Here is a 51322-nt window from a genome sequence, read left to right on the forward strand (position 1 = left end):
AGGTGCCAGGTAAATTTAATTTCCTCTCCTCGAAAATGCTATTATTGTAGGGAGAAATTGCTCAGACATTAAGAGGACTTGTTCTTGCAGGGGACTGGGGTTCAATTCCCAGCACCTACCTGGCAGCTAATCTCTGTAACTCCAGTCCCCAGAGATCCAGTGCCACCTTCTGGCCTCTGTGGGCACTGCATACACAGGGTGCACAGACATACTTACAGGCAAAACACCCATACACATAAAAATAATTTTTAAAAAAATCTATTGTAAAGTTGGAAAACAGTGCTTGCCTAGCCTACATAAGGCCCTGGGTTCAATTCCCACTACTGGGGAAATCTATTATATAATGGCTGGGTGGTATCTCAGTCAGTAACTGCCTGCCTTACAAGCATGAGGACTGACTTTGACCCCCAAAATCTGTTGTGTCAATATGAGGGACCTGAGTTCAGACCCCTCGGAGCCATGGGAAAGTCAGCTGCAGTAGTGCACATTTGTAATCCCACTGTTTCTATGGCAAGAAGGGAGGAAGAGACAGGAGAGTCCCTGAAGCTTACCTGGTGTATACGGCTAGCCTGGTGTGTATACAGCTATCCTGGTACATAGAGCATGAAACAGGAGACCCTGTGAGGATCAACACTTAAAGTTGTTCTATGCACCATGGCACATGTATTTCCCTGTGCACACATGCACATGCACAAACACACAAATATATATGCATGTATATATACCTATACATTATATGCATATGCATATATATATATGCACACACACACACACACACACACACACACACACACACATGTATGCATGTCAGGAATGGTAGCCCCATGCTGGGAAAGCACAAACAAGACGATCCTTGGAGCTAACTCGCCAGTCTAGTCTACTAAGAAGCTCCAGGGCCAGTGAGGGACCCTGTCACAAAAAGAAAAAATGGTGCCTAAGAAACAATGAAGTCATCCTCTCAGAAACTACATGAAGTTATCCTCTGGCTTTTACACTATTATGTGACAGACTTCTTAGAGAGACATAATACACACATCTAAAATGAACCCCCATGACAACCCCAAATAACCACTGTGCCAATATCCACTTTAGTGAACCAATGATTATTTTATTGGGGTTACTAATTGGAGTATAGGTGAGGATTACTTTTTTGTCTTGTTTTGGTTTGGGTTTTTCGAGACAGGGTTTCTCTCTGTAGCCCTGGCTGTCCTGGAACTCATGCTGTAGACCAGGCTGGCCTCAAACTCAGAGATCTGTCTGCCTCTGCCTCCCAGGTGCTGAAATTCAAGGCATGTGCTGAGGCCACCCAGCTAGATGAGGGGTTATTTAGTGGGAACAGGGATGGTGCAGAGCAGCTGTGTCACCAAAGAGCCCACCCTGTCGTGGGTGGCAACTCACAAAGATAGTCCTGGAGCGTTGTGCACAGCCTGCAGGTGGCTCAACAGCCCAAGAATCTCTCTCTGTGCTTTGGGTGATTGAGCCTTCCCACCCCAACGTCGTCTACTCCTGGGTACAGTGGGGGAGGGGCCCTAGAGAATCTTCAGGGTTTCTGTTCTGCTAGCCTTGTGATGGTTTGTTTATCTCCTGCATCTCATGAGCCCTCCTTCCCTCCTTCCCTCCCTCCTTCCCCCCTCCCTCCTTCCCTCCTTCCCCCCCTCCCTCCCTCCCTCCCTCCTGGAGAGAAGGTTTCAGTTTGGAGGAAACTGACATACAATAGCATGCAGCCATGGGCATATGTATACCCATGAACATACATGCATGCACACGCAGAGGAAAGCAACCTTCCAAAACCTGTTTGAGCCTATGGTTACAGTTCTACAATATAACTAAGTATTGTGTCAGCCAATGAGACGGAAGTACCCCAAGACATTGCTTCAATGAAAACTAGTCAAATAATTTGGTATAACTCAATAAATGCCCTTCACTTAAAAAAAATGACTGTCAAATTAGGTGTGGGCGAGGAGGGGTGTGCTTGGTGTTCCAGGAGTTGCTGACATTCCAGGATGTAGCTATGGACTTCACCAGAGAGGAGTGGGCACAGCTGACCCTGGCCCAGAAGATGCTCTATTGAAACGCGATGCTGGAGAATGATAGGAATCTGGTTGCACTGGGTGAACTTGGCGCTGTGGGGACAGGAGAGACCACTCAGTTGAACTTACTTCCTTATGTTGTAAGAGGTGTCAGAAAACCTTGGGGAATACAGTTTAAGCCATTCAGAAGAATGCTAGCCAGCTTTTTGTCTGTTTGTTTCCAGACAAGGTCTCTCTGCATAGCCTTAGAGTTCCCGGAGCTCATTCTGTAGACCAGGTTAGCCTCGAACTCAGAGATCTGCCTGCCTCTGCCTCCCGAGTGTTGGGATTAAAGTTGGGGTTCACCACCTCCACTCAGCTGAGTGCTGACCCATTTTGGAGACAGATATTTGTCTGCTATTCTTTTCCCTCTAGTAAAAAACTGACTTTGTTGAGATTGAGATTCTTCTTCTTCTTCTTCTTCTTCTTCTTCTTCTTCTTCTTCTTCTTCTTCTTCTTCTTCTTCTTCTTCTTCTTCTTCTCTCTTTGAAGACAAGTTCTCACTACATATTCTAGCCTGGCCTTAAACTTGTGGCATTGTTTGCGCCTCAGCCTCCTGAGTACTGAGATGGAGGGTGATGAATGAGCCAGCTGATTTGGAAGTAGTCCCAGAAAAGACAAAAATTCCCTATAAACATGCAAGGCCTACATTTTCCCTCATGACCAGGGCACTAGCTTTATAAGCCAGAAGTGATCACACAGTTGGAACAGGAAGTGCAGTGACACCGGAAAGCAGCAGCCGGCTAGATCAACTTTTCCAGGTGAGATGCAGGCCTAAGGGAAAATCAGCTCCTTCTCAAGAATTCGATAGAGTGTGTTTTCTGTGGGATGGAAAGAATATTTAAAACATTCAGCTCTCCATTCACACTGTATTATTTACACAAAATGGAAAAGGCTGTCCCCTCCCCATCCCCATAGAATAGAAAATATCACATTTGTTATGGGGGGGAAAAACGATATTATGGATGTGAAGGTTTTTAAACTTCTATGAACACTATTACAGATCGCCCCCTGGTGTTTACTCTATTTTTTTCCATATAGCCTGTTCATATTCTTTTTATTGTGTGACTGAATTCTGCCATGCCCTCTGCAATATCACACAATTCATTGTTATTGACACTGCCTAATACCTGTTTATCTAAAATGTCTGCATAGCTAAGAATGGACCTGAAATGAATCCAGTGGACTTAACAGCTGGGAAGGTGATTGTTATATTAGTGATACAGTTGGTTTCTAAGTGTGAACTATAGGTTAAAAACAAACAAACAAACAAACAAACAAAAAACAGCCAGAGCCAGCAAGAAAGTTTGAAGGTTTGGTGTATAAAGGTGATTGCCATGACAACCTTTGAGTTTGATCCCCAAAACCCACAGAGTAAGAGAAAGTGACTCCTACTTCCACACATGTATGGTGGCCTGTGTACATGTACCAATTAAGAATTAAAAATGAAGAACTGTCAGACATTGAGCTTGTGGGCACAGTGGTGCACACTAGCAATACCAGGACTCAAGAGGCTCAAGTAGAATTTTGTGAAACTAGACTGCCCAGACAACATAAAGACTTCGAGGCCAGCCTGGGCTACATAGTAAAAACCTGTCTTCAAATAAACAAAAACAGAAAGTGCCAGGCCTGGTGGTGCCCACCTGTGATCCGATCACTCAAGAGACAGTGGAAAGAGAATGAGGAGTTGGTGACCAACCTTGGCTACATAGGGAGACCCTATCCAAGAAAAGAGGGTGGGCTACTTTAACATAAAGATGTCTTAGATTAATCAAGGGGCTTCCCTCCTGGATAACTTATTTAGCACTATAGGTTCTTTGAATGAACAAAAGATAGCTGGACTTAGGTTTCTGGCTTGGGCAGGAATCGTGCAGCAGTTTCTGTGTCAAAGCTTAGATTTATACCAGTTGACTCATACGAGACACTCGTGATTATACATCCCAGCAAAACTTGGGTTGTGCAGACTAGTCCTGTCTCAGCAGCTTCTCCAGTCTCACCCATTGAAGGTATCCATTAGTTATGTTGGGGCCTTGGACTTTTGGAGTGGGAGTCTGCCCTGGCCTTCTCAGAGGTGCATATAATCTTGTCCTTGTGGGACATGTGCCAGAGCTGTGTGTGTCATCCCAAGGACACTTGTAAGTGCCTTAACAGTTATGTCAGAGGCTGGAGGTTGCCGCAGTTGTCTGCAGACCTAGCACTCAGGAAGTGCTTCACCTTCCCTCCCTGGTTCTCCAGGCCCCGAGGACCCTATGCCCCACCTATGTCTCCTCTGCCCAACTATTGGATGTTACCATCTTTATTCACCAATCAAAAATAACTTGGGGTGAGGGGTGGGGGACAAGGTCACATAGTTCACTTGGATCTACATGCAGACTACATCTCGTCTCTGGGGCAACCAGGTCTTGGGGGCCTGTACTTAGCATTACAACACACAGCAAAAGACTAAACCTCAACAGATGTGACTATTTTAAAGACTTAGCTTTTACTTGTATTTATTTTACGCGTATGTTTGGGGTCATGTATGTCAGTGCACCACATGTTTGCAGTACCTATGAGAGCCAGAAGAGGGCATCCGATGCCCTGGAATTGGAGTTACAGATGGTTGTGAGCCACCATGCAGGTGCTGGGATGGACACCAGGACCTCTGCAGGAGCAACCAGTGCTCTTAACTGCTGAGCCATCTCTCCAGCCCCAAGAGACTCTTTCCTTTATGCATTTCTACATCTATTTTAATATGTTATTCTATACATTACTTGTATCCTTTTAAACAAAAAAATAAAAAAGGAAAGTAATTTTTAACTAAACAAGCTAGCATTACCATAGGACAGTCTGCAAATAAGTTTTGTAGGGCCTGGACCTAGATCTGCCTTCTGAAACCACAGATATCCCTCTGATGTCTCCCATAGTCCTTTAGCATTTCTTTCTCTTTTATCCTTTCAGCCATGGCTACTTCTGGATGGCCATTGTCTTGCTCTGGCTTCCACACGTGTGTTTTCAATGTTTCCGTCCGTGCTCACCATCCCCTCCTTTCTTGGCCTTCCTGCTTGTTTTATGTCCGTATTGTAAAATGTTCATTGTGTGCTCCGTTAGGGTGATCCTGTAATTCTGCATGTAATGGTTTTCGTTTCAAAGCCTAATGCCAGAAAGGATTTGTACACTCTGAATCTCTTTTAGATGGGGTGGACAAACCTGAAATGAAGAAAACATTGCTCCTGCACAGTACATCCAGTGAAAATCAGTTCCATGAGGGTCATAATGGAACGACTGAGGCCCGTTCTGGTACTCCCTCTTAGGAAGACTCTGAGATTTTGATCATCCGTTAGAATGGAACCAAGAAAAGCGGCAGAAGCGTTTGGAACAAGCATCTTTCACCCACTGAAAAATTACACAAAAAGCAAGGGATGTAGTAACTTCGAGGAAAACTATAATCTGAACTCAAACCTTGTACACCACGAATCCCTCCCATGAAGAAACCTCTCTGCTATGACACACAAGAAAAGAGCAGCAAACGGCATTCAGATTTGATGTATTGTCATGGAAACTACCTAAGAGAAAACCCCTATGAATATAAGGAGTGTGGGAAAATCTTCAGTCGGCATCCTCTTCTTACTAATTGTATTCTCAGAGAGAAACACCGTGAATGTGGAGAGCCTTTCAACCAAAACTCAACTTGTAACCCACCTCAAATAGTCCTCGCGGGAGAAAAACCCTACCCGTGTAATGTCTATGAGAGAAGATTCAGCCAGAGAATCCACCTCGCTCAGCATCCGAGAATCCATTCCGGGGAGAAACCTTTCGCCCGAAACGAATGTGCCTTCGGTCAGCCTTCATCCTTCATGCAGCACTTGAGAATCCACAAGGGAGAGAAGCCCAACAAGTGTGATCACTGCTGGAAAGCTTTTCGCTTCATCACCTCCCTCACGGAGCATCGAGCAGAGCATCGCAGACTTCACCCCAGAGAGAGACCTTATAGATGCAGATGAATGCAGGGTTTTATGGGAAAACCTTCAGCCAGAGCAATCACCTTAACCAACATGGGAAAATCCACAGCCATGAGAAATCGTGTGACCTATAAACTCGAGGAAAACCTCAAGTTGAAGTCTTGCCCTCAGTGGCACGCAACTCAGAAGGAAAACATGAACTTACAGAGATGGGTGGTTTTCAAATTCAGTCTTTTCATTTATGATCGAATTATTCGTGGTGTGAAGAACACTTTATCTACCAGTGAGATTTCACCGCATAGAAATCGAATTTATTACTAAATTTAGTACTTTTATAATATTCACAGATGTCTTATAAATACTAAATGTTGTTATATTTACAAAGAAATATACATTGGGTCATATTCTGAATCCAGTGTAAAACCGAAACAATGGCGGTGTGGGGACATGCCTGTAATTCTAGCACTCTGAGATGTTGTTACTGTTTTCTTTGTAACCCTAGCACATGGTAAGGAGAGAGGATTAGGAATTTAAGACAACCCTCTACTATAGATGGACTTCAAGGCTAATTTGGATGACTCGTGGCCCCGTTTTTAAAAAGAGAACAAAATAATTGGGAAAAACCCACAAAAATCTAAAAAGGCAACAACCTACAATTACTAACCTGTACATTTATTCTATAGTACTGTTTAATTATGTAACTATTGATTAAACAAGGTGGCATTGTAATATAGTCAGTTACATAAAATAGAATAAACAGAAAGAGTAATTGTTCTCAAACATTAGTCATTTTGTGCTTTGTTTACAGTTTTTCCTATACTTACTCTTAATCCTTTTTTAAAGGGCGTAGGATTTTTAGCCTGACCTAATAAATATCTATGGAACTTAATAGTTTGCTATACTAATTAAAATTTACCCCCCACCACACACACACAAAAAAGAGAGCCCACAGTCTATTAAAGGCAAATAAAACAAAACAAACTCAAACCAGGTATGAAATAGGTAGTAGAAAGTATAAATACAGAGACAATTAACACACACACACACCATCACTTGGAGGTTATTGTTTTGTTCTGGTCAGAGCTGAACTGGAATTACCCTCCAAAGGATGGCAAGGCAGTTTCTACAAGAGCAGTCCCTAACTGACCTGAAATTGCTGTTTAGGACGCCAAAGAAAGATACATTAGATTCCAGGGCAAATTAGTACAGAAGACTCACGAGACTTTCCATTTCATCAGTGCAAAAGTTATGAGAAGAGAGGGATGTTCTATTTAGTTTTGTCCAATTAAGGAAGCCTGTGTGTGTGTGTGTGTGTGTGTGTGTGTGTGTGTGTGTGTGTGTGTGAGAGAGAGAGAGAGAGAGAGAGAGAGAGAGAGAGAGAGAGAGAGAGAGAAGGCTTAACTATACATCTTTTTTTTGTTGTTGTTTTTGTTTTTTTTTTTGAGACAGGGTTTCTCTGTGTAGCCCTGGCTGTCCTGGAACTCACTTTGTAGACCAGGCTGGCCTCGAACTCAGAAATCCGCCTGCCTCTGCCTCCCAAGTGCTGGGATTAAAGGCGTGCACCACCACTGCCCAGTTGTAGCCTCTCTTTTACTCATCTTTTCCCAACAATGCCTAGCACAGATTCTTAGAATAAATGTTCTATGGATGTTTGAAAAAAAAAAAAGTTGGACAGATTTATGCTTTGTTTTATTGTTGTTATTTTAATACTGGGGATTTGTTTCCAGGACATGGTACATGAAAGAAAAGCCCTTGGCCATTTGTCCGTATTTCTGTGCCACCACAGCCACCTTTAATATTAACTTGAAATTTTTTGACCTGCATATTATACATATTTATGAGATACAGTGTGGCATTACAGCGCACACCTACAGTAATATCAGGGTAGTTGGCATATCCTTACACTTACCACATCTTTGCCTGAAAACTACTCAGGAGCACCTATATCCGCTACTTTGACCTATGCAAATATCACACTATGCAACAGGACATTATAAATTATTGCAGATCATGCCTGTAATCCAACACTGGAAAGGCGGAGGCAAACCAGATGTAGTGTGAGACTGAAAAAAAAAAAAAAGGAGTTTCTGTCTGACAAATACAAGGTCCTTTGATGTGAAGACATGTCCAATCTATTCCTGGGAAATCAAAAGAGCAGGAAACAAAATGGAACAGGAAAAACGTAGGAACCTCCTGCGCATCTACAGCAGTGGCTACGGAGAACGTATAAGCGGGACACACTTTACCTCGGACTTCCGCCGGAGGTGCGGTTTCAAAATAGATTGGGCGGGTTCTTATCTTTAGCCCCGCCCAAGACAGGACTAGCGCCCTGTAAAAAGGGAGGGGTGGGGCTAGCGCGCTGTGTACGTCATCACGCTGCGCCCATGCTCCGTCGGCCTTGGTCCGAGTGGTAGACTCCAGAGGTGAGCGAGGGTTCGAGGTCTGGGTATAATGGTCAGCGGTGCTGCGTCTCCTGTCAGTTTCCCTTGTGGTTTCCGTAGCGACTGATTCCCAAAGCGGCTCGAGTCAAAGTCTCGTCGTTCCTGTACAGGAAGCTGGCTGACCGGCTGAGGTCTTGCATTGAGCCCTTGTGTGTTTGGTAGCGGCCTGTAATGGCTATAATTGAGACAGACAGAGCTGTAGTAAATGCTGTGACCTTGAGATCGTGCCCTGGTAACGACAAAGAATAAGCCCCGTAGACTCGGGAGTTGAGCGCTTCAAACAACAGCGTTTATTATAATACTTCCTAATTGGGGACCAGTTCCAAGAAAGGACACCAAGTGACACGGACGAAGTGTTTCTAAATGTTTACAGATCAAAGAATAGCGGGTAAAGGGTAAATAAGGTGACATGTCTTGTAGTGATATAGTAGGCACCTATAGGTAAAAGAGCTTTGGTCTATAAAGCACCTGTGATCGGCACCAAGGGAATTTTCCAGATGGTTAGGTAGAGACGCAATGAGGCTGGACCCTTAACTGCTTATTTTCCCGTTGGATCCCTCCTCATTTGGAGAGAGTGACTCCAGTGTGACCAGTTTACTTGTATGCTTGCACACTAATAGTTCACAAAACACTTGTGAGCAGGCCATGTTATTCCTAACTTCCCATATAGGGAATCCGAGGGTTAGATTCATTTTAAACTTTGTAAACATCATAAAGATAAAACCTGTAAGCGTCTCTGACCCGGCTGTTTCAGAGAGGTAGAAAGAATGACTACTGGACACTGGCATTGCTCCTGACTAAATCCCCTTGGTAAACCCTGAGCACCAGAATGCTAGTTTAAATGGGGTATTGTGTCACCAGCCTGTGTGTAATCTCAGAGGATCCCCTGGAACTGGTGCTATATAAGGTATCCTTGTAAGCCACCATAAGGGTGCTTGGAAACTGAGCCCGGGTCCTCTGGAAGAGCAACCCACACTTAGCTGCTTAGGTGGCTTTCCAGCCCAACTAATGGGAGGCTAACGTAGAAGGATCTCCCAGTTTAAGGCTAGCCTGGGCTACAGTGGAGGAAGGTAAACGTCAGGAAAAAGAAACATTGGTTTGCTCATGGAAAGGGGAGAGGGGGCAAGAGTGTGTCTTAGCAATGTTAAGCTTTGAGAGTTTGTTTGTTTGTTTGTTTAATTTTAGGTGCTCACAGACACATAATGTCAATAGTCCGTTCATCTGTCCACGCCAAATGGGTTGTGGGGAAGGTGATTGGTACGGCAATGGTAAAAACTGCTAAAGTAAGAGCGACCAGACTTGTGTTGGATCCCTACTTACTGAAGGTGAGGACTCTAAAGTGCCATTGATAAGTTACCACTGGTGTACTGCAGCGGTTCTCAGCCTGGGGGTCGCGACCCCTTTGGGAGTCACATATCAAATGTTTGCATTTTGATTCATAACAGGAACAACATGACAACTATGAGGTAGCAATGGAAATAACGTTATGGTTGGGGTCACCACAACATGAGGAACTGAATTAAAGGGTCGCAGCATTAGGAAGGTTGAGGACCACTGCTTTAGGGTCTGAGCAGAAAAGCACTTTCCAGTCAATAAAAGATAAAGTTGAACACCTGCAGCAATCCGCTACACCCACTGCTGACCTGTAGGTGTAACCTGGTTCATAGGAGGCTTTCAGGAACACACAGTTCATTTCGATATTTCCTGTAGTGTCTAGCTGGGCAGAACAGCATGGAACAGAGGACAAGACACTTCCTTCCTTCTTCCCAGGTTGCCATAAGAGACATCCCAGTAAAGAGACATTTGAGCTGGCCTTCCTGTACAATTCTATTCCTGGGCCAGGTGGCAAGAAGTCATTGCACCTTGATGAATCCATTGTGTGGTTCTTTCAGCAGTGATACGGCACAGCCTCCTGCAGAAATAGCAAGTGGTTCCAGACATCGAGGCCACAAGTTGGTATTCTAGTTTAAGGAATGCAAGGACAGTCGGAGGTGGACTGCGAAGGATCCTTTGTGCTTTGTTGCTGTGTCACTCTGTGTAGCTCTGGCTGTCCTGGAACTCAGTATGTAGACCAGACTGGCTTTGAACCCACAGAGATCCACTTGCCTCTGCCAGGGGTGTGCACCAATATAGCCAGGAATCCACTGTGTATTGATTTCATCCTTTAAATAAAGGAAAGACTGAGTCCAAGAGATGAGGACCAGCATTAGGAGTGAGGAGGGGGATTTTGCAAAACTGTGGGATAGAAACAATAAGGACCTGAACTAAAGTGGCGGCAGCATTGGGAATGCAGTGGGCAAGGTAGACCTGGGAAGAAGAGACTGCGCTGGGGTTTGTTAGATGAATGGGGGCAAGATCTGGGTTCAATTCCCAGCACTCACATGGCAGCTCACAACTCTGTAACTCCAAATCTACACAGATATACATGCAGGCAAAACACCAATGCACATAAAAAAATTAATGAAAAAAAACAACTATATATTAAGGGCTCTGTTCAAAATTAACAAAATATTTAGAAAGGAATAAAGAAAGAAAGAAAATGGGGGGGGGGGGGGGAGAACAGCTTTCCAGGATTTGTTTTTTCGCACCACAGGTCACAGATAGGAGTTACCGATCTGCCCTCTCCTCCTTTCCACAGTACTTTAATAAGCGGAAAACCTACTTTGCTCACGATGCCCTCCAGCAGTGCAGCGTCGGGGACATCGTGCTCCTCAGAGCTTTGCCCGTCCCACGATCAAAGCACGTGAAACACGAACTGGCTGAGATCGTCTTCAAAGTCGGCCGAGTTATCGACCCGATCACTGGAAAGCCCTGTGCAGGAACCGCCTACCTAGAGAGCCCCCTCCTTTCAGAAGCCACCCCCCTCAGCGAAACTCAGGAAGAGCTCAAGGTCTCCTGAACCTGGGGAAGAAGGAGCCAGCGGGATTTCTGTCTGTGTTTGCTCAATGGCGATCATTCCTGTCCAGTTTCTCCTGTGACTTAGAAGTAGCAAGCAAAGTAAAGAGCTTAGTGTTCCGTCACGGTCTGCATCCTTTGTCAGATTCTCTGAGCTGAACTTCCCGGTTACTCCGCGTCCTAAGTATGCTGCATCATTTTGTAAGCTCACTGTCCTAGATCGTGTGTATTGTTTCCTTTGTTTTGCTTTGCTCACTCTCCTAGATTGTATGTATTGTTTACTTTGTTTTGCTTAGCTCGAAGAAATCTTGGACTTAGCACCTTTATTTTAAAAGAAGAAAACCTTTTGATAATAACATAAAAGACTAAATTTAGTTTTGGTAGCTTAATTTTTCAAAAGGTATTGCGTGTGTCCACGATGCCTGTGTGGGCACAGACATGCCACCGCACACTGTGTGAGCCAGAGGACAGCTTTGTGGAGTCCGCTCTCCCTTCACTCTTACAGGGTTTCTCACACGCAGATGGCCAGGTTTGCACAGCTAGCGCCGGCACCCACTGAGCACCCTGCTGGCACTGAGTATAAATGGTTCATATTCAAAGTAAATTAAATTTGGGCTGTTTTGCTGTATTTTGGGAGACAGGGTTTTTCTGTATGGCCTTGGCTGTGCTGAAACTTGCCCTGTAGACCAGGCTGGCCTCCAAATCACAGAGACTTACCTGCTTCTGCCACTGAAGTGCTGGCATTAAAGGTGTTTGCCACCACTGTCACTAGTACATTTAATTGTTTTGCCTCTGATTTCACCAACTCCCAAGGGGAAATGTTTTAAATGCTGTAAAGATTTTTTACTGCAGAAACTTTGGCCTATATATTTCATTTTTTCTGACTCCTAGAAGGAGACTTGGGATATATTTCAACTTGAGCTAATATCTGTTATCTGTGTGTTTGTTTAGTTGTTTTCAAATTGTGTCTCAGTATATAAAGCCCAGGTGAGCCGTGAATTTATAGTCCTACCTCAAGCTCCAGGTAGCTGGGATCAGTAGGTGTGTGCCATAGGGCCTAGTTAATAGACAGTACTAGTGATAAGCACAGGCACTCACGGATCATCAGAACGAAAGTGGAGAGGGACACAGAGGTGCCCTTACAGCAGATAGGAGGGTAAGCGGCAAGAGGCCAGATAAGAGAAAGGGGGGTGAGGGAACACTCTGCAGACTAGTAAGTGGTGAGTATGGAGAGGGCAGTTCAAGCAGAGGAAAAAGTGTGAAGTCCTAAGTAATAACATGGCTAGTGAAGCTGGAGAAGTGGCCCAGTGGTTAGGAACTCTTAGGGTCTAGGAATCACCTCATAAACCACACGAACACAGATCTCAGTCGGACAAGGATAGTTTATTGATCATACGCCCCAGGACCAATTGACCAGGGCCAAAGACCAGATTCGGGAACTGAACTGTGACCCCAAGTTAAGATCTTACAGGGTTTTTAAGCCCAATATCCACAGCCAAGTTATTTTACCAATTAGGATTTAGGAATAGGGGGTCTCCTTAGGAACATGTCTTTGTTGTATACGTACCTGTTTCCATTGGTTGGGGTATTCAACTGTGGCGGAAGACGTGCCTTGTTTAATATTCATATTCTGACTTGTCTACCAGGATGGGACTTATCTAACATTCATGTCTTAACTTGCCATCCAGGTTGTCAGTTACCCACATACATGTCTCTTTCTGCCAAGTAGGATGTCAGTTCCCAGGAAAGTCTTGGAAACTTAAACTTCACTGGACTGCTACTCAAAATGGAAGTCTTATTCCATATAGTTTTTTATATTGGTGCGGGTGTCTCTCTTGTGTTGGGGTCCATTCCAGGGGTGGCTTATAAAAGCAAATACCATAAAAGCTTATACATAGGTGCAGGGAGTACTGGTGGGTGGTTTGGGTCCAAGCTTATTGTAGGTAACTATACAAACCGTTCTACTGACTTCTATCATGATTGGTTTACAAGGACACAGAACATAACAGAATATGTAATCAGTCTTGGCATTAGAAAGTTTCCTAGTAACAGCAGAAACATTTGAGAAAGTTTCATTATAATGGCAGGCTAGGGCTGGAGAGATGGCTCAGCAGTTAAGAGCACTGGCTGTTCTCCCAAAGGTCTTGAGTTCAATTCCCAGCAACCACATGGTGGCTCACAACCATCTGTAATGGGATCCAACACCCTCTTCTGGTGTGTGTGAAGAAAGCTACAACATACTCATATACATAAAATAAATATTATTTAAAAAAAAAAATGGCAGGCTAGCCAGGTAACTGTTACCTAGGCCTTAACAGGAACACAGGCTGATTTTGCAAAGGACCCAGGTTCAGTCCTCGGTACCCATGTCACATGGCAGTTCAAAACAGTTAACTTGGGCTGGAGAGATTGCTCAGCAGTTAAGAGCATTGACTGCTCTTCCAGAGGTCCTGAGTTCAATTCCCAGCAACCACATGGTGGCTCACAACCATCTGTAATGGGATCCAATGCCCTCTTCTAGTGGGTCAGAAGACAACAACGGTGTACTCATACATAAACTAAATAAATCTCAAAAAAAAAAAAACAAAAACAAAAACAGTTAACGCCAGTTCCAGATCTGGCGCCCTCTTCTGTTCTCCATTAGCACTGCATGCATGTACACATACAGCCTGGCAAAGCTCCAATTTTTTTTTTTTTTTTTTTTTTTTTTTTTTTTTTTTTTTTTTTTTTTTTTTTTTTTACAAAGCATAACCAGGAGTTTTTGAAGCAGAGAGAATTGCTGGGACATTTTGAATATAGGTAGACATTAGAGAAATAAGATAATGGATTATTTACAGTCAGAGAAAAGGATTACAAAGTTAAACAGCACCAGTGTAGAGAACTGGATACAGTAAGATGAAGGGCTAGGAAACTATTAAAAACTGATTCTAAGGCTGGGCAGTGGTAACACACACCTTTAATCCTAGCACTCAGGAAGCAAAGGCAGGTAGGTGGATCTCTGGGTTCAAGGCCAGCCTGGTCTACAGAGCAAGTTTTGGGACAGCCAGGGCTATACAGAGAAACCTTGTCTGGGGGAAAGGGGAAAAAAACAAAAAAAAAAAAAAAAAAAAAAAAAAAAAAAAAAAAAAAAAAACACCTGATCCTAAAACCTAAACACCTTGTACAGAGAGGTGGGATAGCTTATGTTTCTAGGAAAAACTCTTGACTTGGTGCCAGGAAAGATGATGGAAGGGGAAGTCTTTTAGACCAGTGGTTCCTAACGCAGCCTTTAATACAGTTCCAGGTGGGTACCTCTGCAGACCCCCTGAAGATCAATAGAGGAATGGTGTCTGTGTTCCTAAGACCATTGGAAATAAGCATTTTCTAATAGTCTTAGATGACCTTTGGAGTCAAGACCCACAGGCTGAGAAGCCCTGTTTTAGAGCATCTGGATCTCTGGCAGATGGACCAGGATGGTCCTCTCAGCATGTATGACTGACACCTGTTGGACCTCTCAGGTCTCCAACTCCAATTATCTGTAAGATACTTGACCAATTGATGCACGTGCTGATGTATCGGTTTTCATTAAAGTTTCTTGGGCTTGAGACATAGGTCAGTGGTAGAGTACTTGCCTGGCAAGCACAGGATTATAGGAAGAACATCCTGATGGTGCTCACCTGTAAGCTAGCAACCTTGCCACCAAGCCTGACAACCCAAGTGGGTCTGAGTCCCTGGGACCCACATGGTAAAAGCAAAGAACAACTCCCAGAATTTTTTCTCAGTCCTGCACGCATGCTTGTTGTCATGGCCCAAGTACCCACACACATGCACAGGTAAATAAATGTAATTTATAAATTTAACTTTTTTTAAAATTAGGCTTCGGGAAGACTCTTGTGATGAGAAATATGAGCCTGGTAGTGCACACCTTTAATCTCAGCACTCAGGCAGAGGCCACGCTGGTCTACATTGTTGAGTTCCAGGCCAGCCAAGGCTACATAGTGATTCTCAATCTTCCTAACGCTGTGACTATTCAGTATTCTAGATTTGCCTGTGGGCAGACCCGCCTGAGGAGGATAGAGGAGTACTGTCTCAGTTCCCAAATCCATCTTCATCTTCCATGGTGGTCTTCGGAGACCTCTTTGAAAAGGTCATTGGACAGCAATGGCATCTCGACCCACAGGTTGAGAACCACCAGGGCCTAAACCCACTTGGGTAGTAGTAAACATTCACCACACTCAGCAAGTTCAAGACAACCCTAGGCAACTTGGCAGGACCTATTTCCAAACTAGATTGAAGAAGCATAGCTCATTGGTAGAGCACATGCATATACAAGGCCCTAAGTAGTCACCCAAGGCCCAGTACTTGGGAGGAGAGCACTGGACCAAAGAACTAATGAAACTCCAGAGCAAAAGGGCAGTGGGGTGGGGAAAATACAGGGGGGAAAAAATGGCCTAATGCCAAGTAGCACAAAAGCAGAATCATTAAAGAAATGTATAAACGCCAAGTTGGCGTTCCAAGAGAGAGAGTGTTGAAGCTCCTAACACATGAAGTTGAATCAAGTGCAATAATGCGCATCCATGATCCAGCTCAGCACTGCAGAGGTGGAGGCGGAGCATCGAGAGTTTGAGGTCATCCTGGACTGAATAATGAGGTCCAATAACTAAACAGGTTATGACAACTCATGCAAGGAATCTCAGGACCCAGAAGAGTAAACAAAGAGGATCGCTGTTAGAACAGGACCCAAGAATGGAGTCCTGTGAGGGGAATTCGGAATGCTTGTGGGAAACTCTAAGAAAGCAAGAGTCTTACAACCTCAGTTTCTTCACGCCCCTCCCAGGTGTAGTGGAGAGCAGTGAGTTCAGATTACCCATTACTGCTTGCTGCTGTTGTTATATGCCTCTGTGGAAAACCCTTTTTTTTTTTTTTTTTTTTTGACATATGGGTCTTGTCCTTGTGTTTGTACACTTAACTCATGCGATTATTCTTCTTCTTCTTCTTCTTCTTCTTCTTCTTCTTCTTCTTCTTCTTTTTCGGTTTTTTTTTTTTTGTTGTTGTTGTTGTTGTTTTTTCGAGACAGGGTTTCTCTGTGTAGCTCTGGCTGTCCTGGAACTCACTCTGTAGACCAGGCTGGCCTCGAACTCAGAAATCCACCTGCCTCTGCTTCCCAAGTGCTGGGATTAAAGGTGTGCGCCACCACCGCCCGGCCATGCGATTCTTCTAAACCCTCAGAGTATAAATTGTCTGATGCTCTGAATAAAGCCTATTGAGACTTTAGTCCACCTCATTTTTAGGCTCCATTCTCCCAGGTTCAACCCCCATCAGGATCAGTAAGCAGATCACCATCAGTCTGAGGCTTGACTGGCCTCCACATAAAGATCCTGTTTCAGCTAAGTTGAGAAATGGAGGATCTGTATAAGAAAGGCAGGGCACAGCCACACTTGAGGCCCTGCCCCCAGCGAGGCTCGTATCTGTCTCCCACGGATGTATGGAACTCTCTCAGCCTCATACATATTCAAAGGAACAAGTGCCTCTCCCAGCCTGAACGACCACCCCAACAGCATTCTGCTTGTTAGAAAACTTTACCCATGGGGCTGGAGAGATGGCTCAGCACTGGCTGCTCTTCCAGAGGACCAGGGTTCAATTCCTAGCACCCACATGGCAGCTCCTAACTGTCTGCAACTCCAGTTCCAGGGGCCCCACACCCTCACACAGACATACATGCAGGCAAAACACTAATGAAGCACATAGACTAGGGAGAGAAAAATTTAAAGGTAAAGAAAGCCACACCTCTTGAGCTTCAAGAGTACAGGTGGTGAAGAATCAGTCACCATTCTGATCCTCTTACCCAGAAACCCAGGCGGCCACCAACTGGAGAGTATCTTTCTCTTGGCCTCTGCAGGTAACCGAGGCCCAGGCTGCTCCCCATTTCTCTGATTCCTCGGGATCTAGTTCTATTTCTGCCTGCTCCTGTCTTGCTGAGGTTTCAGCCTTATATCCGTAGCTCTTTTATTATCCCTACAGAATACATTTTCCCCTATACCAGTGGTTCTCAACTTTCCTGATGCTGCTACACTTTAACACGTTTCCTCATTTCGTGGTGACCCTCGACCGTAAAATCAGGCTCTGGAGTCTCTCATGCACAGATCTATTCCTTTCTCGTGGATCTCCCCGTGTACATGTCAGAGACGACCAGGTTCCTTTCTCACACCCATTTCGGGACACTGAGGACCTACGGTTGTGTACTCGGATTTACGGTTGTCTTCAGCAACTGCTTGGCGCGCCCCCTGGCGGCAGGACCGCGGCGGCACGCTGCTCCCCCTAGCGGCCGCGCCCCCGCACTACAGAGGCCTAGCGCCCTGCCCCGCCCCGCCCCAGCCTGGTCGGCCCGGCCGGGGGAGGGGTCGCGGCAGCGGCGGCGTCAGCGACACCGAGGCGGTAGGAGCTTCAGGCTCCGGAGCAAGATGGCGGCGCGGGTACTGCTCGCGCGAGGAGGCCTGCTGCGGCCAGCCGCCCCCGGCAGCTTCCTGCCCGGGCTCCGGTGAGCAGCGCCGCCCTTTCCGGGGCCCGGCCGGGGAGGGGCCGCCGTGGGGCGAAGGGCGCGGGGTCCCCGGGGCGGGGAGGGGACCCCGGGGGCCGGCCTCCGAGTCCCAGGCGACGGAGGGCTGGCGTGGCTGCAGCGCCTTCCCGGGCCCCCGTGGGGCTCAAGGTCACCGTCCTGCCGGCGCCGCCCTTGCGGGGAACGCCCGGGCTCGCGGGCCGAGTCCGTCCGCAGCCTCCGCGCGCTGCGTCCCCCGCAGTAGCGTTGCCTCGCCCCAGGTCGTAAAGAGAAGCAAGAGGATGGCGGGTACCCCCGGGGAAGCTGCACCCCGAGGTCCCCACTCGGGACAGCCCTTAAATTTGAAAGCGGAGTGGATCCAAAAAAAAAAAAAAAAAAAAAAGTAACCGACGGCGGCCAGCTGTAGTAGATGGCGGAGTTCGCTGTCGAAACTTTTTCTAACCCCCCGAGGAGCCTGGTTGGTTGTGTCAACCTGTCACCTTGACATCCCCACGTTTAAATAACGAAAAGCCATCCGAATTTACCGACAGATTTGTTTTCCCTTCTTTCCTTCCTTTGTATGGCTATTTGATGTTCAAACGGTTTTTTTAGGATTTATTTTTTTATTTCATGTGTGTTAAGTGTTCGCCTACATGGATGGCTATCACATAGGTGAGGGGGTGGGTGGGGGGCAGCCAGAAGAAGGCTTTGGATCCCCCAGAACCGGAGTTACAGAGGGTTGTGAGCCGCCATGTGGGGGCTGGGAATCGAATCTGGGTCCTCTTCTAGAGCAGCAAGTGTTCTTAACTCCTGAGCCATCTCTCCATCTCTCCCTGTTTGTTTTTTGAGACAAAGTCTTGTTACGCGTATCCCTGTCTGGCCTTGAACTTTCTGCAGACCTTGTGTTTCAGACTCCGAAGTACTGCAGTTGCAGGTATGCACTACCAAGGCCAGCCATGGCTAATTGAAACGTTGCTTTTTTTTTTTTTTTTTTTTAAACCTCTCAGCGCTCGGGCACGTGTCTGTAATTCATTTTCTTCCACCCTGTGGGTCTGGGAAATTGAATGTAGTTTATCAAATTTAGTAGCCAGTTTGTTTTGTTTTTGTTTTTGTTTTTGTTTTTTTACCCCTTAAGCCATCTCACCAGCCCCAGAACTTTTCCGAAGGTTTCTTTTGTTTGTGTGTATAAGTGTTTTTACCTGCGTATCTGTATGTGTACCGTGTGCATGCCTGGGGCCTACAGGGATCAGAAGAAAGTGTCTGATCCTCTGGAATTACAGTTACCGAAATGCTTGTGAGCCACCACGTGGGCACTGGGAACGGAACTCGGCTCCTCTAGGAAAGAAACAAGTGGTCTTAGCCACGGAGCCATCTCTCCAGCACTATGGGAGTACCATATAATATGGCTTGTTTAATTTAGTGCCAATCTTAAGTAGTGGGGTACACATCTCACACAGACATACAGACAAGAGAGAGATCTCTGGGGAAAAAGTGTGTGAACGCTTTTGTTTCAGGACAGATGCAACTCGGTAGATGCAAATTATTGAAATCACCTGTAATATGTTTCCAAGGGAAATGAACAACTTACTTTCACATCTGTCGCTACTGTGCAAGCAGTCTGAACCCCTAAAAAGTTTGCATTTTGTTCCTTGGGAAACAGGCAGCTGAAACCCAAAGTGTTCACTCAGGACCTACTGCTCAAAGTCGTAAAGCTGGTAAACTAGAGATTTGGACCTACCAGGTACCCGTACTTGGAACCAAATGCTCCCTACCCTGTGATTCTCTGAAGACACTCTCAGCTTTCTCTCTCCCTTCTGTCCATCCTCTCTGGGAGCTATCTAAAGAAGAGGGAGAAGAGGGGGTCCAGAGTAGTTGGAACCTTGTAAAGTCTGAGGTGTAGGCTGCTCAAATGGAAAATCCAAATGTCTGAGCTATAGGCAACTGGTGGGAATTAGCATATTAGAATGTTGACAGATACCTGGATTTCATTATACTGTTTATTTTTTACTGAGGGTTTTTTTTTTCTGTGGGTTTTTGGTTAGTTGGGTTTTGGTTTGGGTTTTTTTTTTTGGTTGGTTGGTTGGTTTGGGGTTTTTTGGGGGGGATGGGGGATGGGGATTTGAGACACAGTAACCCTGGCGTGCTGAAACTCCATCTATATATCAGGCTGTTAAGCCTGCCTTTGCCTCCCTCAAGCTAGGATTAAAGGTGTGTGCCACCACCACCCGGCTTGTTTTTGTTTGTTCTGTTTTGTTTTAAGGCCACAGTGGTGGATGAAATTGTTTTAAGGAGAGAATATGGCTAGTGAAGAAGCTGAGAAGCAAGACCTAGAGTGTGTCAACATTTACAGGCTGATGAATAGAGAAGGAGCCAGGAAGGAAGATGGGGAAAGAGCAGCCAGAACCATTATTATGTGGCAGGCGTCAGAGAGGGAATATTTATCAGACTGGTCAGCCGTGCCTGATCCTGGCTAAAAGGTTAAGTAAGATGACAGGAAAAAAAAAATAGTAATAACAGATTTGCCTACAGAGATGTTGGAGTGACCTTGAAACATGAGCTTCAGAAGGGAATCCGGAGGTCTCTGTAGGGGTCCCAGACTTTTGTATTCTCAACCTGTGGGTCGAGACCCCCTGGGGCAGGGTACCCCCCCCCCCATACCAGCTATTGACATTACAAATCCTAGCAGTAGCCAAATCACAGTTATGAAGTAGCAGTGTAATAATGTTCTGGTTGGGGTCACTGCAGCGTGAGGAACTGTATTAAGGGGTCACAGCATTAAGAAGGTTGAGAACCACTCTGTAGTTCCATCTTACTTAGCTATGGATTGTTTTCTTTTTTTTTTTTTTAAAGATTTATTTATTTTATTTGTATGAGCACACTGTAGTTGTCTTCAGACACACCAGAAGAGGGCGTCGGATCCCATTACGTATGGTTGTGAGCCATCATGTGGTTACTGGGACTTGGACCTCTGGAAGAGCAGTCAGTGCTCTTAATCTCTGAGCCATCTCTCCAGCCCGCTATGGATTGGATTAAGCCCAGAGTTCTCAGGTGGTTACTAAACAGTTGCCTGGAAAGGTCCAAAGGATTTCATTCATGTTTCTCCCATAAAACCTGGTTGCTCTCTTCCCAGTAATGGACCATCTCCCATCATCCAGGCCAGGAATCAGGCCGTCTCCAAGCCTGTGCTGCCACTCTCCCTGCCTTCTTCTAATTTGGTCGTAGGATCTGTCATTTTTGCTTCCCAATGTCTAGGCTCCACCATCTTTGTTCCCGTCACCCTTAACCATCAGCAACACTTGTCTGGATTCCTCTGAAGGCTGTGAACTTGATCCTATCATTGAAGGAAATACATTTTTTTTTTTTAAAAATCTATTCTCTGTTTTTCCTTCAGATCATATAAATCTTTCGCCTTTTACTAAAAAAAAATTCTAAGAGGCCATTTTCCCATTATCAAAATCTCCACTAACCAACCTGTGTTGCCAGGAGACCCCTCAGCAGTTAAGGGCGTGCACCTGAGTTCGTATCCCATAGCACCCATGTCACACACTCATACCCCCCTCCCCCATGCATATACACATAATTCAAAATGGAAATCTTTAAAAAACGTGGGCATAGTCAGTACTTGAAGTGTGGTAAGAGGGTTGTGAGTTGGAGGCTAGCCTGGGCTACATAAAGAGACACCACCACCGCCATCCTCCCCATACAGACCGGATCCTAATCCTTCCCTTCCTCCACCAACATCCCTCTCAAGGGGTTTAGAAGACAATGCAAACATTTAGTAGAGTGTGGATGTAGGTATTTTAGAACAACTGTGTTTCTTTGATGTGATAATGGCATAGTGTACTTATCTTTGTTCTCTGGAGTTAAAGTATTCATTTACTTACTGATGGAGACAAGGTCTCATCCACTGCACTGGCCAGCCTGGAACTCTCATTGTAGACCAGGCTGCCCTTAAACTCAGAGATCTTCCTGAATCTACCTCCTAAGTGCTGCAATTAAAGGTCTGACCACACCACCCGTGGCATATGCCGAAGTGTTAAAGTGGTGTGTGTTTATACAGTTTCCAAATCTATAAGTTTTTTTTCCAAATCTATAAGTTTAAAAAAAAAAACTTACATAACACATTAATTTTTCTTATCTACATGGAGTGTGTAAATTATTTCAACTTCTCTTGAGCTTGAAGCTTTTCTAAACGAGAAATGGGCAACAGGGTCTCCGTAGCAGCTGTGCAGGGGTTAGGTTTACGGGAGTATCGCTTTAATAGGAGACATCTCAGAATTGATCTGCCGCCCTGCCCTGCTCGTGCTTCCTCACTGAAATATTTACTCCTGGCTTTGCCCTTACTAGCTCTTACAATGCTGTGTCTCCTCTAGATATCCAACTGACAGATGTGTCCTCCTCCTCCTATCAGTGGTTCTCAACCTGTGCGTCAAGACCCCTTTGGGTTGCATATCAGATAATTACATTACGATTTATAACAGCAGAATTACTGTTACGAAGTAGCAAGCAGAAATCACTGTATGGTTGGGGGATCACCACAACATGAGGAACTGTATTAAAGTCGCAGCCTTAGGAAGGCTGAGAACCACTGATGTACTTCGTTATCATTAGCTCAAGAGTTACTTCTTCCTGGTACCTCATCTCCAGGCCACCTGAGACCCTGCCTCCTGCATCTTACCACCCGGGCCTCTGTCACAGAGCTATCTCTGGATGCTTGTGATCCTTTTTCCCTAAGTGCCCCTGCTCTCGAGTTGCTTGCCTGCAGACTCAGCTCTTTGGGGTCAGAGCTGGGTTCGTTCTCTGTGTGTCCTCCCACAGCTAGCCCAACCCCTAACACATACCATGATGCAGTTAGCAAATATCTGTGGGTCAAATGGGTGGGTAAGGCCCGCTGTGCTCCTTCTGCCATGGTCTGGATGCTAAATCTATTTCCCTTCCTCAATTTGCTCTCACTAAACCTTAGTGCTGTCTCTCACCTGGTCAGCACTGTTACCGCCTCCCGGTTTGGGGGGAGGAATGTGTTTTGTTAATATTGTTTTTGCTGTAGTTGGGTTTGTGTTTTGTTTTCTTTTGTTTTGAGGCAAGGCTTCACAGTTTAGCTCTGGCTGGCCAGGAATTGATCTGTAGATCAAACTAGCTTCAAACACAGATCAACCAGACTTTAAGCCTAGTTCTGGGGATAGAACCCAGGGTCTCACTCATACTAGCCATTAAGCCACACCACGACCCCCAGGGGTTTCTTTTGAAAGTATTGTTGCCCTCCATCTCTGTATCCCACATCTGACCAGTAGACAGTCCTTTTTCTCATCCACTGAGTAGTTTGTTTCTTTGTTTTTGTTTTACAAAACAAGATTTCTCTGTGTCACCCTGGGCATGGATCTCACTACATAGACCAGGCTGGTCTTGAACTCAAATCACCTGCCTCTGCCTCTCAATTGCTGGGATTAAAGGTGTGAGCCACCTACCCTCGCTGAGTTTTTGGTTTGGGGTTTTAAAGGTTTTGCTGTGTTTTGTTTTTAAGGCTTCCTTCCAAAAAAAAAAGGTCCGACTAGCCATGGCAGGAGACAGTTCACTCCCTGCCCTTGGGGCTGGCTCAGTACTTCCAGGCTGCTTTTCCTGCTTGTTCTGAAAACCTGCCACCATCAGGCCATATCCAGGTGTAACATGCAACAATGTATCGCCCACACAGACCTATTACCTCCAACCCCCTTCTTCCCACTCCGCTGCCTTACTGAAGTGTGCGGGTCATTTCCCAACCCTGTGTCCTTGGACAGTTTGTTCTCTCCACCTAGAATTAGCACCTGCCTTGTCCATCTGGCCTGCTTGGCCTCCAGCTCAGAGCTGCAGATTCTCCACTGGAGTCTCTTGAGTCCAAGCTGGTGATTCATTCCCCTGAACTCTGGTAGTGTGTCTGCTTTTCGATCTGTGGTCATTCTGGCTGTTTTCCCTGGGGAGACTGAACTGTCTTAGCATCTGGTAGAACTTGATATCAGCAGAGCCTAGTACACAATGAGTATTCTCCAGTCCAGTATTTGATAGAAAGTAGGAACTCTCCAAGCTGTGTGTGTCTGTATGTTTACATGTATGTGTCTGTGTGTGTGTGTCTGTATATAGTCTGTGTGTATCTGTGTGTGTCTCTGTATGTGTTTATAGTCATGTATATGTGTGCATGTGTGTATGTCTGTTTTATATATGTGTGTATGTGTCTGTTTTATTGGGTGTGTGTCTGGGTGTGTGTGTGTGTGCATGTTTATATGGGTGTCTATGTATCTGTGTGTATGTATGTGTGTCTGTGTTTGGGTGTGTATCTGTGTGTTTATCTGTATGTGTGTTTATGTGTCTGTCTGTCTATGTGTGTGTCTATTTGTCTGTGTCTGCACGTGTTTGTGTCTGCCAGTAAGAACCCAGGCCTTGCCTGGATCCAGTCACTGTGGCAGCTGTTGGTATAGTTCTCTCCATATTTGGCCTAGACAGTGAGCGACTGGATGACTGTCATCACACACCCTGTCCCCAGATCTGGGCATATCATACCAGCTTTTGTCAGCTGAAACCTGACACTCAAACAAGATTTCAGAGTTTGACCCTCAAAGCCAGGCTCACAGGTTGAGCTGGAGATGACGTCCCTGATTAGTGGAAGCATTTTGAATGTAGTTTGTTCATGGAAACTTCTGAGCCCATTGCTTAGCCTCTCGGAGCCTGATTGTCCTTGCCAGACCTCCCTTGCTGCTGCTTTGAGGCTCTAATGAGATGCCTTAAGGCAAATGACCTCCAGCAGCCCACAGTAAGAAATACCCTTGAGCCTCAAGGAAGGCGAGAAAAGCGTCACTGGGTTTTCCCACTCTATATTTAGTTTGCAAATAATTCTTTCTTAGATTCACAAATATAAAGTATTGAATGCAATAAAAATTAGTCATATTTGCACATGTATAAGGCATGCTTGTCAACTGAAGTAGGCCACAGTGGCACAGATCTGACTGTGAGCACCATGGAGGCAAAGACATCAAGAGTTCAAAGCTAGCCTCAGCTACATAGTGAACTTCAGGTCATCCTGGGCTTCATGAGACCAGATCTAAAAGCAAACAACCAAATACACTGTAAAGTGTCCAATAAATATTGATGGGGAAGAAAATAAATTCATAGTTATTGCTTTGGTTGTAAGTGAAGTTCCTAGTGCATTAAATTTTTTTTAAAATGTTTTCATTGTGCTTGGGTTGGTTATGGTGATGATGGTGGTATTATTGCTGAGACAGTCTCACACTGTGGCCCAGCCTGGTCTGGAACTCACTATGTAGACCAGGCTGGCCACAAACTTGAATCGGTTTCCTGGCTTAGCCCTAGCTAAGCGTTCTTTTCTCAATTGGTCAAAATTTTGTGCTTGTTTGTTTACTTGAGTCAGGGTTTATCTGTGGAGCCCTGGCTGTCCTGGAACTTGCTCCGTAGACCAAGCTGGCCTTGAATACAGAGAGTGCTGGGATTAAAGGTGTGGGCTGTTACAGCCTAACCCATAATTTTTAATACTAACTTCTTATAACTTAAGCACCCACAAAGGAAAAGAAAAAAAATTTACTTATTTAGTTATTTATTTTTTCGTATATAGGTGTTTTGTCTGCATGTATGTCTCTGTACCATGTGTGTGCCTGGTGTCCTTGGAGGCCAGGAGATGGTGTTGGCTTCCCAGAGATAAGTCATAGACAGTTGCAAGCCGCCACATGGGTACAGTGTGTTTTATCATATCCCTCTCCCCACTCGTCCCAGGCCCCGAGGTCAGGACCCACGGTCACATCCTCCTCCCGGCTGCACTGAGTTCAGTTAGTAGTCCCTATATGCACACGGCTGTGGCCCATCCATTAAACCGAGCACCCGGACCCGGCCTGGTGAAGAGAGCTGACGGGGATGGCTCATGGGGAAAACCACTTGTGCTCTTGCAGAGGGCATGGGATTGGTTCCTGGCACCCACGTGGTACTCACAGCCATCCATAACTCTAGTTCCTGGGATCGGCTGCCCTCTTTGAACTCTTTTTGGTGCCAGGCACACACATGGTACCCATGCATGCACTCACGCACATGAGATAAATTTTAATCTTCAAAGAATTAAATAAAAAAAAATTTAAAAGAAAACTGACTCAGCTGGGTGTAGCCGTTAATGCCAGCACTCAGGAGGCAGAAGCAGGTGGATCTCTGAGTGAGTTCCATGACAGCCAGGGCTACCAGAGAAATTCTATCTCCAAAAACAAACAACAACAACAACAAAAAACACTGACTCTTCCTTCTCTAGCAGGCTTTGGTTACCAGTAGTTCCTTGGGCACTAGGTGAGGTTTCATGAGCCCCTGTATTTGCATGGCTGCATGCATGCATGTGTGCTCACATACAGCACCCAGAACAGGGCATCCAGTGCCCTCTTCCATCACGTTTGCTCTCAGGCAGAGTCCCTTCCTGAACACGGGGTTTGTATCTGACCTAGGCTGGAAGCCAGCAAGCCCCAGCTGGTCTGTCTCCACTTCTCCCTGAGCTGGTAGGCATATTTAGGGAATGCCCAGCTTGTGACTCGGATTCTGGGATCCAAACTCCAGTCCTCATGATGACAGAGCAAGTCCCTTAACCCCTGAAGCATCGTCTCTCTCTAGCCCCATCACTCACAGGTTTACCAGTTGCTACATCAAACATCCAAACGTGTCAAACATCCAAACGTGTTATGTTCCAAGCTGGTTATGATGGTATACACCTGTAATCTTAGTACTTCAGATGCTGAGGCGGGGGATTGAGAGCTTGAGGCCAGCCCGGGGTGCACAGTAAGACCCTGTCTTTATAGTCTAAAGATAGGCTCAGGCTATGTTACTCAGGCTGGCCTGAAACTTGCTGTGTAGACTAGGGGTGGGTGCTTCAAACTTGGTAATCCTCCTGTCTCAGCCTCACAAGTGCTAGAATACTTGGTGTGTACCATGATGCCTGGCCAAAACTATTAATTTGTGTGGGAACAAGAAGCTGTATGGGCAGGTCTGCGACCTGCTATTTTCAAAGGCAGGCCCCTGTTAATCATGGGGCCAGGAGACCAGGCAAGCAAGCGCTAGGTACCACTGATCTTTACCTGGTACTGGGCATGAAGCACAAGGCATTGTGGCAAAGTCTAACATAACTACCACAAAGTCTCCCTACAACTGGACCTTGACCAGGTGGCCAGGAGTTAAGACGAGGTTACCTCCCACCATTTCCATAGCCTGGAATAAGTCTGTGAAAACCAGTACCAGAACTGGGATGGATGATAGAGGTAACACTTTGGAAAGCATCTAGAGAGGGCATTCTGGTTTGGTTTGGTTTTCTGAGACAGCTTCTCTGTGTAGCCATGGCTGTTCTGGAACTAGCTCTGTAGACTAGGCTGGCCTCGAACTCACAGAAATTCGCTTGCCTCTGCCTCCTGAGAGTTGGGAATTAAAGATGTACTGCCGCCATCTGGCAAGACAGTTCAGTGTTTGAAAGGATAAACAAAGGCTGTGGGAAGAGCTAGCTGGTGCTAAACAGGCCAGTCTACTTGAGCAGAGGCAGAGGCCAGAAAGATGGATTCTGTGCGCTGTGTACAGTTCACAGGGGAACCAGCAGGGAAGTGATGATCATTAAGCTACCGGCGCCAGAGGTCCCATCCAAGATCGCTTTCACTGCGTGTCCTGCATAAGGGTGAATGAGAGGCGAAGGCTCAGGGGAGGGACTGAAAGAACCCTTTAGGGGTACACTGATAAAAGCACATTCAGAGCAGACGGGTGGATCCGCAGAAGACGGTGGCAGACTACCGCAGATTTCCCGAAGGAGGAGGGGGAACATTCCTGTCGGCTTCTGGTGTGAGCATAGGCTTGGTGCCGTCCAGATTCGATTACTCCCATCACCTAAAGCACAGAGTTCTCGCCCCACCCTCCTCGCCGACGTGGCTGTCTCTGTCCTGCTCTCAGTGCAGCAGCCAGCCATTGGAACAGGCGCTTCATCTGAGCAGCTCCAAGACTCCTGCCGACCAGCTGTCTTCCCAGCCACGGCCTCCTTCCGGTCTGAATAATCCATTGTACTCTGAAGAGTAGGGGAAACAAGTGCTCAGATTACTTCAGACACATGAGACTTGTACTTAACCAAATAAACAAGACTTTAGAAAAAATGCTTTTAAAAAAATTAATATATGTGAGTGCTTTGCCTGCATGTATGCTTGTGTACCACCTGCATGCCCGGTGCCCATGACGGAAAGCCGAAAGAGGGCCTCGGGGTCCCTGAAGCTGGGGTTACAGAAGGCTATAAGCTGCCATGTGGGTGCTAGAAATTGCTGGACCCTGGAAGAGCAGCCAGTGCTCTTAACTGCTGAGCCAAAAAGAACTAACCTGTGTTTAAGACACTTAAAGCCAGACACAATAGTACATACCATTAATCCTAGCAGTCAAGAGTCAGGCTGGTGGGTCTGAGTTCAAAGGCAGCCTGCACAGCAAGTTCCAGGCCCCACCCAGGACAACATAGTGAGACCGTTGTCTCATATAACAACAAAACCAAGTTGGACATAGTGATACACACCTGTACTGGAGGATACACTCCTGTTGTGAATTGCCACAAATATGAAGCCAGCCTGGTCTATATAAGGAAGTCCAGGCTAGCCAAAGATGTATAAGGCTGTCTTTAAAAAAAAAAAAAGTTGCATGAATTAAAAATTTAATTTTTATTGAAATAAAATGTGCTATCATTCATTTAGAGACTCTTCAGAAGTTTATTTTTTTGTATTCAAAGAGTGGATTTAAAAAAAAAACAAGCACTGTATGACTTCAAAGGGAAAAAAAAATCTCTGTGTAGCCCAGGCTAGCCTCATGCTTCCCGTTTCCCAGCCTTAGCCTCTGGACAGTTGAGATAACTAAGATTTGATGTTTACCATTTTTAGTGATATTACTGTGTGTAGGTATGTACATGTGAGCACAGTGCCCACAGAGGCCAGAGCTGTTAGATCCCCTGGAGCTGCCTGGTGTGGATGCTGGGAATCGAACTCAGGTCCTCTGGGAAAGAGTACATGTTCTTAACCGTGGAGCTGTACCTGCAGACCTCAGAAACAACTTTTTAAGCCTTTTTCTATGTATCAGATGCTATTCTTAGGTCTTTAGGTGTGTTATCTGGAAGCATGCACAGGTTTGCACTCAAAACTGTACAAGAATGGGGCCAGCGAAGTGGCTCAATGGGTAAAAGCATTTGCCACACAGTTCTGATTGACTTGAGTTTAATCCTCAAAACTCACCTAAAAGAGGCAGCTGTATGCCGGGCAGTGGTGGTGCATTCCTCTAATCCCAGCACTTGGGAGGCAGAGGCAGTTGGATCTCTGTGATTTCGAGGCCAGCCTGGTCTACAAAGTTGTACACCTCTATAATCCCAGAGGGCCTATATTGAGAGGAGGTGAAGACAGGAGAATTGCCCAGAAATTTGAGGACCAGTTAGCTTGGAGTAAAATGCAGCAAATCAGAAACAAGAGAGATCCTTGTCAACAAGCTGAAAAGAAAGGACTCCCAACAGCCGTTCTGACCTCCACAAGTGTCCTGTGGCACTCGAATGTGTGTGCGCACACACGCGCGCGCACACACACACACACACACACCCCTACACTCAAGACACCAACACAGAATAAGAAATAACAAATTTTGAAGTACAGTACAAGCTGGGCAGTGGTGGCACATACCTTTAATCCCAGTACTTGGGAGGCAGAGGCAGGCGGATTTCTGAGTTCGAGGCCAGCCTGGTCTACAGAGTGAATTCTAAGACAGCCAGGGCTACACAGAGAAACCCTATCTTGAAAAAATATATATATATATACTGGGGCTGGAGAGATGGCTCAGCAGTTAAGAACACTGACTGCTCTTCCAGAGGTCCTGAGTTCAATTCTCAGCAACCACAGGTCCGATGCCCTCTTCTGGTGTGTCTGAAGATTCAGGCTGACGAGACGGCCCAGAGGGTAAAGTAGCTCACCACCACGCCTGACAGCCTGAGTTTGACCCTCAGGACCTCCGTAGTGGAAGAAGAGAGCTGACCTCCTCTTACTTGTGTCCACACAAACAAATAAATGTGATAATAAAATCGATAAAGCACAAAAGGGAGGAAGAGTCGATGCAGAATTATGTGGGACTATAATTATATTATAGACTCCTGATGAAAAGTGACATTAGCCCAAAACGAAGGAGCTTTGACACATGGTAAAGCAAAATGGTAGCCCACTCTTCTGGTTTTGGTTTTTAAGACCAGATTTGTCCTGTGTCCCTCTGGCTGTCCTGGAACTCACTCTATAGACCAGGCTGGCCTTGAACTCACAGATCTGTCTGCCTCTGCCTCCCAAGTGCTGGGATTAAAGGCCTGAGAGGTCACACCCAGCATGGCTCAGCATGTTCCCTTGTTGGTCTTGTTGGCCAGTCCCACTGGCCTGTTTGATGTATCCCAAACCAGCAAGAGACTTGTCTCAAACAAACAAACCAGACTGGGCCAGGCGATGCATGCCTTTAGTTCCAGCATTTGGGAAGCAGAGGGAGGAGGATCTCTACGAGTTCAAGGTCAGTCTGGTTTGTATAGAGTTCCAGGCCAGCCAAGGCTACACAATGAGACCATGTCTCAAAAAAAAAAAAAATTTTTTTTTTAAGCAGACTGGGGCTGTTGGTCTGACCACTTGTCTATTTGTAAGGCCCTAAATTCAGTCTCCAGTACTGAAAAGGGGGCAGGAGGGAATAGAACCTGAGAATGACACCCAAGATTGTCGTCTGACTTCCACATGTGAATATGGATGAGTAACCATACAAACACATATACATACAAATACATACGCATGCGTATAAAATATATATTCACACATTTATCGCAAAGTCTAGATTCTAAAATGAAATGGGAAAGATATTATTTCCCACCCATTCCCACATGGCAGATTTTGTGTATACAGTACCATATTGAGTCTGTATTTCCCACTGAATTTATCTCAGAGATTCCAGTCGGCCCAGCACGTTAGAACGTCATCAGTGCGTGTAGCATTGTCTCTTCTTAAAATTATGTTTTACATTTCTTTCGGGTTTTGCCATTCGGTCTCTTGTAGCCCAGATTGTCCTTGAACTTGATAGACCCCAGGGCTACCCTCCTCCTATTCCTGTGGACCCTGCCTCTGCCTCCCAAGTGCTGTAATTACAGGTGTGCTACACGATACCCAGCTTCAGAACTACCTTAATTTTTTCATGTATATGAGTGGTCAGGGGTCAGCCCTTGGGAGTCGGTTCTCTGCTGCCACCTGGTAGGACCTGTGAATTGACCTCAGGTCACCAGGCCTGGGGCTGGCACCTCTGCCTGCTGAGCCACAGGCCCCAGAACCATTTTCTAACCAGGTTTTTTTTTTTTTTTTTGGTTGTGTACAAAGTGAGTTTCATTTTTCATTTATTTTGTTCTAATGATGGGTTTCCCGTACTTATCCTTGTGTCTTGCTCATCTGGCCCCTTCCCCCCCCCCCCCCCGCGCCCTCCCCGCCCCAGGGGTAGGGGTTTATGCTTCCGGGAGTGTGACAGTACCTGAGAACGTGAGGGTGTCCACACTTGTGAAGAGATTCAGAGCACTGTTTTTAATCTTTCCTAGGAGAGTAACGTCCTCAAGTCACCGAGCTCGGGAAGACAGCTGGCTAAAGTCCTTATTTGTCAGAAAGGTCGATCCGAGAAAAGATGCCCACTCCAACCTCCTAGCCAAAAAGGAGACGAGCAGTCTGTACAAGTTACAGTGTGAGTAGCAGCCCCACCGTCCTCATGGCTGGATCCATCCGTCTGTCTGTCTGCCCATCTGTCTGTCCATCCGTCCATCGGTCCATTAAGCTTATCATTGCGTTTTCTTTCGTTTCAGTTCACAATGTTAAGCCGGAATGCCTAGACGCATACAACAAAATTTGGTGTGTATCTCAAACTAGCATTTCCTGGGGGGAAGGGGTGCATGGGAATGACTTTCATATGTGTTGGCTCTGCTGACACGCAATAGCACAGGAGAGATCTTTGATCCCCTAAAGCTGAGTTTTCGAAGGTTAGCCTGGGGAGGGGGGTGGCTGTCAGTGGCACTTGGGGGGGGCACTGCCAGTGGCAACTTGGCTTTAAGCAGTTACAACTCACTCATCAGGACCCTGGAAGTCTGTCTGATCTGTCTGTGACTTGAGTCTGTTCAGGCCTTCCTGGCTGTTTGTGCGTGAAGAACGTCCCTCCCTGGCCAACTTGGCTTGTTAGCAATTACAAGTATTAGACGTAAACCCACCACCCTGAAGGCCTGTGTGAGGACCTGGGATGGCCTTGGTAAGAAGGCCTGTAATGCCAGCTCAGAAAGGTAAAGACAGAAGGACAGGAGTTCAGACCCATTCTCAATCTCACAGTGAATTCCCAGCTCGGACTGTAGTGTGAAGTTCTTTCTAAAACTCGGAAAAAATCAGCCAGATGTGATGGTGTGCACACTTTTAATGCCAGCACTTGGGAGGCAGAGGTAGGGAGAGCTCTGTGAGTTCCAGGCCAGCCAGGGCCACATAGTGACACCCTGTGTGACTAATTTTTTTTTCCAATAAATTAAAGGTGCTAGAGGGATGGCTCTGTGGTTAGGAGTGCTTGCCGGTCTTGCAGAGGATCCGGGTTCAGTTCCCAGTACCCACATGATGGACAATAGCTGTCTTTCGTTTCCTTTTCTATTGCTGTGCTATGATCACCAACTGGGGACCCAGCATTCAAATACATGAGCCTATGGGGTCCATGCTCATTTAAAACTCCACCAATTCCAAGGGATCCAGCGCCCTCTTCTGGCCTCCACAGGCACTGCATGCACATGGTGCACACACATACATGCAGGTAAAACTGCACACACACAGGTAAAATAAAAATAAACCTTGGCCACATGTGGTGGCACATGGCTTTCTTCCCAGCACTGGGAGATAGAGTCATGCACATCTCTTAAGTTCAAGGCCGGCCTGCTCTAAAGAGAAAGTACTGGGATAGCCAGGGATAGAGAAATCCCGTTTCAAACGTAATAGTGAACTTTTAGAGTAAATAAATATGACCAAAACCAAAGGTGTTTATCTCTTAGTTTTTAACCTCACAAAATGACATAATCCCTGTGCCATGCCTCCCTGGGTCATCTCTCTTGTCCTGTTTGTGTCCTGCCTTAGATTCCTGGCTGTGTGTCTTCCATGTCATTAATGAGTTTACTCTCACTTCAGACTCCACACCCCAAATCACCAGCTCTCCTCCTGTCCCTGCCATGTTACAGTTAACCCTTTCCTGGGTTCTTGGAGATGAGTGGCTGAGGGCTGGCATTCTTCATGTGCCTTGTATCAGGGTGTGCTGTAGTCTCTCTCCTCCCCGACTCGCTCTCAGCCTACCCAAGCCCTGTCCCCAAGTCAACTTCATTTCTGCCTGCCCCCCCTGGGCTGGAACGACAGGCCCCTTATTGCCTGGTGACCATTACCACAGTGTTTGTCAGCCTGGTCTGTAGCCAGACTTCTGGCTGATTTGTAGGTTCTTTTTCTTCCACCTTTTGCACTCATTCAACCCCCTAACACTAGAGAGGCGAGAAGAAAGGGCAGAGGGGAGGGGACAGTGCTGTCATAGAGAGGGGAGAAGGGCAGAGGGGAGGGGACAGTGCTGTCATTAGGGAAGGAGGGAGGGCAATGTTATCATTAAGCTATTTCCTGCTGATTAGGGGCATCAAGTTCTTTTGGGGAAAGTTTGATCTTTGCTGTCAAAAAATCTAATTTTTTCTTCTTATTTCTTCTTTTAACACAATTACTTAACAAACAGGAACCAACAGTAACAGCAAACAACCAACAACACACCCCACCTCTGGGGGGCCTACCATTTATACACCCTCTGGAAAGTCCTCAGAATTCCAAACATCACACAAGTGCAGAAACTATCTGCCACTGGCAAAATCACACCCCTGCTAGAGCCCGAGGCAAATCATGGTCAGCTGCTGTGGACAATCCGAAGCAGCCCCACATCCCACACCTGGGATTAAAACAAAAACATATTCTCATAATATCTCTGTGCTTTTCAAAGAAACCAAAATCTCACTACCTCGATCTGCTTGAGTTCTGTTTTCTTTCCACACTCTGGTTTATTTTTGTTTGTTTGTTAGTTTCTATAAAACTTGGAGCAGCGCCTGTACCCAGAACCTAACTGCCACCTTTAGAGGACCCTGTTAGGAGATTCTACCCACCCACCCATCCAGTTCTTAGTACAAGTACTGCCTGCCTCACAGCCCCTGCCTAGATAAGGCCAGGCTTGTCAGAGCAAGTGTGGGGCCCTGCACAAAGAACCAGCTGATTCCATATCTGAGTCAGTGTAGCTGAGCCGCCTAGGGCGCACTGTCAGAGCCCCACCCCGCCCCCCACTGCACAGTCGTTTACTTACTTCCTGCTTACCTCAGGGCAAGCACACAAATACACAAAGCCCTCATCCTCAGTTGGTCCTCTCCCACCCCAGATTTGCGTTGTTTCTAAGCACTCCTGGGTTATATATCAGGCACATTTAATTGCAGATGTTAAGTTAAAAAAAAATCAATGGGGCTGGAGAGATGGCTCAGTGGTTAAGAGCACTGACTGTTTGTTCTCCTAGAGGTCCTAAGTTCAATTCCCATCAGCCACATAGTGGCTCACAACTACCCTGTAATAGGATTTGATGCCCTCTTCTGGTGTGTCTGAAGACAGCTACAGTGTACTCATACACATAAAATAAATCTTAAAAAAAAAAAAAAAAAATGTACTCACCTATTATGAAATACACATGAGCTATCTGTGGTGGCACACGCCTGTGAGTCCAGAATTCCAGGGTCTGAGGCAGGGTCATGAGTTCAAGGCCAGCCAGGAGTATGTAGTAATAAGACCTTTCTCAAAAGCAACAACGAAGTTTAGTGGATGTGACCACACATGACTGTAGTCCAGACATTGGCACAAAGGAGGGTAGGGGCAGGGGCAGGAGGATCATTGCAAGTTAGAAGCCTGTGTGGTTTACATAGCAAGTTCCAGGATGACCAGGGCTACACAGCAAAATCCCGTGTCCAAAAAAACCAAAACACTGAAAACCGTATACCACTTGTCACCAGCCCACTGTAATCACAATGTGCTGTCAGCAGACACACGGATCAAGTATCATTTCTTTTTTCTTTTGGTTTTTGGAGACAGGATCTAGTGTTAATGTTCTGTATAGCCAGGCATAGTGGGAAGATTTTGTGGAGTCAAGCTCGGATGTGACACCTATTAAAAGTCACATGTGGCCATGACTTGGTGCTCAGGCACCAGTCCCATTCCTGGTGGTCCTGAATTGGTTGGTGTGTCCTTTGTGAGACCGCTGAGATCCCCGAGCTGGCTGAGGCCCGCTGTTGTTCCACGTGTATGGTTCATTTTGATTCAGCCACTGTTAGGTCACACTGGGGACCATGGGGACTACGACAACCAGCTGGCTCCACACCACTGTATCTGGAGGTTTCCCCCTAAGCCCTGCTCTCAATGCCTTGCTCTGCTGAGCTGCCTATGCTCCCCCTCTGTCTTGGATGCTTCTCCCAACACTGATTTCTTCCAGGGCCTTGTGTGTAATTCCTGACTTCCATTCTTTATGGCAAGCAGCAGAACTTAACTTTTGCAAACATCACATTCCTAAATAGCTTTTTTTCTTTCTCCTAGAATAGCAAACAGTAGAGCCGTAGCTCCTGGATCCTGGGACCTTTGGTCCCTTGTAAACACCTCTGTCAGCATGCAGGAGTTGCTTGTAACTCTTGCAGATAGCCTGGGGTTAGAACCTTACCTGCTGATAAGTTGGGGGCTGACAGAGAGCAGAATCTGCTCACATCTGCTGTGGAGGGCTGGAGAGATAGCTCAGTGGCTTCGACCCATTGCTCTTCCCAGAAGGCTCGAATTCAAGTCCCAGAGCCCACACGATGGCTCACAACCATTCATAGCTCTAGTTCCATGAGCTCTGAGGCTCTCTTCTGGCCTCTGTGGGCACCAGACACACATGTGGTCCACAGATATACATGCAGATAAAACGCTCAGATCTAAAACACAAAACAAACACGTATGCTGTGGAGACAGTTGGCAGAACACACAGTCAGTGGTTTGCAGTCCAGATGATGCACACAGTCAGTAGTTTGCAGTCCTGATGCTGCTCCTGTGTTGTCTTCAGGGCAAAATCTCTCCCCTGTTTAATCGGCGTTGCTGTCTCTTCTCTTTAAGTCAAGAAGTGTTACCAAAGATCCATGAGGACAAGCAGTACCCTTGTACCTTGGTGGGGACGTGGAACACATGGTACGGCGAGCAGGATCAAGCCGGTAGGAAGCAGAAGTCTTTGGGATAGATGCCTTTCTTCCTGCAGCTTTGCCCTCATTTGCACTGTCTGGTCATTGAATGCTTGTTTTGGCAATCCTTCTCAAGTCACTCTGCTTTCATGGATCAAATGACTGGTTTCTTCAGTCACTGACTGTAACATGACTTTTAAAAAAATGCTCGAATATGTTATGGAAACATAATATAACTCAGTGGTGGATACAAGGCACACTACAATGTTGTACTGTGTTCATGTGATGGATACAAGGTGCAGTACAATGCTGTACCGTGTCATGTGGTGTATATGTGATGGACTCCAATGTTGTTCTGTGTTCACATGGCGTGCACCTATATTGTCAAGATAAGAGTACCATGACACTAAATATCTACTGTCCTTTAAAATCCATTTCAGTCCACCTCTGGAGGTATGAAGGAGGCTATCCAGCCCTCACGGAGGTCATGAATAAACTCAAAGAAAACCAGGTAACGATTTTTTAAAAATATACATGTTTGTGTGTGTGTGTGTGTGCGTGTGTGTGTGTGTGTATGTGTGTGCCTGCAGTCTAATGATATGTAGTATATTCACACAGAACTTCATGACAGCACTGTTATCAGCTTGCTTTTTTTTTTTTTTTTTTTTTTTTTTTTTTGGTTTTTTGAGACAGGATTTCTCTGTGTAGCCCTGGCTGCCCTGGAACTCACTCTGTAGACCAGGCTGGCCCCAAGTGCTGGGATTAAAGGCATGCGCCACCACTGCCTGGCCGTATCAGCTTTTGTTATGAAACCAGTCAGCCTTCATAGTAGACATTTCATTGTATGAACTCTTAAAGTTGTATGTAAGCATGAAACTGCCAGTTTTCATACCATCAAAACCACAGTCCCTCCATGACCCCACACTGCAACTGATGGCACAGTGCTTTAACACTGGCTAAGCTGCATATGGTTATATGTATATGATATGTATGTGGTTATATGTATATGATATATATGGTTGTGAGCTGATATGTATATGGTTACATGTATATAATATATGTGTATGGTTATATGTATATGATGTGATATGCATATGGTTATAGGTATATGATATGTATATGGCTGTGAGCTGATATGATATGTATATGGTTATATGTATATGATATGATATGTATATGTGTCTAGACACAGCCCTCAGCAGCAGCTCAGCCACGTACTTACTGGTTGTTCTCTTTTTAAGTTTTGTTTGTTTGTTTGCTTGCTTGCTTGCTTGAGACCGTCTCATATAGCCCAGGCTAGCCTCAAATTCCTTATGTACCCAGAGATGGCCTTGAACTCCTGATTCTCCTGCCTCCCAAATGTTGGGAGCATAAGGGCCCCCGCTCCTGCAGCTGGCTTATGTGGTGCTGGGAATCAGTCCCTGGCTGGTGACTTAAAGGACTTGTTCTTGTTGAAGACCAAGGGTGGTTCCCACACTGACATATCAGCTCACTACCATATACATATCATATACATATAACCATATACATATTATAACATATCAGCTCACAGCCATATACATATCATATACCTATAACCATATGCATATCACATCATATACATATAACCATACACATATATCATATACATGTAACCATATACATATCATAACATCAGCTCACAACCATATATATATTATATACATATAACCATATGCATATCATATCATATACATATAACCATATACATATCATATACATGTAACCATATGCATATCATATCAGCTCATGACCATATATATCATATACATATAACCATATGCATGTCATATCATATACATATAACCATATATATAGCATATACATGTAATCATATGTATATCATAACATATCAGCTCACAACTCCAGTTCAGGAGATCTTATGCTGTCTTCTGGGTGCCAGGCATATGCATGGTGCATATACACGCAGGCAGGCAGAACATTCATACACAGGAAGCAAAATAAGTAAATCTTTAAAAACAAGCAAAAGACCTGGTATACATTAGGAAGTTAATTCATTAGTTAGGAATTTCAGTGCAATCGATTAAAAAGTAAGATGGAAGCTGGGCATGGTGGCTGGCACACACCCTGGAGGCCAGCCTGGTCTACAGAGAGTTCCAGGATAGCCAGGGCTACCCAGAGAAACCATCTCTGAAAACAAACAAAAAACCTAAGAAGGTCTTATTCATAACTATATCCTTTGCGGTGTAGGTGCTATTAAAGTATATCTTTATGTAAGTATCTGAAGATTTCATAAGCATTTTTTTTCACCCAAAGGAATTTGTAAATTTCCGTAAGGCCAGAAGCGACATGCTTCTCTCCAGGAGGAATCAGCTGCTGTTGGAGTTCAGTTTCTGGAATGAGCCAGTGCCGAGATCAGGCCCCAATATATACGAACTCAGGTCCTACCAACTCCGAGTAAGTAGCCCAGGCTGGCCTCCAACTTGAGGCTCCTTTGCGGTAGTCTCCACACCACATCCACCTTACATTTTGATTTAACTTGTTCCTGGCTCCCCACACCCCTACACCCCCCACCCCCACCCCACACTCTACACCCCACCCCCAACCATGTCTAATCTTTTGTTTTGTTTTGTTTTGTTTTGTTTCGAGACAGGGTTTCTCTGTGTAGCCCTGGCTGTCCTGGAACTCACTCTGTAGACCAGGCTGGCCTCGAACTCAGAAATCCACCTGCCTTTGCCTCCCAAGTGCTGGGATTAAAGGGGTGCGCCACCACCCGGCCATGTCCAATATTTTTTGTTTTACTTTTTTACTTTTTTTTCCTCTTTCCCATCTCTTCTAGTAAGTTTTTTATATTCAAATTATTATGTATAAGTCTATTAGTTGATGTTTTTCCAAATAACTTTTTTTTAAGGTAGACCTCAAACTGTATGTAGCCAGGGATAGCCCTGAATTCTTTTTTTTTTTTTTTTTACTTATTCACTTTACATTCCTCTCATCACCCCCTCCCATAATCTTTCCCCATTCCCCCCCCCTTCTCTTCTGAGGGGGTGGGGCCCCTGGGTATCCTCCCACCCTGGCACTTCAAGTCTCTGTGATAGCCCTGAACTCTTGATCCTCCTACTTGTCCGAACCCTGAGATCAAAGTTGCGCCCTGCCATACCCGGTATACACAGGCAAACACTATTAACTTCATTATATCCCCACCCCCACAGAACGTTTTGTTTTCAAGAAGAAAGGCATCAAGTACAGAGCCAGGCACAATAGAGAGCAACGGCCCCTGTCGAACTAGAATGTCAATAAACAGAGTGTTGGCACAGCTGGGACAAAAAGGCAGGCAAATCTCTCTGAGTTCAAAGCCACCCTGGTCTATATAGCAAGTTCCAGGCCAGCCATGGCTACATAGAGAAACCCTGTCTCAAAACAACAACAACAACAAAAATAATTGAATTAAAAACTTTAAAATGAGGCTGGAAAGATGGCTCAGTGGTTAAGAGCACTGATTGCTCTTCCAGAGGTTCTGAGTTCAATGCCCAGCAACCACATGGTGGCTCACAACCATCTGGAATGGGATCCAACACCCTCTTCTGGTGTGTCTGAAGACAGCAATGGTGAATACATAAAATAAAAAAATTTTAAAAAAATTAAAAAGCTTGTAATAAAAACTTTAAAATGAGTGACCTAGATAAAGCGTCATTTTTCTGGTAGCCTCTAATTGTACTTACAGTAGAAACCATTGTTAATTGTATCCATTGGCCACCTTCTCCGTGTGCACACTGTTTGTCCTTCCCAGCCTCCAGCGGCAACAGCTAAAAGGTGGCCTAATGATGACCTTTGTACTGGGGAAGACAGAGAGAGGTCCTTCAGAGCACCACAGAAGGACTAACAGTGCTTTAATCACCAGTGTGGATGACTTACCCTTACATTATACGAAGGTTGTCTGTTGATGTGACACCATAAAATATTAAGTCAGGCACAGGGACACAGCAGGTAGTCACGGTTTTGTTCCTGTTCTGTTTTTTCATACAACTAACCAAACTCTAAATTCCCTTTCAGCCAGGAACGATGATTGAATGGGGCAATTACTGGTAAGTGTGTTACTGTGTTGAGTCTGTTGGTCTTATTAATAGATTATTTCAAGCTATCACGTGAATTATTTCTGTTTGTGTTGCTTTTTTTTGAGACAATCTCATATCCCAGCCTACCTTCAAACTCAGCATGTAACCAAGGCAGGCCCTGAACTCCTGATCTGTGCTTCTGCCTCCCAGATTCCTGGATTTACAGGTGTGTGCCACCACACCTTCTTCATGAAGTAAATCCTTAGGTTAAAAAAAATAAACAAAACAAAAAATGCCTAAATGCCTTGTCTTGATGCCTCACATTTTCATAACTTGTTTATCTTTATCTTATGCACACTGGTGTTTTTTTCTGCATGTATCCCTGCATAAGTGTGTCAGACCTTGCAGTTACAGACAATTGTGAGCTGCTGTGTGGATGTTGGGAATCAAACCTGGGTCCTCTGAAAGAGCAGTCAGTGTTCTTAACCACTGAGCCATCTCTCTAGCCTCTGCCTCATTTTTTTTCTTTTGACTACATCTTTGCTTGCTTATCAGTAAGGCATATGGTTAGTGTGGAGGTCAGGACAGCTTCTGGGAGTTGCCTCTCCTTCTGCCATCTCGATCCCAAGGATGAGATTCATGGAGGGTATCCATCAAGATTGACAGTAAGTGCCTTTAACCCTGAGCTGCTTGCTGGCCCTGTTCAGATCCACAAGACTACAGCCAACAATATAATGGACCCCCATTCTATTCTAATGCATAGTTTCCAGAATTACTAACACAAGCCACACACCACTCATAGACCCACCATTCAGGAGGCTAAAGTGTGACAATCACAAGACATAACAAGACGCTGCCTGTCTCAAGAAAAACAACCACCACACACTAACCCATAGGCAGCGTTGCTTAGCTCTGACTCATCCAGTCCAGACTCTTGTGCTGTTCAGTCCGTAACCACTTCAACATACAGCTCTTCAACAGAAGGGCTTGCAAGCAAAGTCCCAGTACTCTGTGAAACTATTCTATATACCCTTCTTGGGGGGCTGTCTCCCCATGAATCTGGATTTTATGTTAACAGAGCAGTTGGCATTGATGAAACAGTTGTCTTTCTTTTTTTGTCATTTGAGTATCAGAGTACCACTGCAAGCATAGATGGACATGCAGGAAGACTGACCCTTCTTCCTGAAAGCTAGTATCATAAGTCCTCTGCTGTGCCTTATGCCTGTGACACTAGCACGCGGGCGGCCAAAGCAGGAAGGTTTCTACAGGTTAGACGCCAGCCTGGGATACAGTGGAAGACATTGTCATAAAAGAAAAAAGAGCCGGGTGGTGGTGGCACACGCCTTTGATTGCAGCACTTGGGAGGTAGAGGCAGGTGGATTTCTGAGTTCGAGGCCAGCCTGGTCTACAGAGTGAGTTCCAGAACAGCCAGGGCTATACAGAGAAACCCTGTCTCAAAAAAAACGGTATAGTCTTGGCACACAAACAAGCATGTAGATCAGTGGCGTAGAACTGAAGGACTAAAAATTAACACTTGATTCATTTATGGGCAAGCATGCCACGGTAAATCTTCCTTCAGTGAGGAAAGAGAATTATTTCATCAAAAGATGCTGGGGAAACTCGGCATATGAAAAAATACAATGAGTTTACACTCCTGCCTCACATGAAAAAAAAAAAATCCTTAGGAACTCAAGCGGCAGGAGAGACAGCTCAGAGGAGAGGAGCATTTGCTGTTCTTGTAGAGGACCCAGGTTGGGCTCTTGGCACCCATGACAACTCACAGCCATCTGTAACTCCCGTTCCAGGGCATCTGATGCCCTCTACTCACCTCTGAGGGCACTGTGCACACACAGTGCACCTACATCTGTGCGAGTAAACACTCATCCATGCTTTTAGATGAAAGCTTAGGGAAAGTCTGTATGGGTCTGAACGGAGGCACAAGTTCTCAGGTTCTGCGTAAAAGCTCAATCAAGCCAGGTGTGGTAGCTCACACTGTGCTCCCAGCACTCAGGAGGTAGAGGCGGAAGGATCAGGAGATCAAGTCTATCCTTAGCTACATAGCAAATCTGAGTCTAGCCCAGGCTACTGAGACCCTGCCTCAAACAAGCAAAACCAGGTACATATTTGGTTATATACTATGATAAGCACCATGTTATTAAGGGGTTTTGTTCATGGTTTCGAGCTGTTTGTTTTATCCCAGTGCTTCTCACCCTTCCTGACACTGCAGCTCTTTAACCGAGTTCCTCATGTGGTGGTGACCCCCAACCATGACATGGTTTTCATTCCTACTTCATAACTAAGTTTGCTCCTGTTCCGAGTTGTAATGTAAACATTTGTGTTTTTTTCTGATGCTCTTAGGTGACCCCTGTGGACAGGTCATTTGACCCACCAGCACCACCAAAGGGTTGCCACCCGCAGGTTGAGGACACTGCTTTAGCCAGTAACTTTAGACATTCATAGACCTTGGATGGTACTAATGACGGTTTGTTTTTCCACAGAGACTCCACCGGATATGTTGAGGTTACTCGGTTAGTTTAAACTCTCTGTGTAGCGAGTTCAGCATTTGATTTATATTTTGCATGTAGGGTAACTGTTAAGATGGTGGTCTCCTCCGCAGCGCACGCTTGTCATTATTACCGGGCTACGGCAAGTACATTTTCTTTGCCTTTCGTAACCGAATTGGAAAACTTCAGAATGAAAGGAATCATCCAGAATGTCTTATCACAATCAGTGAAAAACTCTTTTCTTCCTCCTGAGCAGTTACAGTGCACAGGTCAACTGATTCCCTTAATTCGAGATAATTGATCATGTTTGTAATTTTGTGACGATATCTGTATAATTTATGGATAATCCATAGGTCGTTTCCAGCACAGGAAACTGGACGCTTTGGTGGGGTCATGGTTGGGTTGCTCTCTCCACGTGAACAAGAGTCGGGTGTATAAAGTGCTCTTCAGCAGGCTGGCTTCGTCACTAACAGGACAGGGCACTCCTCTGGTTCTGAGCCCCTTTAAGGTGTTCTAATTCAGTATGTAAGGTTTCCCACCATTAAGAGAAGGCACTGGTCAGACCAGTAGGAGAATCTTATTCCTTCCTGGGCATGGTGATATATACCTGTAGTGCTAGCATTTAGCAAGCTGAGGCAAGATCATGATTTCAAGGCCAGCCTGGGCTAATATAATAAGACTCCAAAAACAACAACAACAACAACAAAAAAGTAGCCTGCCCTTAAGCGTTGTTTCTTTTCTTTCTTTTTTTTTTTTTTTTTAAAGATTTTATTTATTTATTTTATGTATGTAAGTACACCATTGCTCTCTTTAGACACACACCAGAAGAGGGCATCAGATCCTATTACAGATGGTTGTGAGCCATCATGTGGTTGCTGGGAATTGAACTCAGGACCTCTGGAAGAGCAGTCAGTGCTCTTAACCGATGAGCCATCTCTCCAGCCCGCATTGTTTCTTACAGTACATCTTAGTGGCTTATTTTTCAGGTCCTGGTCATTTAAATGAATGAGGATGAATCTGTCTTCCCAGACTTTACCCCTGTTAAACCCTCTGTGTGTCTGAGACCAGGTCAGAGCCGAGCGAGGGTAGTATACCCAGCTTTGCTCCCCCGCTTGGAGGAGAGCGCTGCATCCTTTGAAGCCTTCATTTTTATCTGAGATGATAGAAAATTGAATTTGGGAAAAATACATTTTAAACATTGTCAAGATTTCAGATGATCTCACTGAATTTGAAAGCAGAGTGTCTGATGTCAGTAAAAGATGATGTTTAAGTTTAAAAAAAAAAAAAACTGTGCTTTTTTTTGAGGTGTTAAATCCTGAAAGGGAAGAGGGTTAGTTAGTTGATTGGTTTCATGGGGCTTTTTTTTTTTTTTTAAAAAAAAAAAAAAAGGATTTGGTTTTGTCAGTTTTAAATGTGTACCTATGCTGGGCAGTGGTGGCGCACGCCTTTAATCCCAGCACTTGGGAGGTAGAGGCAGGTGGATTTCTGAGTTCGAGGCCAGCCTGGTCTACAGAGTGAGTTCCAGGACAGCCAGGACTACACAGAGAAACCCTGTCTTGAAAAAAAAAAAAAAATGTGTGCCTGTGTCTGCGCGTGCACATGCATGCACCTGTGGGGGCCGGAGGGCATTAGATTCCTTGAAACCTAGGGTACAGATGTTCATGAGCCCCGGGACAGGGGTACAGAGAATCAAAGGTCAGATCCTCTAGAAGAGCAGCTCCTACCACTGAGCCACCTCTGCAGACCCCAGATACCCATTGTAAGCCATTTTGATCTCTACTCTCTGCTGTGTGCATCAGTAGCCCACATGTATGCATGCCCTGTGTATTAGGAGAAACATGGTTCCCCCCAAAAAGAGAAAAAGCTACAGGCAGCTTCATTTGTATTACTGAGAGTCCTGACTACAGCACAGAGCATGCTGCCAAGAAAGGACCTCCTTATAGGACCCCATGTGCTATCCAGAAGGCTACAGAGTCTCTTGCTGCTGGGAAAGAGTATCCCCTTATGTTTGTTTCAACGCACAGGAATGGTGTCCCCCATAGATATCATGCCCTTTGGCATCTTAGGTGTTATAAATCCAAGGTTCCTTTCTTTATTTAATGAAGCAATTCATGCATGCACTCTCCCTCTCTTTCACTGGCTGTCCTGGAACTCATTCTGTAGACCAAGCTGGCCTCACACTCACAGAGATCCTCCTGCCTCTGTGTCCTGAGTGCTGGGATCAGAGGCGTGCGCCTCCACTGCCTCTTCATTCTCTTAGAGTTTTATACACTGGACTTTGATCATATTCATTCTCCTCCCCAGCTTCTCCTGTCACCCCCTACCTCTCTGCTCACCCATCTTCCCGGCATCTCTCTTATCTCTTTCCTTATAAACCCATGGAGTCCACTTTGTGTTGGCCGACTACGCCTAGGTGCCCCTCCCCCAGTGTGGTCAATAACAGCAGGTGTCACACATTTAAAAAAATGACTCCTCCTCTCAGCAGTCATCAGTGCCAGTCTCTGCTCAGCTAGGAGTGGGACTCTCATCCTCCCCTCAGCCATGCTGGGGCTTTGTGTGCCTTGAGCTTTTGCAGGTCTTGTGTTGTCACAGTATCTGTGAATTCGTACGTGCATTTCCAATTTATGTCTAGGAGACAGTTTCCCGAGGTCATCCACCACCTCTGCCTCTCACAATCTATCTTTCTGTCCCCTCTTCCGCATAGGTCCTTGAGGTTTTTATGTTTCTAGAGACCCCATGGGACTGGCCACTCCCAAGCACCTTACTCTCTGCATGTTGACCAGTTGTGGGTCTCTGTGTTAATGGCCGTCTATGAGGGTTGAGTGATGTGCTCATATCCGGGTTTGGCATAAGTCCTCAGGAGTCATTTTATTGCTGTGTCCACTTAATAGAACAATAGTAAAGGCTGTCCTCATCAGGAGTGTCCAGTGTGGATTCCTCTCGTGGAACAGGTCTTAAATCCAACCAGGAAGTAGCCAGCTGTCCCATCACGCTGGTGCCACCGTTACGCCATCGGACATAGCTTGTGAGGAGAATCAGTGTAGATTACAAAGTTAGCCATGAGGTAGTTCCTTTTCACAGGTCTCCTCCCTTTCCTGTTTCTTTCACATGTTAGAAGTATCTATTTAAGAGTAATAATAAGCAGAAGTGTCTTTATGTTGCTGTTATTTATTTTTAGAAAGTCAAGATTAAATATTAGCTATTTCTCACAAAAATAATTAGCCTCCTAAGTACTGAGGGGAGAAAATCACCATGAGTTTGAGGTCATTGGGCTATATATGTTCTAAGCTAGCCTGGGGTACAGGATAAGGTCCTAACTTCTCCCCAAAACTAAATAACACAAAAGCTTAATTGCATTTAATAACTTGATATGTGTTAAACCAGTCTTCATTCCTAACAGCTGGCTCTGAGTGGAGAACGTAGTCTGATTCTTTGCTGGGTCTAGAAAGGGTCTCACTACATAGCACGGACTAGCCTGGACTCACAGGTGTGCATGAGCTCCCCCTGGTTGCCTCCTGACTCTCCTTAACCATCAGAATGCTTCTCTTCTCTCACAGGGCCCGGGCCATTCGCTTTAGACAAGACAGTAATGAGGCAGTTGGGGGATTCTTCTCTCAAATTGGGCAGCTATATATGGTGCACCATCTTTGGGGTATGTGTATTTCCCCTTCTTTTGTGATTTGCTGGGATTGAAGAATTCATAGTTAAGTTGTAGTACTGGGATGGATCTGGACTCCTTGGTAACCTTGAACCCTATAGGAAACGCAGACATCACAGGTACATGGTAAATGCTGGGCTACCTAGAAAAAGGCCGATAGCAAGAGGTCAGTGGAATCACAGCTTATAAACAGATACAGGTTGGGCTGAAGTCAGATGTGGTAGCACATGGCTATAGTTCCAGCACTCAGGAAGCTGAGGCAGGAGGATTGAGAGTTCACCATCAGCAAGGACTCTATGGCATGTTCCAAACTAGCCTTGAGCTAAAAAGCATGACAGGGTCAGAAAAATGGGCTGCTGGGGAATGTACGGAGCATTGGGAGGGGGAACTGGGAGGGTAGATATGATCCTATGTCATTGCAAGCATGTATGTAAATAAAAATTAAACACGGAAAAACAACCACCACCAGGGTCAGGAGGGATAACGCAGCGATTAAGAACTCACTATTCTTTCAGAGAACCCGAGTGCAGTAACTTCAGCTCTCGAGGGTCTGATGCCCTTCTGATGCCTCTGCAGGCACCTGCACTCACATGGTATACTCACATCACACAAGCATACAAGCATACAAGTAAATACATGAAAAAGAAGCAGGGGTATGGCTCAGTGACAGCACAGTTGCCTAGCACATAAAGGCCGTGGCTTTAACCTTCAGCAGAAAGCCGACAGACAGACACCCACAAACAGTGCAGACTGGTTACATAGTAGCACAGCCGCGGCAGGGAAGCTAAGCCTCAGCAGATACATGGAGGCAAGTGAGGCAAAAAGGGTCACTTCTGTATTCTTCATCCCTCCCAGAACCCCCTGCTGCAGCCGTGGCTTTTCTCAACTGAGCTTGCCTGGTATTTAAGAAACGAAACCCTGCGCTAGTGATAAATTATACCAGTAACCCTTCATCCTCACTGCCCCCACTCAGCCTTGTCCAAAAGACATTGACTGCTGAGCAGAGTCTTAGCCCACAAAGATCAGAATTTTCTTTTTTTTCTTTTTTTCTTTTTTTTTGGCTTTTCGAGACAGGGTTTCTCTGTGTAGCCCTTGGCTGTCCTGGAACTCACTCTGTAGACCAGGCTGGCCTCGAACTCAGAAATCTGCCTGCCTCTGCCTCCCAAGTGCTGGGATTAAAGGCGTGCGCCACCACTGCCCAGCCAAGATCAGGGTTTTCAAAGGTACAGAGTTTATAAACAAATGTCAAAAGACAAATGACAACCAAAACACTGTGTGTTCCAGAGCTGGTGAGATGAACTCACTGGTTGAGGGCTCTTGGGGAGGCCCCAGTACATTTACCAGAATCCACATGGTGACTCTCAATCATGGTAACACCAGCGCCAGAGAATCTGTGCCTGTCTTCTGGCCTCCATGGCATGCACAGACTGCACACACACACACACACACACACACACACACACACGCACACACGGGGGTGGGGGGCAGGCAAAACATCCTTACACATAGATTTAAATTTTAAAAACCCAAACAAAAGCACATGTTCCACCCAGATCATATTGCATATGACACTTGACATATGTGAGTCTAGGCCCTTGGTTGTTTATCCGGCTAGCAGAGGACCACGCTTTTAGAATATGGACATTGGGTCTGACTCAACCGTATTCCTGTGCTTCTGTTTAAGCTTATAAAGACCTTCAGACTAGGGAGGACATACGGAACGCAGCCTGGCACAAGCATGGCTGGGAGGAACTTGTGTACTATACGGGTAAGCTGCTAGTGACCCCTTACAGATTCCTGCTTTGAGTGTGCATTTGTGAACGTGCAGGTGTGATAATCCAGGCTGTGAAGGTAAGGCTAGCAAGACGTGAGATAGACCAGTGGCGGTTCTTCCTTAACTGCTGACTTGACTTTGTTTCAAATTAAAAGTCTTGATTCTTTGACCCAGCATGGTGGCTCATGACTGTAATTCCAGCACCTTGGGAAGCTGAGGTAGCAGAGTTACAAGCAGAGGTCCACCCTAGCCTACAGAGGTAGACCCTGTCTAAGAGAGAGGAAAAAAAAATAAACAAAACAAAACAGAAAAGGGGGCCAGAAAGATTGGCTGTTTTTCCAGAGGACCTGGGTCCAATTCCTAGCACCCTCATGGTGGCTCACAACAACCTGCAACTCTAGGTCAAGGGATCCAGTGCCTTTTTTTTTAGCCTCCATGGGCACAAGATGTATAAACATACAAACACAAAACACCCATATGCATATAATTAACAAATTATTTTTAAAGCAGAGGACAGATAAAATAAAATATTGATTTAATTACATATATTCTATAATATTCTATCGTCTAGTAGAGTTTTCGGACATGTGGATAGCTTATTTTTTTAATTTAATTATTCCTTGGCTTTCCTAGAACTCAACTTTTTTTTTCCTTTTTTTTCTTTTTTTTTCGTTTTTTGAGACAGGGTTTCTCTGTATAGCCCTGGCTGTCCTGGAACTCACTCTGTAGACCAGGCTGGCCTCGAACTCAGAAATCCGCCTGCCTCTGCCTCCCAAGTACTGGGATTAAAGGCATGCGCCACCACCACCCGGCAACCTAGAACTCAACTATGTAGACCAGACTGGCCTCGAACTCATAGAGATCCACCTGCCTCTGCTTCCCAAGTTCTGGGATCAAAGAAGTGTACCACTATACTGGGCTAGCTTAAATAATAATAATAAAATTTATTATTATTATTATTATTATTATTATTATTTCTCTGAAAGAATATTACATTGTTTTTCTAAAATTTTCTTCATTAAAACCATCAGTTTCCCAAATAATTTAACACATAATTAAAAAGAATATTTTTGTAAATATGTATGGTAGCACACACATTTTAAAGGCTAAGCCCAGGCTGGCCTCCCACACGCTGGAGTGACAGTCAGTTTCCAGAGTAGTGTGTTTTGGTCCACGGAAGTCATTTTTACAAATTTTTTAAATAAAAAAAAAGTGTTTTTCTTTTCCATTTATTTCCACGTCCATCTCACTTTTCTGTAGGATACGTTTAGATCCACTATTATTTGGGGTTTTGTTTGTCAGTTTTAGTTTAAAGAACCTTCTGAGAAAGAGCTTTTTTCATAACCAAGACTTTCCTAATGTCCCATAAAACGCGGCTGTCCAGCCGACTCTCAGTTTCTGTAATATCCTAGTTGGTGGAGTCGGGATTTCTGACTCCCCACTTCCTAACAGCGCGAGTTTCTGACCTGAGCAGGCGCAGTGTGGTCTTTACCCGGCGGGTTTGGAAAGGCGGGTCAGTGACCTCCGGCTTCTTTTCAGTCCCACTCATTCAGGAAATGGAGTCCAGGATCATGATCCCGCTCAAGACCTCCCCGCTCCAGTGATGCTTCCGTGTGCCTATGCGATTTCTGTGACGAATACGTGTCATGATTTCATCTCACCCAGTCACCGAGTGGAAAGCAAGCCGAGGTGTAAACTGCTGTACATAGCTTGTAAGCTCTCTTTTCTTTAAAATTTAATAATCATGCAACGGGAACCCAGGAGGCTTGAACTACCGGAAGCAGTCTCTGCTCACCAACCGCTCCTTAGCCTCCAGCCCTGGCTCATTTGAAGCCGGGTGTGGTAGTTTAGCACTCAGGGAGCTGAGGCAGGAGAATTCCAATAAGTCCTAGGTCAATCTTGGGTACATATAGTTTCAGACCACCTTGGACCTTGTGAGACCCTGTCTCAATAACCAAAATTAAAGTTTGAATTCTCTCTGAGTAAAAGCCCAGCTATGAAAAAGAATCAGCTATTTCTCGCTATTAAAATAAAAAGTCTGTTTTACAATTACAGATTTTTACAAATTTCCTTCCTTCAGGAAGAAATACAAATGAAGTCATGTTTCCTGAGCAGTTTCTCTGAATCTCAAACTAGGAACAAATTGAGTGTATCCAATGGCTGCGGCTGTGATTGCTATGACTTTGTGACTTCTGGTCAGTCAGTCAGCAGGCCGGTTGTGTACCCTGAACTGGAAGGGTGGTCACCGTGCACCTAGCCAGCCATGCAGGCTCCAGCAGGCACTGTGTCCCAGGGGGGTGGCATGAACCAGTGCGCCACACGTGATTTTGAAACAAACACCTCAACTAGCACTAATTTTATTTGCAATATTTTTCTATAAAATAAGTAGCTCTTGGAAAAGAGGTTTTATTTTCTAAGCCTCCGTCTGTGACCTCTGACCTCTGGTTCTATTTTGGTAAGCCCCCAGCAAACACTTCCAAGACCTTGTACCAAGGGCAGCACACACTGGGCCTCAGTTGGTGTAAAGCTTCATATTCTGTCTGTCTCTGTTTGGTTTTCTTTTTTAATATAGTGTGCCAATTTTGTGACTATAATCATGTGAAAACCCCATTGAACCGAAGAATTATGTCTGCCCCACAAATTGATTTGTGTAAAATAAAGTATAACTAGATCTCCTATCAGATGTCTAATTTTTACATGCGAATGGTTTTCTTCAAGAACATATTAAAGTAAATAAAGCCCTCTTAATTTTCACGTTTTGCACGATTGAGACCTTTTTGTTTGTTCGTCTACTTAGCCCGTTTGACTTTTTCGGACCCAGGGTCTAAGTATTTTGTGGAGGGCAACCTCTAAATCCTGCCTCCACCATGCATGGCCAGGATGGCACAACGCAGCACAGGAGCCCAGGAGGCCCGCTCTGTTGTTTATGTTGTATGGGGGTCGGGCACGTGGTGAACCACATGAGCCACACTGCGGAGTTCCTCCTCCCACCATGTGTGGCTCTGGGCTCGAACTGTCAGGTGTGTCGGCAAGTGCCTCTACCCACTGAGCCGGTTTGCTTGTTCTTGAACTTGGGCCTCAAAGGACTTGTACTGGAGCCATGAGCTCAGGAGGATGATGGGGCATAGCACAGAAACATGCGCTGTCTGCTTAGTTGGTTTGATTTTGTGTGGTTTTTTTTTTTTTTTCTATACCCCCATGCTGGCTGAGAACACTCA

General features: G+C 45.4%; 3 protein-coding genes across 5 annotated transcripts; all 3 read left to right on the top strand.

The window, feature by feature from the left end:
* The first annotated feature begins 2077 nt into the window (after positions 1 to 2077).
* Positions 2078 to 6144, top strand: Znf713 (zinc finger protein 713). Its single transcript, XM_076923375.1, is given in 7 exon segments — positions 2078 to 2111; positions 5244 to 5317; positions 5319 to 5335; positions 5337 to 5458; positions 5461 to 5517; positions 5520 to 6046; positions 6049 to 6144. Coding segments are annotated over 7 exon segments (927 nt in total).
* Positions 6145 to 8303: 2159 nt separating this feature from the next.
* On the top strand, positions 8304 to 12120 carry Mrps17 (mitochondrial ribosomal protein S17). 2 transcript variants are annotated; one of them, XM_076923013.1, is made up of 3 exons: positions 8304 to 8433; positions 9637 to 9776; positions 11090 to 11720. In XM_076923013.1, the coding sequence occupies exons 2-3, from the start codon at positions 9654 to 9656 to the stop codon at positions 11348 to 11350; spliced, it is 384 nt and encodes a 127-aa protein (XP_076779128.1). In that variant the 5' UTR covers positions 8304 to 8433; positions 9637 to 9653; the 3' UTR covers positions 11351 to 11720. The 2 variants fall into 2 exon arrangements, with proteins under 2 accessions (XP_076779128.1, XP_076779129.1); XM_076923014.1 differs by lacking the exon at positions 8304 to 8433 and adding an exon at positions 8459 to 8582 and having other exon boundaries at positions 11090 to 12120.
* Positions 12121 to 17666: 5546 nt separating this feature from the next.
* On the top strand, positions 17667 to 50858 carry Nipsnap2 (nipsnap homolog 2). 2 transcript variants are annotated; one of them, XM_076923015.1, is made up of 10 exons: positions 17667 to 17863; positions 31461 to 31600; positions 31719 to 31764; positions 36073 to 36167; positions 36575 to 36645; positions 38430 to 38570; positions 40167 to 40198; positions 46230 to 46324; positions 48015 to 48098; positions 49644 to 50858. In XM_076923015.1, the coding sequence occupies exons 1-10, from the start codon at positions 17787 to 17789 to the stop codon at positions 49706 to 49708; spliced, it is 846 nt and encodes a 281-aa protein (XP_076779130.1). In that variant the 5' UTR covers positions 17667 to 17786; the 3' UTR covers positions 49709 to 50858. The 2 variants fall into 2 exon arrangements, 1 of the variants encoding a protein (XP_076779130.1); XR_013107073.1 differs by lacking the exon at positions 49644 to 50858 and adding an exon at positions 42754 to 42814 and having other exon boundaries at positions 17706 to 17863.
* Positions 50859 to 51322: the final 464 nt, after the last annotated feature.

The sequence above is a fragment of the Arvicanthis niloticus genome, chromosome 24, assembly GCF_011762505.2.
Source record: "Arvicanthis niloticus isolate mArvNil1 chromosome 24, mArvNil1.pat.X, whole genome shotgun sequence".
NCBI classification, from domain to species: Eukaryota; Metazoa; Chordata; class Mammalia; order Rodentia; family Muridae; genus Arvicanthis; species Arvicanthis niloticus.

What these genes read in the sequence shown, in the direction of transcription:
- Mrps17 (XM_076923013.1), top strand. Translation starts at nt 9,654, where the DNA reads ATGTCAATAGTCCGTTCATCTGTCCACGCCAAATGGGTTGTGGGGAAG. An exon ending in TGGATCCCTACTTACTGAAG is followed by an intron (nt 9,777 to 11,089) that starts GTGAGGACTCTA and finishes TCCTTTCCACAG; the next exon opens with TACTTTAATAAGCGGAAAAC.
- Nipsnap2 (XM_076923015.1), top strand. Translation starts at nt 17,787, where the DNA reads ATGGCGGCGCGGGTACTGCTCGCGCGAGGAGGCCTGCTGCGGCCAGCC. An exon ending in CGGCGAGCAGGATCAAGCCG is followed by an intron (nt 36,168 to 36,574) that starts GTAGGAAGCAGA and finishes AATCCATTTCAG; the next exon opens with TCCACCTCTGGAGGTATGAA. An exon ending in GGAACTTGTGTACTATACGG is followed by an intron (nt 48,099 to 49,643) that starts GTAAGCTGCTAG and finishes GCTTCTTTTCAG; the next exon opens with TCCCACTCATTCAGGAAATG.